Here is a 72089-nt window from a genome sequence, read left to right on the forward strand (position 1 = left end):
AATCTCTGAGGAAAAGAAGAAGCCTCCTAAGCTTGAGCTTAAGCCATTACCTCCCTCCTTGAAATATGCATTTCTGGGAGAGGGAGATATCTATCCTGTGATCATAAGCTCTACACTAAAGCCACAGGAAGAAGAAGCACTAATCCAAGTGCTTAAAACACATAGGACCGCTCTTGGGTGGACTATCAGTGACCTTAAAGGTATTAGCCCTGCCTGATGCATGCATGAAATCCTGCTGGAGGATAATGCCAAACCAATGGTACAACCACAGAGGCGATTGAATCCAAGCATGAAGGAAGTAGTGTAGAAGGAGGTAACTAAACTCTATGAGGCTAGGATTATTTATCCCATTTCTGATAGCTCATGGGTGAGCCATGTCCAGGTTGTTCCTAAGAAGGGAGGAATAACAGTGGTTCACAATGAAAAGAATGAGCTGATCACAAAAAAGACAGTTACAGGGTGGCGTATATGCATTGATTACAGAAAACTCAATGACGCCATCAGGAGAGATCACTTTCCTTTACCCTTCATTGACCAAATGCTAGAAAGACTAGCAGGTCATGCTTTTTATTGTTTCCTGGATGCATATTATGGGTACAATCAAATAGCAATAGATCCACAGGGTCAAGAGAAGACGGCATTCACATGTCCTTCGAGCGTATTCGCCTGTAGACAAATGCCATTTGCCTGTGCAATGCACCTGCTACTTTTCAGAGATGCATGTTATCCATCTTCTCTGACATGGTAAAGAAGTTCCTTAAAGTATTCATGGATGACTTCTCTATTTATGGAGACTCATTTGACTCCTGTCTTGATCATCTGACCCTGGTCCTGAAAAGATGCCAAGAAACAAACCTAGTTCTAAACTGGGAGAAATGCCACTTCATGGTAACGGAGGGCATTGTTCTTGGGCATCGAATCTCAAACAAAGGGATAGAAGTGGATCAAGCTAAGGTGGAAGTGATCAAACGCTTACCTCCACCTACTAGTGTTAAGGCTATCAGAAGCTTCCTAGGACATGCAGGCTTCTACAGGCGGTTCATAAAAGATTTTTCTAAAATCGCCAAACCCCTGTGCTATCTCTTGGCCACTGATGTTCCATTCATCTTTGACCAAGAATGCCTGCATGCCTTTGAAACTCTGAAGGCCAAGCTTGTCAGCGCTCCTATTATCTCTACACCCAACTGGGACTTGCCATTTAAGCTAATGTGTGATGCAAGTGATCATGCAATTGGCGCAGTCCTAGGTCAGAGACATAACAAGCTTCTGCATGTCATTTACTATGCTAGTCGTGCATTAAATGATGCACAGAAAAATTACACTACTACATAAAAGGAGCTACTTGCAGTGGTTTATGCCATTGACAAGTTCAGATCCTACTTAGTAGGATCTAAGGTCATTATTTATACTGACCATGCTTCTCTAAAATATCTGCTCACTAAGCAGGATTCTAAACCCAAGCTTATAAGATGGGTATTGCTCCTTCAAGAGTTTGATATAGAAATTAGAGACAGAAAAGGGACAGAGAATCGGGTAGCTGATCACTTGTCCCGGATTGAGCCAGCAGCAGGTACTTCTTCTCCCTCTACTGACATATCCAAATCTTTTCCAGATGAGCAACTCTATGCCATCCGGACAGTACCTTGGTTTGCAGACATTGCGAACTACAAGGCTATATGATTCACTCCCAAAGAGTTTTCCAGGCAGCAAGCCCAGAAACTTATGCATGACGCAAAATATTACCTATGGGATGAACCGTATCTCTTTAAGAGATGCTCGGATGGAATAATCCGACACTGTGTGTCTGAAGAAGAGGCACAGAGAATTCTATGGCATTGCCATAGCTCTGACTATGGAGGACACTTTAGAGGTGAGCGGACAGCTACTAAGGTACTCCAAAGTGACTTTTACTGGCCTACTCTCTTTAAGGATTCTAGAAAGCTTGTCCGTAACTGTGATAGTTGCCAGAGGGCTAGCAATCTTCCTCATGGTCACAAAATGCCTCAATAAGGAATCTTAGAGATTGAGTTGTTTGACGTATGGGGGATAGATTTTATGGGACCATCCCCGCCTTCATACTCAAACACCTACATCCTTGTGGCAGTAGACTACGTGTCTAAATGGGTTGAAGCAATAGCAACACCCACTAACAACACTAAAGTAGTAATGAAGTTCCTCCAGAAGAACATTTTCAGCAGATTTGGTGTCCCCGGGACACTAATCAATAATGGAGGAACTCATTTCTGCAACAGACAGCTAGATTCTGTCTTAAGCCGATACGGAGTTCGCCATAAAGTAGCAACACTGTATCATCCCCAAACTAATAGGCAAGCTAAAGTCTCAAATAGAGAACTAAAGCAAATCCTAGAGAGAACAGTAAGTGCCTCTAGAAAGGATTGGGCTAGAAAGCTTGATGATGCTCTGTGGGCATACAAAACAGCTTTCAAAACCCCATTGGAACTTCACCATATCAGTTAGTATATGGGAAGTCCTGTCATTTGCCAGTGGAACTAGAACACAAAGCCTATTGAGCTACTAGATTCCTCAACCTTGATGCCAAAGCAGCAGGGGAGAAACGGCTGCTCCAACTAAATGAGTTGGATGAATTCTGCTTAGAAGCATTTGAAAATGCAAAAATCTATAAGGAAAAGGTAAAGAGGTGGCATGATAGGAAGCTAGCTTCCATATTCTTTGAACCAGGACAGAAAGTCCTGCTCTTCAATTCAAGACTCAAACTATTCCCTGGAAAACTTAAATCTCGATGAATAGGACCGTTTATGATTACCAAGGTATCACCTTACAGATACATAGAACTTCAAGGTAAAGAAACCAGGTTTACTATTAATGGACAGAGGGTTAAGCATTACCTTGAAGGAGATATAGAGCCAGGAGGCTCAACACTGCTACTAAAATAAGTACAGTGAAGTCCAGCTAAAGACATTAAAGAAGCGCTTGTTGGGAGGCAACCCAATAATTACTCATACTTTATTAATTTTTCTAGTTATTTTCATTTTCATTAATTTTCTTTTTAATTAGTTTTAATTGTGTTTTAAGTTATTTTTAGTGTTAGTGATCTTGCACAGTGCTTAAACAGAGACAAAATGATGCAGAACAGCAAACAGAATACCCTGGAGTAAGGAGCTTACTGGCGTTTAAACGCCAGTAAGGGTAGGGTGATAGGCGTTTAAACGCCCAAGAGGAGGCATCAGCCTGGCGTTAAACGCCAATTAGAAAGCCCTGGCTGGGCGTTTAACGCCCCACAGGGAGGATTACTCTGGCGTTAAATGCCAGAATGCTAGCATTCTGGGCATTTAAACGCCAGCGTGACAGCATGTAGGTAACTTCAATTTTTTTTATCTCATCTTGATTCAACTCATCTTCATTCAATTTAATTTCAAAAATTCTTTAATTTTTATATCAAATCCTATTCAAGTACATCCATTTCAAATCAATCTTAAAATTAGAATATTTTTATTATTTTATTTATTTTTCAAATCCTTTTCAAAATTGTATAACTTTTACAACTTGTTTTCAAAATCTTTCAAAATCTTTTTATCTTGTTCATATTTTTTAATCCATTCAATTTCTTGCCTTTAATGCCTTTTCTATCCTCTTTTAATCCTTTATTATCTTTTAAAATTAACAACTTATTTTTTTCAAAAATCTTTATCTTTATCTATTACCTTTTATCTTTTATCTTTTATCTTTTAATCTTTATCTTTATCTTTTAATTTCTATCTTTTATCTTTTATCTTTTATTTTTTTATCTTTTATCTTTTAATCTTTATCTTTATCTTTTAATTTTTATCTTTTATCTTTTATCTTTTATCTTTTATTTTTTTCGAAAAATCCCTCCCTCCTTCCCTATATATATGATGACCGTACCCCCTCCATCATTCCTCCCCTCTCATTCGTGTTCTCTTCCCTCTCTTCACCTCTTCTATTCTCTTTTCTACTTCTTCCTTTCTTATATTTTGCTCGAGGACGAGCAAATTTTTAAGTTTGGTTTGGCAGAAACCATGTTCCCTCATCAAGAATTCAATCTCATGGCTCCAAGAAGTGGCAAGACTGCCCCAAAGAACAAGAAAGAAGACAACTCAACAGTTGTTTCCAAACCTGTTTACTTCTTCACCAAGCAGCATGAGGAACATTATCGTAAGATAATGAGCAAAAGGACAGTAATCCCTGAAGTGGGATTCAACCTTAGAGAAGAAGAATACCCAGAGATCAAGATGCAGATTCGAAGGAGAGACTGGGAGATTCTAAGTGATCCAGAATTTAATGTTGAGTACAGCATGATCCGGGAATTCTATGCGAATCTGTGGATGACAAATAAGCAAAAGACAGATGGAACAGCCTTCTACACTTTTCGCACCATGGTCAGGGGAAGGATCATATATTTTCACCAGGATAGGGTGAGAGAGAGATCTTCAAACTACCCCTGCTGAAGGATGATCGTGAGTCATACAATAGAAGAATTGTAGCCAACCAAAAGTTGGACCAAGTCCTAAAGGACATATGCCTACCCGGAACTCAATGGATTGAGAATACACAAGGAGAGCCATGCCAGCTATCTAGGGCCGACCTCAAGCCTGTAGCCAGAGGATGGCTAGACTTCATTGGGCGCTCGATACTCCCCACAAGTAACCGATCTGAAGTCAATGTTGCAAGAGCAATAATGATCCACTGCATCATGATAGGGAATGAGGTAGAAGTCCACCAAATAATTCCCCTTGAGATTTACAAGCTAGCAAACAGAGATTCCACTAAGGCCATGCTGGCTTATCCAAATCTCATCTTCTGCCTATGCAAGGAGGCTAAGGTTCTAATCCAAGAGGATAACCTTATTCCAGTGGAAAAACCAATCACCAAGCAGGTGATGGAGAGCTCCCAGATAGAAGATGATAACCTAAAGAGGAAGGCACCAGAGGCATCCCAAGAAATCCCTCCAATGGAGTACTGGGACCATCTGAAGGCAAGAGCACGCTGGATCAACTCAGAGAGGAGCAGCAAGATCAGACTAGCATGATTTGCAAACTGATCAAAGAGCAAGAGAAGCAAGGGCGTGATCTTGAGGAGCTGAAGCGCCAGAAGCTTTCTCCTGAAGAACCATGCGGCCCTCCAGCTAGAGAGCCATGCGCCCCTCAAGTTGAAGAACCATGTGTCCCACAGCCTGAAGAAAACAACATTCCCCAAGCTGAAGGTTGTTGAGTTTCAACTCTGTTGTTATTCTAATTCCTTTTTTTTTTCTGTCTCATGTAATTCCATCCTAATTTAGAGTTGCATGATCACTAGTTGTAATTAAGTTTTTATTTTTAATTTAATTTTTACGTCTTTTAATTTTTAGGATTACATAGGCATTAGTAGTAATTAATAAATTTTTATTTTTCTAATTAGCTATAAATTATTCCTCTTATCATCATTGAACATGAATAAAATAGTAGATTTTTTAAGAAGAAATAAAGATGCATAGATTTTTGAGCTTTCCAATAAAGAATAGTTACATTAATTTGATTGGGTTACATTGCTTTAGTTTTCTGAATGAAAGAATAAACAGTGCATATTTGAAGTTGAATTTTATGATGCTGGCTCTTGAAAGAATAAGGAAAAAGAAAAACTATTATTGATATTCTGAAAAATCTAAAAATTGATTCTTGAAGCAAGAAAAAGTAGCAAAAAAAAAAGAGAGTATACAGAAAAAGAAAAAGAAGTAGAAAAAGCTAATAACCCTTTAAACCAAAAGGCAAGGGTGAAAGGGCCCAAGGCTTTGAGCATCAATGGTTAGGAGGGCCCAAAGGAATAAATTCCTGGCCTAAGCGGCTAAACAAAGCTGTCCCTAACCATATGCTTGTGGCGTCAAGGTGTCAAGTGAAAAGCTTGAGACTGAGCGGTTAAAGTCGTGGTCCAAAGCAAAAAGAGTGTGCTTAAGAACTCTAGACACCTCTATCTGGGGACTCTAGCAAAGCTGAGTCACAATCTAAAAAGGTTCACCTAGGTAAAGTGTCTGTGGCATGAATGTATCCGGTGGTAATACTGGAAAACAGAGTGCTTAGGGTCACGGCCAAGACTCTGAAAAGCTGTGTTCAAGAATCAAAATAAGCTTAACTAGAAGAGTCAATAATACTATCTGGATTCTAACTTCCTAAAGATGCCATCCATTCTGATTTTCAATGGATAGTGAGATACCAAGACTATTCAGAAACGAAAAGCTACTAAAACCCGCTCATCTAATTGACTGAGCTTCATTGGAAACTCAGAAACTTATTGCATCCTACTCTTCTTTTCATCCTATTTTATTTTTAGTTGCTTGGGAACAAGCAACTGTTTAAGTTTGGTGTTGTGATGAGCGGATATTTTATACGCTTTTTGGCATAGTTTTCATATAGTTTTTAATAGGTTTTACTTAGTTTTTATTAAGTTTTTATAGGTTTTAGTGTTAATTTCACATTTTTGGATTCCACTTTGAGTTTGTGTGTTTTGGTACCTTTTTAGGTATTTTCTGGCTGAATTTGAGTAGATGGAGCAGGAGTCTGCTTCAGAGACAGAGAAAGCACTGCAGATGCTGTCCAGATCTGACCTCCCTGCACTTGGAAGAGATTTTCTGGAGTCAGAGAAGTCCAAATGGAGAGTTCTTAACTGATATGGAAAGCTGACTTCCAGAGCTTTCCAGCAATGTATAATAGTCCATATGTTGTTTCGGATTAGAAGGCCCAAAACAGGCATCCAACGCCAGCTTCCTGCTCTTTTCTGGCATCCAGCACCCAAGGAAGCAGAGCCCAATGTCCAAAAGCCCAGAGATGTCTCCCTAGCTGGCGTCAACATCCAGAAGACCTCATATCACGTGGATCTCATCAAGTTCAGCCCAAACACTTACCAAATGGGTCCCAGAAGTGGATCTTAGCACCAAAAAGACTGTTGTACCCTTACTAGTCATTAGTTTAGTATTTGAAGGATTTTATTCATGTCATTCAGAGGATACATCACTTTTTTCTCATTATACATGTTTTACATTGTATTCTACCTCAGTATGAGTTTCTAAACCTCCTAGGTTGAGGGGAGGAGCCCTGCTGAGTCCTATGAATTAATAAAAGTACTATTGTTTCTTCTTCGATTCGTTTCGGATCTATCTCTAAGATGTATATCCGATCTTCATCGTGATGAACATGATGATCTAACAAATTAGCTCTGTTCATCACATTAAGACAAACGTGCCTGACAAACACCCGCGTCTACTTGGATTCGTGTGAGTACCTGGAAGAAAAGCACAAGCCGACAGTTATGTTTATACTTCTCTCAGCGGTTAATCCACGATTTTGTTGGGGACTTCTTGAGACACCAGTTCAGCTGATCTCCGGGGAGATTAAGGTCTCCGTGGTATAGGCTAGATTTCAAAGAAGCAACGTTCTCTGATCCGGAAGATTCGACCTTGTCTGTGACGTTTTGAGTAGGATCGCCAAGAGAATAGCCTGCTAGCGCTTCACCCTCTATTGGAATGAATGACAAGGGCCCTGTCATTCAATATGTAGCAGAGGAGATCAATGACCACGGGCAATGGCTTTGATCACTTACAGCCTGCCATAGAAGAAGATCATTCATAAGCAAAGAAGATGATAGTACCGGATTTAATTCAGAAAGACAAAGCAACTCCGACTCTCAACTCAATTCCCATCATATAATTCTTATTATTTTATCCAAGAATTTATGACATATAATCATTCAAGGTTTACATAATATTCCAACTCCTTCTGATTCCGCCTGACTAAGACCTGCAAGACAACCATAGCTTGCTTCAAGCCACAATCCTCGTGGGATCGACCTTGACTCGCTCAGGTATTACTTGGACGACCCAGTGCACTTGCGTGTACTGCTGTTGTACAAAAGTATGGGGTTTGCATACACGCACACCAGTGCCATTTGAAATGATTTCTCGTGAGTGATTTTACTGAAGCTTACTCCTAGATTTGGTTGGGGCTAATTATGCTTATAGTGTTTTGGAGGCATGGGCTAGATCTTAGCTCTTATGATGTGGACTTGTGCACTTTAGAAGTCTACTATGTCAAGGTGTCTCTACTTTTGACGCTGAGGTGTTTGTTTTAGGGTTTCATGAGAATATTTATGGAATTCACCTTGAAATTCATTTCTCTGAATAAAATAACAAAAGAAAATACATTGTCTTTTTAGTTGATAGATACTAAATTACTAATGATTCTATTATAGTTGCAATGTATGTATATAAAAAGGTTTACCTGGATGAGAGTTCTCAAGAAGTGGATAGCCTTAATTCTAGAATTCAGGAACTTGAAGTTCAATTAGTTAAAGAGAATGAGGAGTGTAAAAGATACTATATTTTTTCTACATGTACATGTTGATTTTTAATTAATAACCCCCTTACATTGATAATTCATTGCCAATAATGTTCCTTTTCCTTATATTTTTCTTTTGTTCAATGAAAAATTCAGAATCAATTCGAGAGTAAAAAAGTTTGTTAGAGTGCACAAAATAAGTTAAATAAGCACTATTATGAGAAAATTATCTCTTTTATATAAGGTTAAAAACAATTTTCACAATATCTTGGTGTAATTTTTTTTTTTTTGTAGTGATCTGATCTTGTGAATTGTGAGTGTTCTTCTATTGATTCTTTAAACTTTTTACATCATACTTTGCCTCACTTTTTTTTTTTGTTTTTCCCTCCCACTTTTGTATTTTTCTTTAATTTTATTTTTTATTTTTACCAAGTTCTCTCTGTTATAAACTTTTACTACTATTAGCATCATTTGGATTCTCAAAGCAGTTTTTGGTTCACTATGAGTTTTGGTAAGAAGTGGGACGTGGCCATTTTGGATACACATGCTCTGCCAAGGGTAAAAAAAGGACATTCAAGGACCATGAGGTTGCTATCAAAAGCAAATTTCTCAGTTTTGATTTTTATTTTTATTATTAAAGCTTTGGTTTTGATTGGTTTTCGATCGGAGTTTTATATTTTTAGAGTTTTGGTAAAGGTCTTAGTTTTAATTTACATACAATTTTTTTCCTTTTGCACAGTAGATCCTCAAAAAGTTAATGTTGTACTAGAGTTTATTGTAAATACTCTTCAATTCTGGTTTCACTAATTTCTTTCTCTCATATTAATTTGTTTATTTGATAATTATTGGATAAATCTTGCTCTCTTATATGATTTTCTTCGTTCGGTTGGAATTGCGGATTTGTGGAGAAGACTTTGTGTCCTAGATGCACAATGGATTTACTGGCACTATTCTAAAAGGTATGGTCCTTTTTACCTATTATGTTTAGATTCTACATTATAGATTGTGCCTTCTTATTTATTGTTTCCTAATTTTCTTGCACATATCTCAAATTTTTCAATTTTGTTTAAATATTGAGTCTTTGTTTATGGTCATTATTTTTGATTCTGATAACCTCAACTATCTCCTAGAACTACCATTACGTCATGCTTATAATTCTACTGTTAATAACTATTCTTTACCTTGTAGGTTAAATCTTTTGTTTATTGCTAATATAATCAAAGTTACTAAAGTTTATTATGGTGTCAAAAGATAATCTGGACTTCTCATTATATAGGTGTTAAATGATTAATTCAAAGTTGCCAGAAAACTTTATTAGTATTTCAATCAGGATATTAATCTGTTTTTAGAAATTGGATATTTGTTAGACTTTAGAGGCTTCTAAATTTTTAGATAGTTAACATTTTTCTACTGGTGAAGACATTGATGATTGCGTATGTTATCAAGCTTTGAATGGGTTAAGAAATATGCTTATTTAAGGATCAATTTTATAAGCTGATCAAATATGTAGATTTTGTTAGATTTATTTTGGTTTCATAATAAAAGGAAGAAAAAAGACGCGAGAATTTGAGTTGGGATTCTTTTTTTATACCATAACTTTATTTTTATTACCGATGTATAATTTTGTATTGTAACCAATATTTTGGAGAACATATCTCTTTTTTGTGATAAATAATCTCATTTGGGGATCACTGTTATGCAAAAAGAAAAAATGTATAAAGACATCTACTATAGCATGAACTGTTAGAAAATTATTTCTACTTTGTTAGTTTGTCTTATACTTTAAAGTTCAAGTCATGTATTCATATTTATTTAGCTATCCTTTTTGTATCGAGAAATGGGATATATGTATGTGTTCTTTAATCTTATTAAAGAGCTAGGGATAACTGCATTAAAAATTTGTTGAGAAGGTGAAAACTTTGACTATTTTGAAAAGAAGTTTTTTGCATTTCTATATGGTTTTTCTCACGATAGGTAGAATTTGTTGCTTCCAAAGGCTATCAAATTTTGATTCTTCATGTATTACTTATTTCTATTCATTTGAAGTTTACTAATCATATTTTGGATTTAGTTACTGTTCTGAATAATTGGTGTTTAATTAATTTTCTACATCTTATTTGATCCTTACTTTTGTTTAACGTGTGATCCATGATGGGGTTGTTGAATATTTTAAGAGTGTGGTTTAGTGGCAGCAACCGAAAGAAGCCATTGGACAAGGTGCAAAAACATGTGTAGGAACCTTCTATTAATCGTTATAGTGACAATGATGGTCTTCCTTAACTTCAAGGAACATTAACGAAAAAGGTAAGCAAAAATGTTCTAGACTCTATCTTCTTTTTACAACATATAAATGTATTAACTGATTGGAACTTGTTTTTGGAATGAAACTTGGTTTTCAATAAGGGTCAAGTGCGCATTAAGTTACAAAGCTTTTTAGTAGTTGAAACTCCTGAGAATTGGTGATCCTTTTCTACTAACTCCTATGCTTTCGATTGTAGTTGTGAAATGTAAACAATTTGCACAAGTCCTAGGTAATGGTTATTACAGGTGCCAATCAGGTGATCAATCCTCATAAGATATAAATGTGTTTTATAATTTTATAATTTTTTCATGACATAAAAATATAACACACGGTTAGTGAAAATAATGAACTTTATAAACATTTCAGTTTCCATTTCATACCTTTATGTTTATGTGTATAATATATTTTTCCTTCTTGGCTTCTTTGGGTTTGAACTTGGAAAGGAGCATAGTTGGGGAGAGATTTTCAGTGGTAATGAATTGGTAGTCAAATCCAGCGCCAATGAGGTAATTTATGTTAAGAAAGGCAACGACTTCCCATGGTTTCTTCTCACGAATTTGCATAATTTGTGTCTTTGAGGTGGGTAATTTCTAGTAATTTTGAATAATTTTAATTCTTTGTTGAATTCCGTCTCCATGAAGAGAGATTGTTTTTCGATTTTCTGTTAGGTTCTCCATTTTCGATATGTAATGATTTTGTTAAGGTTTGCAATTGTGTTTCTGGTTTTCTACTAGAGTTTTTGTGTAGTTAAATCTAAGTTTTGTAATTTTTTGTTGATTTTAATAGTCATTTTTGTATAATGTACATTGAACCATTGAGTTAATAATATACTCATACACACTTAATTTTGGTTACATTGTCCATGCTTCAAATTTTGTAGGCTTCATTTCGTGTTAAAGTCTGGTGATAAGATCTGCTCCAAGAGCGTCCCAAGGGGAAGGGGTGCCAATATACCAAGTAGTATGATTCTATTTATAACTTTATATACAAATACATATATATTTTTATATTTCTCATGTCACAGAAAGTTGTGTAGAGCACAATATTGGAAGTCATTTATAACATGTTCACGTTCATTAATTTGAATATGAACATTAAAATATTACAAACAACTCTTTTGATTGTCATTTACAGAAATAAATTATACAATACGAGCAACGAAAAATTGAGTTGTGATAGATATTTTTTTCTGTTGTGGTGGATTGATCTTTTCTTGTATTTCAAGTTCGGATGGTTCCTCAACTTAATTTTTATCTCTTCTTGTATTTCATAATTGGATAGAGACATGTGGTATCTCATGCATGAGATGAGATGTCATTGTTTATAGGATGCGTATTTTCTTAGATTATGTCTCTATTGTATGTTCTTTTTTTAATTATTTTTTTGGTCGTATTTATTGTATAAAATTGAAGTGGAATTATACTTCCCCTAAATAAATGAGTTGGGTCAAGTAATGTAGCAAACAAAGACTAATAATTACTATACTTAAATTTATGTTTGAAAATATAGAATCATGATTGTATACTAATAAACGAACAATCATATTACTGTTTGTTTTTATTAAATGTTGGAAGGTATTTGAACATAAGTAACATGTGTTGGTATGATGATTTTTTTTAATTTTGTAATAAGAATTATTCTATTATGCTCACCGTCACATAGTGAGTGTATGTCAGGTGAATGTTGAGCCTCCTAACATAAATCTTTTGGTAAATTTTAAGATCTGCAAACCAATTGTTACTTGTCCAATGTCCATACCATTTAGAATTTCTACTTAGATCAATCCAACATATGAAGTAAATGTAAACAAAAAAGAGAAAAAATAAATAAATTAAGAACAATGTTATCTTGACATATAGTAGTATTATTGTTTATTTAATGGAATCTTAAATTATTTTTTACTTCAGCAATTTCGGTTATATCTTTTGGGGAACAACCGGAGAGAAATACCATTACAAAAAAATTTTTCAAGTTCATATAATTTTAGTATTTTAAATTCCCGATTAATTCAATTGAATCAGTGAATCAAGTCCGATTTTTAGAATCTTAAAAAATACACACAAAATAAGTTGATTTATAATTTAATTCCATTAAAAATTGATGTAAAAATTACATACAATATATCACTCAATAACATACTAAAATATACAAATAATTTAAAGTTTTAAAAGACACAAAAAAAATTCTTTTAGTAAAATTTCAATAACTCATAAAAGTTAACCGAATGAAAAGTCATAGATCCAAGTGATAGAAAATATTAAAAGTTGCTATAAAGATAATAATTAATTATGATCGGATGAAAAAAATAAAAGAAGAAAACAAAAAAAAAAGACAATATAAATTAATAATTTTAAAAATAAAAATAAATTAAAGATAATTTAAAAAATTAAATATAAAATTAAAAAAATAAATATTTTTTATCTATTAAAATTATGCATGAAAATAACAAATATTTTGTTTCAAATTAAATATTATAAAAAAATAAATAAACTTAATAATGCTTATAAATAATTAATTTGTAATTAACGTTTATAAATATTTATTTCTATTTTGTTACACATAATTTTTTTAAGGTTTAATTACTTTGTTGGTCCCTATAGTTTCACCAAATTTTTAATTAGGTCCCTATACTTTTTTTCCATTCAATTGGGTCCCTACACTGCTTTTAATTTTGTAATTACGTCCTTTTCATGTTAAAAATGTTAAAATTAACATAATATTTTTACTAGAATGCATGCGGTCAAAGATTTAATTAAGTTTTTAATTATAAATACCTTCAATTTGCGAATAAATATTCAGTTAACTCTAATATTTTTTACACTAGGAAGGACTTAATTACAAAATTATAGTAGTGTAGGGATCCAATTGAAAGGAAAAAAAGTATAGGGACCTAATTAAAAATTTGGTGAAACTATAGGGACCAACAGAGTAATTAAACCTTTTTTTAATATATTATTTGATTCAAATTTATAAATTTTTATACGTTCTAAAGTTAAATAAATATTAAAATTTTTATATGTTTTTAAATATTTTTATTTTTAATTTTTAAATTATTCCATCAAATTTATAATTTTAAAAATAAAAATATAAAAATTAAGTTAGTATATATATATAGAGAGAATAAGTAGATATTCGAAACCCTAGTCGCTCGTAACAGTCCCATTTTTCATCTTTTAACTTTCTAGTGCTTTATCCTAATCCTAGCTTTTTGCTGCCGCAGCACCACCGATCTCGTTCGATCGGAGAGAGTGATGGCGGAATTGGATGCTGCTGAGTAAAAAAGACGAAAAACTGAGCAGGTTGAAATGGCGAAGGAAGCGTGCCTTTGCCTTGTGACATATAAAAAGTTGATCGTGATCAAACTGAGCAATTTAAAGGAAGAAGTTGATGTCATAGATTGGACTTGTTTGCCTCCACCACCGTTCGAGTTGTTTTTGGATCTTCCAGAGCCTGATATGTGTCCCTTCGAGTTCGACTCCAAGATCTATATGGCGCCGTCCAGCCTGCCGCCTGAAATTCACAGAAGCAAATCCATTTCCATGGCGAATCTGGTCCCCTGGCCAATCTTCGAAATCAAATTTGAGGAGGGAAGATTTGCGCCTACGGGATCACTGGATGGTGCACCCTTTCCTTTTGACGAATCATACATCGCAAACACGCCAGGCTCAGGCGATGTTTACTTCTATATAAATCTGAAACCACGGGTCAAAGATTCATCTGGCTTTTATGTTCTTTGTTCTGGTTCTAGAGTTTGGAAACCGTTAATGGCTCCTGCGGCCATTAGCTGCGAGCCACTTGTCGACAATACCATCTTCGTCCTCGACAACAACCTCTTTTTTTCATCGTCCACTGAGAGTGACTCCTGTTTGGCCCGCTTCGACCCCATAAAAGAGACTTGGATGGATAAGTCTGCCGCTGATAACAATCTTTCGAACTTCCTACAGGGTAGGCTCATTAGCGGTGATGACCACTGTCGTGTTACTTATTCCCCACACATTTCTGTGTCCCTTCCGGGTCTTGGCAGCAGCAACTACACAGTTTGCCTTACACAAGAGTATGTGATGGAATCTCCTCATACACATTTGGACAAGGTCCTTGCCATTCTCGTTAACCACCAGAATGGCCTAGTCGCATTATACCAATACCTTGATGTGGGTTTTGAGGGTATTCAACCTCCAATGGAAGAACCGGGCAGATTCAATTTTGTTGACCTTGGCAACGGGAAGCTGTGTGCAATACGCTCTGCAGAGCTATTGCATTTGGAACCGGATTCATCCACGCACTGCATCTCAGTTTTCACACTGTCCATGTTGAAGGACGTTGCAGCATTGCAACTTGACAGTGGGGCTCCTCCCATGGAGCAAGATTTCTTACAAGTGACTGTCCATAGGAAGAGTGTCTTCTCCATGGAGAACTGTGGGCTTACTAATTATATGCGCCATGCGTTTGTTTGGCCACCTACTAAGGGAGGAAGATTTCAGCACAGGACAACTCCGTTTTAGTAACATTTCTTGTGGCTTATTATCATCCTTAGTCGTTTTCAATAGGATTATGAATGAACAATGAATTAAATATTAATGTCTATATGAATATGATATTGCTTGAGTTGTGTCTATTCTTTAGCTCATACAAAACTTGTTGAGATATTTGCATTATTGCTGTTAATCATATTAAATGATCAACTCACTGCTTTTTATTTCAAAATACATGATGCATTTTAAATAATTAATTCAACTGATAGCCCGCACATATTATGTCAAAAGAAACATTTTGAAGTTTCACATAAAGTTAGAATGGTTCTTGTTTGAAAAATTTAGTTTAAATTTTTTATTTGAGTCATATTTATAATATTATTGATTGATTACTTTATTGATTAGATTAAGAAAATAAGAAAATAATAAGAATGATGATGAAGGGAAAATAATCTTCAGTCTGGGTTACAAAAATTCAAATCAAGTTTCTAAATGATTAAAGAAAAATAATGATGTTATTTTTATAATGTCATTCTGTATGAATTTAGGGAGAAAAGTAACATTATCAGAATAGGTCATGTTCCTAAACAAAATAAGCCAATGTGGTGATCGGTTTTAACTGAAGTGCTATAAAGGGGTTCTATGAGTCTATTCTTTCAAGAGATGATTATTTCTACAAAATATAATGATACATGCATATGGAGTAAAGAAATTTACAACTCTCATTCATATATGATAATGTCATACTCTGTACAGAGCCCCAAACTAAAACAAAACATAGGGGAGCAAAAAGTTAAGAACAAGAAGTGGAAACCTAAAATCTAATGGGTGACTTTATCAACATTTTCTTCCAATACATATTTCACATATTCAAACCATTATCTCCAGTACAAGTAACATAGTTTAGTGTAGCCAGTTCTACTCAATCTATTATTTGTTGTACAATGGATTTCAGCTTCAAAACGGCATTTGTGTCATCACAGGTGAATTCCCCATGTAAGCACACCTGGTTAATACTACAGGGAAACTTCTGCATGTAGACATCAACATTTAAGTTCCTATTCACTTGCCACTGGCCATGTATCTGTGAAAATGGAAATCCATTTTGCATATCTCACAAGTCATGACCGAGAGGGCTGTTTCCGGTCAGGATGATGTTCCGACTTCCGACCTATCCACGTTATCACATCTTCTGACAAACTGGTCAAGAGTTCTCTGCTTTGAAGGGCTATGCCCAATAGTAGTATGCTTTGCAGGGATACTCAATGGCTGATTATTTGACACAGCTAAGGTGTTCTCATGGGCATCTAACATCTGATTTTTCAATAACTAAAATTCAGAATGGTTCCTCAAAAACATCAAAAAGTAACTTTCAAATACTGCTTGAGTATAGATCTTGACAAAATATAAATATAAACCAGAATAAAAACCTTGAAACTAAGCATTATGTACATTTTGCATTACATATGATAGTTCAAGATGTAGAAATGTACCTGCCCCAAATTATCCAGTTTGAATTGCACCACATCCCTAAGGCGTAAAAATTTAGATCATCAATGCATAATAAATGTTAAGTCAATGCTATACCAAGCAGCGAAAGACTGCAGAAATAAAAGAACCTACCAAATGATGTCATCAACCATATCATTTGCCAACTAGTATATATTTACTAATGAGACCTGTAAACAAGAACTAACTAGTCAAAAAAAGGGAAGAGCACATGTTGTCTTTACTACTCAAAAATTTAGATATGAGAGTTCTTTTTATTTGAGATTATTTGTTTTTTTAATGTTGTCATGCAACTAGTAACAACTCTCTCCTTTCTACTTAATGAGTGTAAGAATACCTGACCAATTCTATGAGCACGATCTTTGGCCTGAATTAGGTCACTTGGAATCCAGGATTGTTCTGTAAAGATAACTGTGCTTGCAGTAATCCAACTACTCCCGCTTTAATGGATAGCTGCATGATAACGTGTCACATGAAATCATTATCTCAAGCACAAATACTAACCAAGACAACAGAAAAGATGCTTATAACGGAAACATATGGAAGAAATGCACAACCAAAAATACCACCATACTACAGCTGCCTTGATATAATCCTTTTCCTGGAAATCTGTAACCAATTGTTGCCTTGATGCAGCGGGTGTACCTCCATCAATCCAGATGCAACCCACTTTTTTCTTCTGGAAATTTTCAACAGTTTTTGTAAGTGCTATAATTTCCAATATAAAAAATGAGTAAAATTGAACTGGTCTTACAAGAAGGCACTCATGTATCGCATCTATCATTGGCTGATGGTGCGCAAATCTAAGAAACATGCAACCTGCCTGCAGTGATCACAACATATTAACCGTGATAACCACCGATAGCCCAAATGAAATAGAAAGATGGAAGCAAGAGAAAGAAAAATTGAAGCAATCAAACTTTCAAATTAAGCATACACAATGATTTGGGGCGCTGGAAGATGGATGAAATATGAGAATTAACACATAGTTCAAATAAATGAAATCCACAGTCCACTTTTTTTAATATCAATAACCCTATAAAATGTAAATAGAAAATAATTTTATATGCCCAAAATAAGCATATTGTCAAGACATACAAGAATTATGATCCATAACTAGCTCAAACATAAATAACCAGAACTGCATAATGTTATACTAGTCTCGAGATATAGGTGCAAAACAAAAATATGGATGGAATAATGCCAAAGTGACAAAGGCACAAGGACCATCAACATGGAAAAATATGTATTGCGAAACAAAAATTTACTTTGCTATAACAGCTACTATATGGATGGAATCCCAAACACTTGACCAGCTTCCCCCCAAAGAAATTATATAAGCCAAGCTCGATTCTTATTAAGATAGAAAATAATAACATCAGTTTCCCAATTATGGAGAAAATGAAAATAGAAGAACTATTACCTGAACTTTATAATTAGATATTTCTCCTAGAACCTTCTCTGCTTCTGACAAGGAAGAAAGCAGGAACATCCATAACCTGCAGACTCAAATTTTCAAATAACTAAGCCCTCAAAACAGCCAATCTAAAAAACCGTGCTACAATGAACACATGCACTTATTGCTGGGAAGGGGAGAGAGAGAGAGAGAGAAGCCTTCCTTTTGCATTCCAAGAAGCTCTAGGGATTCTCCAAAAAACAGAAATTATTACCTGCCATGAAACATAGCCTATAAAGCATGAGTATGCAGGAACTTGTTCAAGGTGAAAGACATAGCCCCTAATTATGGAAAATTCAAATTTTTCAATAGAAATATAAAGTTCAATACTCTTGATGAAGTTAGCATGTGAAACCTGCAACATGCCCACTGGAATGAAGAAAAAGTTTGACAGAAAACTTCGACAGTTCTTTAGAAGGGTCATCTGGTTACATATAAAGCCAAAATCCAAAGCAAATGCCAATAGATCAACAAATGATATTTCAAAACCCGAAGAAATCACATCTAAGTTTATAACTATTATTTTTTGTTATGGTAGATAATTAGAATTAAAGACAAGTAATACAGTCATAAACAATGATACTGAAACAAATGTTAAGGTTTTGAAGGAAAGAAGCATACTTTTTCCCTTGAGGCAAAGCGTCCACCTGGATTGCAATACAAACACACTATGAGTAGTTCTCCTTCCAGAAACTGAACCACAGGGTACAAAGAAGAATACTAAAGACTATAGTAGCAAACGTCTTTTGATTCTTCTGCATTATTTTGTTTTCTAACATTAAAATGAGGGATACACACTCATGAACAACACTTCAACAAAATTACCCACACACCAAAAGACAAATTTAACCCAACAAGAGCAAAAAGAAAAGCAAAGCTAGATAAACCCCATGAACAATACAAAATGGGAAATAACATGAAATGAAGAAAAGATGAAAACTTTAACTTTTGAGGACGAGAATCGGAAATGGGGTTTGGTGGGAAGGGTTGGGAATGGTTGGACGGCGAGGGGGGAGGGGTCGCGGCCGTACAGGAGCTAGAGGTGGTGGTGAGTAGAGGCCGACGTGGAGGTAGAGGCCGACGTGGAGGCAGAGGCCCAAATGAGGGTAGCGGTGAAGACGAAGGTGGTGATGACGGAGACGATGGAGGTGACGACGGGGTCAGGGAAGTGGTGGTGGTGGTGGAGGAGGGTACAACGGTGGTGACAGAAGGTCAGGGAGGTGGTGGAGGTGGTTACGGGGGGCCACTATGGTAGAGGTGATGGTGGTCAGGATGGGAGTACCGGAGGTGGTGATCGTGGTCATCCTAGAGGAGGTGAGGGCCTGATGGAGATGAGGCAGGTGGCCAGAGCTAGGGGTGTTCATGGTTTTTTGGTGACTGAACATAACACAAAGAAAAAACACCTAAGAGAAAGAGTAACACTCCTCTCTAATAATAATGTCTAAATTATTAGGGGGTTGTAACCACTCTAGGTACACCTGCTTGTTTAAAGCAGCAGTCTTAGCCATTAAATCAGCCGCTCTGTTTGCTGTACGCTGGATGAGCACTAAAGTAGCTGTACAATTGCGCTGAAGCATCTCTTTGATTTTGCTAAGCAGATCAGAGTCATTCGTAATCATGCTGGTTGTGCCTCGCGAAACAAGAAGAAATGCATCAAGATTATCAGTTTCACATATGACCTCTTTACACTCGCAATCCCAAGCCATAACAAGCCCTCTCCAAATAGCATGAAGCTCACAAGAGAGAACACTAGAAAGAGGTATACTGGCAGAACAACCTTTCATCCAAATTCCCATGCTGTCTCTAATAATACATCCAAAGCCCGCTAATTGCCCATTTTCAAAAACGCTTGCATCGCAGTTCACTTTACAGACATTCATTGGAGGTGGTTCCCAGTTATATTGCAAAGAGGAAGGAATAATATGTTTTTGGTTGGTAACAACCTTAGAGAAATCGCGAGCAGCATGTTGAACTAAGTGAACAATTTTCTCCTTACTCCATGGATCATCTTGATGGAAGATGTCATTGTTCCTATCCCTCCAAATCCACCAAAAGGCCGCTGCAAAGAGAAACTCATTTTTGTTGAGGTTAGAACGAATCCAAGACACAAAATCCAAACTAGAGTCCTCAGCGGTCATTCCCAAATTTAAGCTAATCCAAATCTGACGAGCTTTTTGGCAAGTCCTAAAGCAGTGGTTAATATCCTCTAGAGCAAGATAACATCGCTAACAAAAATCAGAAGTAGCAAGACCTCTTTGAAACCGGTAACTAGCTGTGGGAACTCCGTTGTTGGGACAAAGCCAGAGCAGACACTTTATCTTCTCCGGTATTCTCAAGCGCCAAAGCCAAAGCCAATTTTCATTATCGTTCCAGCCAAATTTCTTCTTCAATAGCCATTCATACCCGCTTTTAGTCGAGTAGGTGAGAGTATTTGAGTTTGTCCAAAACCAACCTGTTTTATCTCCTGCCTGCTTGATAGGATCAAAGAGCATCAAATCAAGTTTAACTTCTTCCGGAATCATTGTGCAAAGAATATCCCACCGCCAATGTCCATGGTACCAGACATCTTCTAGCTTCAAGTGAGAATCAGAGATGTGCACAAAAGGAACCAAAGGAGCTAGTGTTCCACATGGTCGCCAAGCATGATACCAAAAGGATTGGGACATCCTGCCTGTACACCAATCAAAACCATCACGAAGCTTTTCTATTGTCTTATAAATCGCTCGCCAAGTGCTTGAAACATTATTAGAAAAACTGGATGAAAAGCAAGACCTCCCAGATAAATATTTTGCCAACATAATTCTTACCCAAAGCTTATCATTATTATGCAGTAATTGCCAAACAAGCTTTCCTAATAAAGCAAAATTTACACACTGGGTATCTCTAATTCCCAAGCCTCCATATTTTCTTGGAGTGACAACTTTGCTCCACTTGACATAATTTAAGCATCGCTCCCCCACCTTTCCCTTCCACAAGAATTGTCTAAGCACAGAATCAATCTTTTGACAAATCGAAGTAGGAAAAAGAGTCACTTGCATCTGATAAATAGGAAGAGAAGAAGCAACAGATTTAATTAAGCAAAGCCTGCCTGCTCTGTTAAGGAGCCGACCTTTCCAACTAGCCAGCCTATTCTTGATCTTCTCTAAAGAGTCCGAAAAAATAGACCTAGCAGCTCGAGGATGGTTAAGGTTCACCCCCAAGTATTTGCCTAAGTCACTAGTAAAAGGAATATGAGAAACACCAGACAACATTTCCTTCCTTCTATTAGAGATATTTCTAGAACAAATAGCTTTAGATTTTTCAATGTTAACCTTCATACCTGAAGCTTTGCAGAACAACTCCAAGGTGTGCACAACATTCTGAACTTGATTTTTCTTCGCTTTACAAAAAAGGAGGAGGTCATCTGCAAACATCAAGTGAGAAACTCTAGGTCCTCCTCTAGAAACAGCCACACCATCCCAAATACCCTCGTCAACTTGTTTGGAAATGAAGCACGCCAATCTCTCCATGCACAAAACAAATAAATAAGGAGAAATTGGATCTCCTTGCCTGAGCCCTCTGCGAGGTTGGAAGCTGTCTAATCTATTCCCATTCCAAAGGATGGAAAGATTTGAAGCCTGAACACAATTCATTACAAGCCGAATAATTAGAGAAGGAAAGCCAAAAGATTCAAGAGTGTGCTCAAGAAAATTCCAATCAACTCTATCATAAGCCTTTTCTAAATCAATCTTAAAAGCCATAGCTCCTTTTCTAGACTTTGTCCGCTTAAGAAAGTGAAGAACTTCTTGGGCCACAATAATATTATCAGGCGCTCCTCTACCATGTATAAACCCTCCCTGAGTTGGGCTAACAATCTCATCCAAAAAAGGTCGTAATCTATTAACCAGCACTTTAGTCACTAGCTTATAAATTACATTACAAAGGCTTATTGGCCGAAAATCCTTCAATCTAGTTGGAGGGTCGCATTTAGGGATAAGAACAATCAAAGTTTCCAACAAAGAATGGCTTAAAGTCTCCCCTAAGAATGCTTTCTGAACAGTACGCCACACCTCATGACCCACCACATCCCAATATTCCTTGAAGAAAAAAACTTGAAAACCATCCGGCCCAGGAGCTTTGAACGAGCTCATATTATCCAGAGCTTCTTTAACCTCCAACATTGTTACTGGTTTAGACAAATTATCACAAGCATCCTGGCTAAGAGATGGCATAGGAATTTCTCCCATGCAATTAACCTCAACAGGCTCAGTAGAGCAAAAAATATTTTTGAAAAAATGAACGACCTCTCTTTGCAAAACTTCCGGATCATTAGACCAGGACCCATCACTGACCAGCAACCCATGAACCTTGTTAGATTTTCTTCTAATGATGGTTTGCATATGGAAAAAGCTAGTATTTCTATCACCATACCGAACCCATTGATCTCTTGACTTCTGGTACCAAAGCAATTCTTCCTGGGCCAAAACTAGATTATACTCAGCTCTCAATTCTTCCTCTTTGTGCTTCAAAATCGGATCATCGTCAGCCTCCATTTTTTGTTGAATACAATTCAAATAAGTCTCCAATTCCCTCTTTTTAATAAAAATATTGCCGAAGACCGTAGAGTTGAATTCCAACGAAGCTTCTTGAACCCCCAACAACTTCCTATGGATGCCAAAGTCTGTACTATTCCAAGATTTCTGAACAATGGCCTTGTAATCAGGATGCGTTGCCCATGCCGCTTGGAATCTAAAAGGCCGGTTTCCTTTCTTGATAGGAACTCCTTGACATCGGATAAGTAGGGGACAATGATCAGAGTGGGAACGGCTGAGAACTTCAACAAAAGCTTCTGGAAAAAGAAGACGCTATTCTGCAGTACAGCAAGCTCTATCTAATCTCTTTGCAATTTCTCTGTTTCCTTGAATTTTACGGAACCAAGTAAACCGTCTTCCAGAGGTTGTCAGATCAAAAAGACCACAAGAATCTAGAGTACTTGCAAAGACACTACTGCGAGTCGAATAGTAATTACCCCCCTTCACCTCATGAACACTCAAAATATCATTAAAATCCCCAACCACCACCCATGGGTCCTGGATGCACAAACCAATATCAAGCAGATGACTCCATAATTCTACTCTATTAGTGGCTTGAGGGCTGCCATAAACCGCACTGCAAATCCATCTTCGCCCACCACCATCAATTTCCAAAGTTACACATTGATTCATAACCCAAAGAATTTTACAAGAAAATTTTAAATTAGCAGAGAGGAACCAAATTCCTCCCTTATGTCCAACAGCATCTACAATCCCTACAGGATAATAGCCTAATCTCCCCCAAAATTCTTTCATAGTTTCAAACCCAATATGAGTTTCCACCAAAATAAAAAAAGTTGGTTGAAATTTTCGTACTAACTCCTTACAGTGCACCCGAGACATCTTATTTGACGCTCCCCTTACATTCCAACTAATAATATTTAAATGGTCACAATCCATAAAAATAAATTAAATAATTGGAATTTATAATCATTCTACCTCACGTTGATGGACCCCTGTCTCCAATTGTCTTCTGGTGGACTTGCGTCGCAGAACCATCATTCTTCTGTTGAGGTTGGTTCTCCAAGTTTGTTGTTGCACTAGCTTTATCAAGCTCTTTTTGTACTCGAGAATCCGTTGACAATGCTTCAATAGGTGAGTTTTGAAGCGAAATAGGACGCTGCCTTTTGTGCCCTGCTTTAAAAAAAGGAGTACTCTGATCCTTGAAAGCCACCTGAGTTGTTCCCAAAGAGCCAAGCGTGGATGGAGGATCTTTCTTTTCCTTAGGCTCCACCTTTGCATTTGATAAAGACTTCACCTTTGCATTTGATGAGGATCCAGCATGCATTTTATTAGACCCAAAAGAAAATTTCTTACTCACCAAATTGGAGCATATTGCTACATTGGCTTTTTTTGGCACTACATTGGGGCCTTTACCCACTTTTTCCTTGCCTTTTCTACTAACTGTAACCCATTCATCCTCTTTTGCTTGAGTATCCCTATCCATGCGTGATTCTTGTAAATTATCATGCACAAGACCCACTGCTCCATGCTTCTCCATAATTGGAATTGATTTGGCATTAATTCCAAATTCAAAAGTTGAATTTTGATTTTTTACTGGGATTTGACTACCTTCTGCCGTTTTCTCATTGTTATCCACCGAAAACAGTGACGGCAAATTTTTTTCCTTCACCATGTTTTCCTTCCCAATGTCATTGTTGTTCTCTTTCGCACATTCTCTTGTTACATGCCCAAAGCAGCTACATTTTTCACAAATTAAATTCAAGTGCTCATATTCTATGTCATACATATGACCATCAACTTGAATCTTTTTTATGACTGGAAGTCCCAAGTTAATTTGCACACATGCTCTTGCATACTTTCCCCTTTCTGCAGACTTGGTGGCTAAATCGATGCGGATCGGTTTACCAACAGCTGACGCAATCATTTTCATGGCTTTCTCTTGATAATAGTTAATGTTTAAACCTGTGATTCTTATCCAAACCATGGTAGATCCAAAAGTGTTTTCACAAGGTCTGAATGAAGAACTCCAAGGTTTAACCGCAACATAACTACCAGTAATCATCCACGGTCCTCCAAGGAGAACTTTTTCTCTATCCTCCAAGAGATCAAATTTAACTAAGAAATAGCCAAAACCGACATCTAGTACCTCATATCCTCCTTTGGTTCTCCAGACTCCTTTAAGCCTGTGCGTGATCGCCGTATAGCTAAAGTTTTTTCCAAGAACTTTGATCACGATGGCATCTTTGTAGGGCTCTGCCAATATCTCCTTTGCTTCTTCAGTGAACGTCACAGTTGGTATCTCCGAATCGCCTTGCTTACCAACTACTGTAGCCATCTTATCCCCATCAAGAGAATCAGCAACCTCCAAAGCTCTCCTTGTTGAGGCACCCACAACTTTATCTCTGAACGATATCCGCTGACCTTGAATCTTGTTATTGTCTCCTTTAATTCCCTCCTTTTCACCTGATGCATGCCCACCTCCACTCTCCCCCTTATTGCTCTCGCCGGCATGGCCGGCTGCCTCGCTATGTGCCACCCTCGAAGACTCTCCCCCGCTCTCTCCACTCTCCATTTCAAAATTCAAAATTTAAAAATAGGGGTGTTCATGGTTTGGTTAATCCAAAAACCAAACCAGTTTTTTGGTTAACCAAAAATATAGTATTGGTTAATTAACCAAATTGGTTTTACATGATGAAAACCTATGATGCACGGACACGCAAATTTTAAAATCTTACCTAACACGGGGACACGCATACATATAAAATATAAAGTATTTTTAGATAAATCGTAATGATATTTTAATATTTTATTAATATTAAAATATAAATTAATTTTTAAATTATTTTTAATGTCTTATTTTAATTATATCAAGTATTTAAAATATTTTTTGTTTTAATAAATAATAATATATACTATATCTAAATTTATTTTAAGAATATATATTAAGAATAAGACCGGACACGCTGACACGTGATGGTATTTAGGTGTGTCCAAGTGTGTCCGAAGAAGAATTTTTTATTTTTTATTGAGACACGGTTTGGACACAGCAGACACGCGTGTCGAACGAGTGTCGGTAAGTGTCGTGTCCAAAATGTGTCCGACACGCAGACACGGCAACTCATCAAAGTGTCCGTACTTCATAGGATGAAACCGATTATTAACCGGTTAGTAAAATTTAAAATTGGTTTTTAATCGGTTATTAAAGTAAAAACCGGTTTTATATTAAAAAATCGGTTTTTTCATTAAAACCGGTTTTTATACTAAAAAACCAGTTTTTATATTAAAAAATTGGTTTTTATACCATTAAATTGGTTTTTACATGTAAAAATAAATTTTTACACAAATTAATATTTTTACATACAAAAATCCAAGTTTTTAAATCTTTTTTTAATCTAAAAATTTTTTTTCTTTCTAAATGATACGAATAACATTTGTAAATAATGAAATCCTTTCGATTGCTTTTGTTCCTTTTTCTTTCTTATCTCTTTTCAACATTTTTAATAAATAATTTTCTTTCTAAATGATACGAGTAACTTTTTCTTATCTCCTTATGTTACTCATATCATTTAGAAAGAAAATTATTTATTAAAAATGTTGAAAAGAGATAAGAAAGAAAAAGGAACGAAAGCAATCGAAGGGATTTCATTATTTACAAATGTTATTCGTATCATTTAGAAAGAAAAAAATTTTAGATTAAAAAAAGGTTTAAAAATTTGGATTTTTGTATGTAAAAATATTAATTTGTGTAAAAATTTATTTTTACATGTAAAAACCAATTTAATGGTATAAAAACCAATTTTTTAGTATAAAAACTGGTTTTTTAGTATAAAAACCGGTTTTAGTGAAAAAACCGATTTTTTAATATAAAAACCGGTTTTTTTATATAAAAACCGGTTTTTACTTTAATAACCGGTTAAAAACCGGTTTTGAATTTTACTAACCGGTTAATAACCGGTTTCATCATGTAAAACAAATTTGGTTAATTAACCAATACTATATTTTTGGTTAACCAAAAAATTGGTTTGGTTTTTGGATTAACCAAACCATGAACATCCCTAGCCAGAGCCATGTATATGGTTGCGGTGGTGTGTGTGGAGGAGCTGGGGCAGGCGGGAATGTGCCTGAGGATTTGGTGACTATTTCGTCCAGTTTCTAAGAATGATGAGGCAATGCACGAGAGTCAGAGGTATGTCAGCCCAAGTCAGATGCGGTCGAACTTACTTGGTAGTGAGAGTGTTGGCGCGGAGTTTGTGGGTCACACTCTTTTTACGAGATTAGTATGGTCATGCAAGAGGATGAGTTGACCAGATGCATATCTCCGGTAGCTGAATTTTAAGTACACTTTGATGTAGATCTAAATGAGTCTCTTATTGGACCTGTGGACGACACATTTGTGTTGGGTAGGACACCCCCTCAACATTTGCACACCTACTACATCACACCCGGTCCATCCACATCACCGGAACACATACCTGAGGAGGTGGAGCAGGCCAGAGACAGAGATGTGACGAGAACGAGATTCCTCTGACTTAGAGAGCATGACAGATCAGGCGTCGTCGACGCTGCTTCACCGGATCGTATCTCTTCTGAATTTTGAGAAGCGCATATTTCATTTTATGTTATGTATGTCAGTTTTAGTTATGTAATCCTTGTTGTTATGTATTCTATGTAGTTATGTATTTTTTGTTGTTATGTATTTCATGTAGTGATGTTATGTTTGTCATATTGCGCTATGTGACTGTTTTTGTTATGTTTTGTATTTAGACTGTTTTTATTGATGTTCTGTATTCTACAATATACGATGAATCTATCTTATAACACAAGTCCATAAGTCGTGAATAGAAACATCAAAATAAACCACACAAGTGACACTAACATTAAAATAAATCATCATTGGTACACTAACATCAACATAAAAAAATACAAGGCATACTAACTTTAAATTAAACCACACAAAGGACACTAATTTTAACTTAAACCATACAACGGAGACTAACGCTGAACTAAACCATACAATGGACAACGGGATTAAAATAAAGCAACATGGATTTGAAAGACAAGAAAGTACAATAAATAACCACAACCTTACACATTACTGGCGGATGTAGAACCGATGTTCACTCCTCCCTGAAAACACCTTCTACATGTGTAGCCGGGTTGTCTGCAAAGCCCATATCTCTTGGACCTGTTTGGGTCAGACTCGTCCATGGTACCTGGTGGTCCTGGGATCCCTTCAAACGCACGTCTCTTGGTGGGATCAGGTATGACGGTCGGACCATCATATGGTGGCCGAAACCTCTCTGGGATTGGAGGTGTGAATCTCATCCGATAGACATCAAACATAGAACTAAGGCGATACACCTCATGGACATAGGTGAACCAAGTCAGACGTGCATATGCAGGACTTGATTGAAAAGCTTTCATCTTCCAAAAAATACCATATCGCTTCATCCTGTATGCCTGAAACTAAGAAAATATTAATAAGTAATATAATTTTTTATCATATTTACCATCTCATTCAAAAAGACGTATTCGTCATTGAAAATTCTAACACTAAAGTAAATCGTCTCCGAAATTACAATTTATTAGTACTTTGATTTTATTTGATGAGATTGTATAAAATTTAAAAGTTTTGTTTTTAAGATATAATTTTTTCATTTATATATCTTTCCAAAATCTTATTTTACATTCATTTTCCATGTATTCTAATTTTTTTTCAAATAATATCTTTTAACTAGTTACATATTTTGACACCTTTAATTAAGTAAAAAATGTTACTTGCTTACATTACATTAAATAAATACATGGTAATTATTTTTCTTTTTTAACATATATATTATGCACATTGTAATAAGTTGAAAATTTTATAGAGTCTTTATTGTGGTGTTTATATTGCCTATCTTATTTTTTTAAATAAAAAATAAAATATTTAAAACAAAAAATAAATTATTTAAAATATATTAAATATTATTTATTTATCTTTTTTAATAATTTAAGCATAATATTAAAAACACCATAATATATTAATATTCACCTAATAAGTTATAATAAATGCTTTTAGTCAAATGATATATACAGGCGTCCACTTCCACGTGCCATCCCTTCACCTGTTCCCTCCACCATATTAGTCAATGATATTGCAGAAATTAATGTGTAATAGATGGGTAATAATATTTAAAATAAAGAGTAAATCAGATGATTAATATTATACTAATATTTTAAAATAAAATAAATTATATGTATATTTTAAAATAATTTTACGTAAATCAAATTAACTAAATCTAATTTATGTTTTTTAATATAAATTGAATAGTAAATTAATTTATTATATATGTTATATTAATAGTAAAACGAATTAACTTGATTTAATTTAGTACTGTTGTAGCATATACACATAAACTAAATCGAGTTGATTCGATTTAGTGCTGATATAGATTATCGATATTTACTTTTTTAAATTTATTAACTTTAAAATATAAATGTCAATATAAAAATATTTCTAATTTAAATTTAAATAAAATATAAAAAAATATAAATAAGAATAAAAATTTAACTTTTGTGTTTTAGTTCAAATTCTAAAAAATCTATATTTTTATAAAATTATGAATGTAAAATAGAATATTAAATAATTTCTAAAAAATATTAAAAATCATTGTTTGACTCATTAACATCTAAAAAATCATTATCGGACCCTTTGATATTAAAAAATTAATATAAAATATAGCCCTCCAAGGTGATATAGGAATTAAAACTTGAATCTTTTCAGAGTTAGAAATAACAGATAGTTATATCATGTATGATGACCAAATATTTTTATACAATATATAATTTGATAAATAATTAAAATACTATATTAATTAAATTATCATTTAATTTGTGAAATTAAGTATAAAATTTATGCTTTGATGTAGGAGTGTTTATGGATTGGATCTGATCTGGTGTTTATCCGAATCCGATTCTAAAACTGGGGATATGGATCCAATCCGCAAGGCTATCGGATCGGATCCGATTGCACACTAATAGGATCTGATTGCGGATTTTATGTTGGTATACGCATATCCACAAAAATAAACAAATAAATAAGTAATTATTTTTTCAAAAATGCTATTTGTATACTCAACCACCAATATATTTGTGTATAAATAATGCATGTGTAATTTATTTTCAATGTGTATTTGTATTCCAACATGTATTTTACACCGGTGGCTAGGGTTGGCAATAGGTAGGGTAGGGTTTGGACTCTACCCTAACCCTACCCGCGGGTTGAAAACCTTTTTAAAATTCTACCCTACCCTATCTGTGGGTTGAGAATTTCTCAACCCCGCACCCTAAAATTCTAAACCCTACCCTACTCAACCCTACCCGCAGAAAAATAAAAAAATTTCAAGCAAATATAAAATTCAACCATTTCAAATTTCATATATATTAATAAAATAGAAAATAAAAAACTAAGTTCAAATTAAAATTAAAAATAATAAAATATTAAAGAAATCTAATATAAAATTACAAATAATATGATCATTAACTAGTTTAGTAGTTATTTTAAATTTTTATAAGAGAAAGATTATGGATTCAACACTCATTTTCTTCATTGCATATATAACTTTTACATATATATTATATAATATATTAGAGGTGCGGGTAGGGTAGGGTAGGGTATACCCTGAACCCGTACCCTACCCTATCCTCAGCGGGTAGGGTAGACAACCCTACCCGAACGGGTTGGTCCGGATTGAGTACCCGCGGATAGGTATAGATTACCAGCCCTACTAGTGGCTGACTTTGGTGGCTGATTTTAGTGTACACGTAGCATAACTCTTATTTTTTTATGTTTTATTTTAATTAATAATTATCATATATCTTGTATTATTTTAATTTTATTATTTAAAAAAGTATGTTTAATATTATTTTAAGAATAAATATATTTAAAAGAGTAGAAAAAAAGAATTTTATTGATAGTTTTTAATAAAAATAAATTTTAAAAAATATTTTTGTGTTTTGTAGTTATATCCAATATTCAATTTCGATGAGCAAATATGTGAATCAGATTCAAGTTTAAAAACTGCTCTGATGATTTTAGTACGGATCAGATGAGATTTTCACCATATCCGATCCAATCCGCGTTCACTCCTACTTTGACTAAGTTAAGTTAGAAGTGTTCTTTAAGATTGACTTGAACTTTCAGTTCAGTAGTAATGAGGATGAGTCAAATCGAAGTAATGCAGAAGAGTATTGTGGTATGTCTTTTTCGAGTGGGGACGACGACGAAGACGCCGTTGGAAATGGCTCTGAGATGGGTGAATTGGGTGACGAAGTCTGCGGAAATGGTGTCGGCTGGATTTTTGTTAGGGTATGGAAAAGTTTGCAGTTGAAATTGATGAATTAATTTTTAATGAAATCTTTATAAGTAGTGTAAAATTTTATAATGGAGGTGTAATCAGCAGTGATATGAGTGTTTTATTTGGGGTACTTAGGGCATAGTGTTTAAAATTAAAAGTTTTTTTTTTCAAAATCAAGTGAAGATGTTAAATTGTTGAAGTTGAATGAAAATAGAGTGAAAAAATGTCTTGCTAGAGGAAAGAGATGGGTGAAGGAAAATGAAATCAAGTATCTAACTGAAAGTGAAGCAGAAAAGGTTGTGAAAAATAGGATGTTTTCAAATTGAAGTATTTTTGCTTTGTTTTATGATGTTTTAAAACTTTAAAAAAAATTCTCATATTTTTTATATGTTACTTGAACTACTATTTCATACAAATAATGTCTCTTATCAATTATATTTGATGTAAAATATTTAATTTATATAAAATATAGCAATTTTAAATAAAAATATAAAAAATTATATCATATATTAATATATGTATAACTAAATTCTTTAAACAATATAAAAGAAATAAAAATGAAAGTAGTTTTATATCTCTCACTCAATTAAAAAGTTTATTTTTGTTATAATATTCATGACATAAAAAAAATTTATTTTTCTGTCTCCCTTCTTCTAGAAAATTAATTTACACACGCGCGCACATACACACCCGACATCATTATTAATTAAAAAACAACCCATGATCATTATTAATTAAGAAACAAGATTCTTATCAAAATTCACAACTTTTAAAGAAATTAATCGAGATAATTCAATTCGGTTTAAATAATAACTATTTCAATGTCTCATCTCATTTTATTATAAAATTAATATCATAAAAAATTGTTAAATTAAAAGACTCATTCCCTCGAAAAGTATATACTTTCATTCCAACTTCATTCAAAAACTAAATTATCGATATATTTTTTTCTGAAGCATATGTAAATTCAATTGCATTACACATATAATAAAATAAAAGAAATCATATATAAAAGTATATTTAACACTTTTTATAAAAAAATTGATCTTACTTGTTATTAAATAAATGTAAAAAATATTTTTATCCGATACTTATGTAACTGAAAAAAGATTTAAAAAAATCGATAAAATGAAAATAAAAAATTACCTAATTTTGTTTGAAAAGCTTATTAGTGTAAGGTTAAAATCCTTGAAGGCCTATTTGTTTCTGTTTTCAAATAAGCCCTATAAATTTCCATTACCAAAAGGATGACACTGTTGTAATGCAAATTGTAGAATGTAGAGTGAGAGAAAGACACACATCATCATCGTTTCTGATCCCCCCGTCCCTCACGGCCTCACCCTTCAATCTCTATACTCAAAACACACACTTCTCATTTCTCATTTCTCATTTCTCCTTCGTTAACGCACCCTTTTATAACTCCATCATCCACATTACATTCCTCACTTCTCAGATCACCATTCTCCCTGACAAGAACAAACAAAAACAAACACTAGAGTTTCTCTCTTTTTCTTTTATTTGTTTGATTTTATTTCCGATCTTGTCCCATCACTGGAGCTGTTGAAACGCGGTCGTTTCGGGGCCATCGCTGCTGAGTTTGAGATTGGAAATGGTGGGAGGAGGGAGCAAGAGGGAGGAGGCGCTGGTCATAAACAGCCCCAACGTGTTCGCAGCGCTCGGAAGCCTCAAGAAGAAGAAGAAGCCTGAGATTCTGAGAAGGAACAGGCTTCATCCAAGGGGAGAGCCTCCTCGTCCTCTTCCACCGCCGCTTCCTCCGCCGCACAACAGCAGGAGAAAAGGGATGTTTTCTGGGCCCCGGCGCCACTCACGTCGAAGTCATGGGCTGACGTTGACGACGAGGATGATGACGATTGACGACTACTACGCCATCACCGCTCCACCTCAATCCATTTGGGGCGCTCCTGTTGCTGCTGCAGCTGAATCTGAGGCCCATGCTGAGGTGAACATAAAACTTTGAGCATTATTTCTTTTTTTAATTGGATTATTCTATTTATGTGTGTTGGATCACTACTGCTGAAACTTGATATGCAATGGCTTGAATCGTTTATTTTTTAACTATGGATGGTGATGATCGTTGGCTTGATGCAGAGTGTGTAATTTTTTTCTTTTATTATTGTGTTTTTTATTTTTGAATCCGTTAGTCCTGTGGCATGGATAGCGACTAGACTTGGAAAAGGTGGATTAGTTGAGCTGTTCATGTTCTCACATTTATTTGCCGCGAGGTGAACCGAACTGGAATGGATGTTATTCAGTAGGTGTTTTGATTGTGTTGTCTGTGTTCTGTAAGTTGGATGTGTTAGGCAATGCTGTTTTGAAGGTTGGATTGGATGGGTTGATAATGGTGTCTTTGAGGAGAAAGAGTTGTGTTGAATGTTATTGCATGCATGATTGGAAAGAAAGCTGTGTTTCTTTTTATATCTTAAAGATATAATGTTGGATATTTTGTTTGATAATGAGGATCCTGGATTCTGGTCTTGTTCTGGATATCTAGCTCTGGGAAGGTATTTATGATCCTTGTTGAATTGTCATTTATGTGATTTGTGTTAATGGTCTAACATTCTGTAATCTGTATGCTTGGATTTGATGACGTTGTGCTTGTCGGTTTAATGATTTGGAATCTGATTAGATTAATATGCATTTGATGACTATTTATGGATTAAGTTAAAAAAAACTAATTTCAGTTAAAAATAATTTTTGATAAAATATATCCATATTTTTTTTAAAATAACTAGTTTTTTAAATAATAGAAAGAAGGAGACCATAAATCTTATTTATTCAAATATCATTTTTTTTATAAGTTTTATTATTAATTGAGGATAACAAAAAATTGTTCATTCGGCTCCGACAGGATTCATTCAAAAAAGGATCATATAGTTTAGGTAAGTTTTTTGTTTGAGTCTCATCATCATTCAAAGCAAATAAAAAAGAATTTCTTTCTTATAATTACAAAACATGTAAATAAAAAGGATTTGATCCAATGAACGATATCTCTATAAAGAAATATATAACAAAATATTACATTATAGATATGGAAGAAAATTTGCATAGAAAACATTTATATTGGATACTAATAAATAAAGAAATATTAAATCATTCCATACCGAATGAAGATTTTATTAAGGTATATACAAATAACCTGTGGTCATACCAATTGAATTCCTTTTTTTCAATTTAGATATAAAAAAAGATGTTGGTGAAAATATAAAATTTATTGGAAGAAAAAAAAATAGTTTTTAGATCATAAAAAAAAAATTGGAATTCGAGTTAGAGACTCGAAATCAAGCAAAAGCGGAAGACACGAGTGGGGTGGATTTGAAATCATCTCTTTCAACCCAAGAAAAAGATATTGAAGCAGAGTCTACAGCATCAGGATTGACCAGGAAAGAGGAAAAAAAATACAAGAACAGAATGGAAGTAGAAATAAATCTCTTATTAACAAAGTTTTTTATCTTTCAATTGAATTGGAAGGGTTCCTTAAATCACAGACAATAATGAATAATATCAAAATTTATTGTCTCCTGAATTCTGTTTTTGCGCTAGACGTCGTAGAGAATTAAGAATTCTAATTTGTTTCAATTCTAAGAATAGAAATAGTGCACATAGAAAAATAACATTTTATAATAAGGATAATAAAGTAAATAATTGCTGTAATGTTTTGGCTGAAAATAAGGATCTTGATAGAAAAAAAAACCTAATGAATTTTCATTTTTTTCTTTGGCCAAATTTTCGATTAGAGGATTTAGCTTGTATGAATCGTTATTGGTTTGACACCGATAATGGAAGCCGTTTCAGTATAGTAAGGATACATTTGTATGTACCCACGATTGAGAGGTCGTTAATCTATAATCTATATTTCTTTCTTCAATTTAGCGTAACATATCCGGTATACGGATATGAATGGATACACGCATAGATGCGCACACGTGTTAACTGTATTCTGAGGCCTTGATACTAATTCAATTATATATCCTTTAGATACAAAAAGGAATCGAAAAAATTGTCTTATCGTCTTATATCTACTTTTATCTATATAATTATATATATAATTAGTATTTTATTTTTTAAATCGACCATTTTTTTTACAAAAATATAGTATGATTTGACATCAGAATCGCAAAATGTTAAGGAAATTTAGATTATTGTATATACAAAATACCTAATTTTAAATTAGTATCATTACTATTACAGATCAAACAAGATATCTATAAAATATGGAAGGAGGAGAAGAACGCTTTTAATTTATGGTAAATATTTCTACCAGGATTTTCACAAGAAAAAAAAGAAAAAAACCCTGACTCGGTTGAATTTCAAGTATTAAATTTCATCAATAAGATACGAAAAACTTACCGCACATTTGGAATTGCACCAAAAAGATTATTTATCTCAAAGAGAGTTTTAAAATACTAGTTTTATTCAATAAAAATAATATAAATACTAGTTATTCAACAAGTTCGATTGATTGATACAAGTTGATTTTCTGTTACGATTAATCGAAGAAACAATAGCCGGTCCGATAGGCTTCAGCGGCTACAATGGCAATAATAAAAATAGAAAAAATATTTCTCTTTAATTGGTGACTATAAAAAAAATCAGAAAATGTTACAAAATTTATATTAACTGCATTCAGTATAAGTTCAATTCCTATTGGAAGCCCAAATGGAAGTTCGTTTACTTATGTTTTCTCATATGAACCTATTGTCTCCGTCGATGGGAGATCCTATTTCCGTACCGACTCAAGATATGCTTATTGGGCTTAATAGCGGGAATCGTGGAGGTATTAGTGCAAACAGGTATTAATAGCAGGAAAGCGATAGTGAGATGGAAGGCCTTGATGATGCCTTGATGATGCTGAGGATGAACATGAAAATGATTTAGAAGTGCCAGTAGAGCCTGAAACTGTTGTTAAGAAGCCTCGTGAACCTTCGTTGTCTACCAAGGAAACTGAAGAGTAACTTTCAAAGAAGGAATTGAAGAAAAAGGAGCTTGAAGCTGTTTTAGCAGAGCTAGGATTGCAAAAAGAACCCGGAAGCCAGGCTGACTCCCATGCTAATATGATGTTTTTGATCTTGTGAAAGAAAAAAAGAAAAAAGATATTATAATTATCTTAGTTCTTTCAAGGAGGTATCTATCTTTTCGGAATTTGTTATTGATTTAACCATGTTGGCTACAAGAATGCTATTTAAATATCTAAAGTATTAAGTTGAGGCTTGAACTTGCTCATGCAAACGTTCGCCAATACATTTGCAAGCCCTGCTAAGATGACTGATTATATAGAAATTTCTTACTTGGAATCTTTTACCTGTCCTGGAAAATTCAAATGCTGAGAAGAAGGTTGAGGATCGCAATGGTGAGTTAGAAAAGAAGGAGAATGCCACCAGTGAAAGCAAAAATGCAAAGAAGAAGAAGAAGGACAAATCTTCAAAGGAGCAGAAAGAATCGCAAAACCTGCCTGATTCTGTGGCTGATGGAAAGACAACTACGGAAACTGCTGGAACGGGGAAGGCAGAGGATGCACCTGTAACTGACGTGAAAGAGCGGCATAAGAAAGTTGCATCTGTGAAGAAGAAAAAATCAAGGAGATGGATGCTGCTGCTAGTGAGGCTGCTGCTAGGAGTGCAAGGCCTGCCGTGGCAAAGAGAAAAGATAAGGCGACTCACTACAATTAGCAGCCTGTGCGGTAAACAGGCTGACAAGTGGCAAAGTACTTGTATCTTCTCTTTGTGTATCCTTTTGTTTTGCCCTTTATATTTTCAGTCTTTCCATTATCATATATGGGCATATGCTCTTTGTTCATCTGCAAATGCAAAATAAACATCGATAGCGGAGATAAATTGACTATGAGCAAATTTATAATTTTACATGAGGAAAAATAGGAGTATATGAATCTTTCCCTCTGGTACTCTATGTGTACTTATCAAAGTTTTGAAACAAGAAGGTATAATCCATTTTTCTGTCCCATTTGTTTCATTGTATGCGCATCTCCGAAAAAATTCTTGATGATGTTCATCTGATGTATCGGATGCCGTTAGAATACATCAACGCTTTTTTTGAATTTGGGTTGCCTATAATTCTCTTCAGTCTTTCGGAATTTAAGAGAATTATAGCATGGTACAATGTGAGCGTATCATTCTTGTCAAATCAAAGTTCTTTTAAGATCTGATGATGTTGATATGGAGAATGAAGTTGAAATGAATGGGCAAGATGTAATACTTATAGTAAGTAGAGTAACAAATGCTACAATCTTATCTAACCTATTAATTGGTTGAAGACAGTATAAACGAGAAACAGAAAAATTATAGGAGAAAAGTTTAATTAATTATTTAAAGGAAAAAATATAAAATATAAAATTTTCTCTTAAATTTTGGCCAAAATTTTAAAATTACTCTTAAATTTTATTTTATTTCAATTTTATCCTTAAAGTTTTTAATTTGCATCAAGTATATCTCTAGTAATTTTTTGAAAAATTTAGAACTAATCATTAATAATGCATAATAACTATGTCCGATTCTTTTTTGTGATTCAACTATGTTTGATTTGCTTATGTTAAAGGTTGTTTTTGTGAAATTATTGTTAAATAAGTTTAAAAGTTTTTGAAAAATTAATCACCACTCACCTGGAGTATATATGATGCAAATTGAAAACTTTAAGAATAAAATTAAAACTAAATAAAATTTAGAGATATTTTTAATTTTTTAAAAAATTTTAAGGACAAAAAATATACTTTATTCTTGTTTAAAATACATCGTGTATTTTAAAATAGAAAGCACTAAATTGTTCATTTATAAATTAGCATGAATAAAAGTATCAAAATATAAACTTTTATTTTCTTAGTCAATTAATTTTGAGTTCAAATATTGAATTAAAAAAATAAAAACTATGATGTGAAGCGAATAAAACAGATAGTACCAAAATACAATGATACAGTATGTAGAAAATAAATTGAATACTAAAGATCATATTGATAGCACCAAAATTACTTAAAATTGACATAAGAAGTTCGACACAAAAAAATATTGAATCTTTCTAAAAAAATATCACAAACTCAATGAATTGAATAATTATCTCATATATAAAACAAAACATAAAAATCTACAAAATAACACCGAAATGTCTTCACTCTAACTTCAAAATTTTTAATTAAATGATGTGATAAAACTAAACTTATTTCATGAAGACTTGAGTTCATATTCACAAATTTTAATAGAAAAGAGAATAAGTGAAAAAATATGTAGATAATGTAGCGAAATTAAGTAGAACAAGTGCAAAAATTTGAAAGAGAATGAACAGTGGCATTTATGTATAAGAAGACGACGACATAAAATAACACATAAATTTTTAAAGAATAACAACGAAATGTCTTAGCTTTAACACCAAAATTTTCAACTAAAGGATGTGATGGCACTAAGAATTTATTTCATGAAGAAATGAGTTGCATATTTACAAATTTTAATAGAAAAAATAAGTGGAAAAAATAAGTAGATAACACAGCGACATTAAGCTGAACAAGTACAAAAAATCGAAAGAGAATGAACAGTGTTATTTACGTATAAGAAGAAGCCAACGATGACAATGATAATGATGACGACGATGGAGGAGGAGAAGGAAGAGGAAGAGAAATCAAATGAAAAAAGAAGGCGGAAGAGGAAGTAGTAACCACAACCATAATAACAAAAGAGAAAGATTAGAAAAATGGAGGAGGAGGACGAGAAGAATTAGAAGCAGCAGCAAGAGTGTGTAAGTGAGATGATGAAGAAGAACCATGATAAAAAAAAGTGCAATCACGGCAAGTGGCGCGTGATGTGAAAACCATTATAACAACTTAGTTGAACTTGAGCATGTAACTTATATGGAGTTGGTTGTAGAGCATTATTATTCAGTATATATACTCTTATTAATTTAATTTTGATGCACTGTCACTATAAAACAGTTTTTCATGTGCATCTAATCACGTAATGTCACATCATGAAAAACTACTATTTTCATTGATCGTAAGAATAGCCATCCAAAAAGATGAATGCGACTGTACAACTGTATAAAATATTTTACGTGGTTAGTGCATCAAAATTAAACTCTTACTCTTATATTTCTATGTCAAAAGTAAAAATATGGTATAATATTGAGCATTATACTGAGCTAAATTAAATTATTGTATGTGTTAAGTTGAACAAAATTACCTTATTTAACTCAATATTTATAATATCTAAATAAGAAACATATATAATTTTATGTATATAATCTTTATAATTATATATTTATTACATCTAATATTATATATTTATTTAAACAATAATTAATAAATATAAACAAAAGCCAAAAGAGACAAATTATGACTTCTTTTAATCCCCAATTTTAGTACTAAATGTTTTGGTATATAATTAAAAATGTATAGGATGAACTAGTACAAAGAAAGAAAAATGTAAGATAAGTGAATGATTTAGTAAAAGCATAAAATGAACAAAATTCATTTTGCATCTTACTAAATTTTTGAATAAGAGTTTTTAATTAAGAGCTCTTGCTTATATGTATTTTGTATAAAAAAAGTACAAACTTTTTAAATTACAAATAAATACTTTTTAAAGATAAATAATATAATAGACATAAATAAGTTACACACATTTTAAAGAATGCATAGTGAATAAAGATATTTTTTATTAGCATTAACTTAAAATTGTAAAATAGCATGGAGCATTACTCTCTCTCTTTCTTTCTTTTTTCCTTTTTAATTTAGTTTGAAGGAATTAATAATTGTATTAGTTCCAATGTTTAATATGAAATTTTGATTTGAAATCTGTAAATGATGGCACTCATCAACATAAACAACTGTCCTAGAAATAGTATACTATAAACACATTAAAAAATTCATATTTATGGCTAATTTTTTTTTGTTATGGATTGAAGAATTGTATAATCTATTGTTATGGATTGATTGTGTATTTTTTTATGGACATGGACCTTATTTTTTTTATTTAAAAGTGTAAATTAGAGAGTTTATTTTTGGGGTTAGGAAAAAACGGAAGTTCCAATATTAAATTTAAAGAATTCGAATTTTGAGTTATCACAAATCGAAGTCTCTAATTTGTGTTGGGTAAATTTTTTTTTTCATTTTGTACAAATCGGTTGATTAGTTTTGTATTAAAAAAAATTTGAAGATCCAAATTAATAAGTAGGTTTTGTGAATTAAAAAAAAATAAATTAGAAAAACTTAAATTTGAATCTCCTTTTTTCTCTAACTCTTCTTCTACACTCGGGATTACACACGGAACTCCAATAATGATAGAAAACACCACCGTTATATAAAAATGAAAAAGGCATACTTATAATAAATAAATAAATAAATTGAAGACAAATTGTAAGGACAAAGAATGACAACTATTTTTATTATTTGAATTATTAAATGTACAACGAAATCAAATTATCCACATTATTCTGGTGCGACAACGTTGGAGGAGCTCCTCGTTGTTAATCTTTTTTTATTCTATCAAACACAATTATAACTCAATCACCCGGTCACCTGGCCGGTTGAGCCACCCTCCTAACCAATTTAACCCATCCTGTTTTTCTCAAAACCATTGCTATTCATAATGGAAAAGAACATTTACCTATTTATATAAGAGATTGTATGGTAAGCCATAAATTGGGCAAATTTTCACCTATTCTAAACTTCCGAGGACATGCGAAAAATGATAATAGGTCTCGTCGTTAAGGTGAGATTTCATGTTCTTCTAATAATAATAAGATTACTCAAAAATAAAACAATTTTTTTATATTTAAAATTGGAATAAATACTAAAGAAATGAAAAGAAAAATCGATTTGAAAAATAAGAAATGTTTCTTTTTCTAGTAAAAGCATAACCTTACTTATGATAAAGTAGAAACTAGAATCATCTTTAGGTCAAACAAACTCGATCAATTAGAATATTTATATATTAGAAAAATAAAAAATAAAAATTATATAAATAGAAATGTCTGTCCACAACACAAAACATGAATAGGAATAAATGAGATTTGTGGATGTGGATAAAGAAATGGCCGGTTGAGCCAGCCTCCTAACCAATTTAACTCATCCAGTTTTTCTCAAAACCATTGACCTAATTGGTTTACATAACTTGGACTGTGTCATGCTTAATGTTTGTTTTTTAAATTTTGAAAACGTCATTTTTCTTCATCAAAACCCTCATGCCCTAACCCTTAATGTGTCCTTCCTCTTATCACTATCTCATTAAAACTCGAATTCTCCCATCTCTCTCACTATGGCTCACTAGCTCTCACACTCAAGGTTGTCGTTAGTCATCACCGTCGCGCAAATGTAGTAGGTCCTCAGATTGATCCTCGTTGTCGCTCTCTGTCTTGTTACCACCCTCCTTTTGCTCATAGTCGCTGGCGACAGAAGCAGTAGGTTCCGGAGTTGGTCGTCTTTGTCGTCTCCTTACTTCCAGTCTCACCATCAGCTTCCTTCACGCAACCAAAAGTTGGTCCCCGATTTAGTGAGTTCCAACAAATTTTTCTGTTCTTTTTTTCTCAGTTTTGTTGCTTTAATATATGACTACATTTTGATTTTGTTGTTGAAAATGTTACTAAATTAATATTTTTACTACTGAAAATAATCACTGGTATGAGTTTGTTACTAATATGAATGAAACAAATACCTTCTAACAATTTTCAAAAGAAAATATGAATCATGTTTTATTTAGTAAAAACAAATGTAGATTAAATTTCAGATCATCTTGCCTAATTATGGTTACAAAATTACATAGCTTTGGATATTTATCCCGAATACAAAAATTACATGACTTTTGATGGATTAAATTAATTGGTATATGACATTTCGACATATATCTTAAATTCTACCATATCGAACACTTATTGGAAAATAATTAATTAAAGCTAGTGCAATATGAAAATCACATATTTCATTATTTCTCGTAATACTAAATGAGGGATTAAAAAAACATATTATAAACCGATAATACTCATAATGTATAAAGGACAACTCTGTTTGTATACGTCAACTTGTTTTCAAAATTTTGCCATCTAGATACCCTTATTTTTGTAAACACCTAATTAGAATACTTGCACCTTTTTGCACTTCAAATTTTGGTAAAATAGTAGTTCCCTTTAATATTTTGTTTTTAACTATCTTTTAACTTTTGTTTTAGACCACACTTTTTTCTTATATCTAAATTTTACGAATTTTTCGATATTTTAAAAATTATATACATATATATGCCAAGACCTTAGGTTTTTTAAAGTATCCAAAATAAAGTATTCAAAACTATTCTAGTATTCTATGTATTAACTTAATTTTTGAGAACGAAAATTTTTTGTAAGTGGAGCAGAATGTAAGACTCTTAATTTTAAAAAGTTATTAATTAATTATTTATGATCTATTATATTTATTTAAGATTATATTTTTAAAAATTTTTATACATAAATTGAATAAATTCTTATTTACTATTAAGAGTCCTTATAATTGAAAAATAGCGAATATTTTATATACTTTAATTTTAAATATTTAAATTTCTAACCTTACTTTATAAATAAAAAGAGAATTAATTTACTTATCTCCAATTTTTATTAAATTAGCATTTAAATAAAAATAATTTAAAAATTATATTTAGAAGATATTTTTGAGATGAATACTCTATATTTAATTTAGTTTTCAATTATTATTCTATTTTTATTTATTTTATAAAATTATTTATAAAATTATATTATTATCCTTATTTTTATTTAAATTTCCTAATCTACCCCCCACACCACCCCAAACCCTAACACTACACTCACCTCACCTCACTCACCCCACACGCACGGCGCACACACACACAACTCACCCACACTCACAGTAAAGAACAGAAAGAAGAAAAAGAAAGAAAAGGAGTCAGGGTTGCGAGAGAAGAGGGTGGACCCAAGAGAGGGAGAGCGCCGGGAAAGAGAGGGCCGCACTGCTGTCGCCGCCAGAACCGCGAGGAGAGGGAGTGGCGCCGTCGCGCCGCTGCCACGGTGCTGTCGTGGTCGCCGAGAAGAGAAGAGAGGGAGAAGAGGAACGCGAGCCAGTAGCCAGGGGGAGGAGCCTCGTGCGTCACCGTCATCGTTGCTCGCCGTCACCCTCACCGCGTATCGCCGCCGTTGAGTTGCTGCGCGCAGCCAGGAGTAGTCGCCGTCTTGGAGCCATCAACGTCGCCGAGCCGCACGTCATCACCGCCGCGAACCGCACGTCATCACCGCCGCGAACCGCGAACAGAGGAGAGGGACAGAGACGCGTTCGCGAGGGAGCTGCCGCCGTGGAGGAGCCGCCGCCGCCAGATCCGAACCTGCCGAAGCTCTACGCCGCCTGTGCCGCCGGAAACCGCCACTAAAGTCCTTTTTCCCTGGGGCTGAGTTGTGGTTCTTGCATGCTGAGTGCAGTAACCGTGCATGCGACATCAAGTTACTGCGTCGTCAACGGAGTCGCCGCCGTTCCGTTTTCCCGGATACTCGTAGGTTCAGTAAACCTTTCCCTGTTCCGATTTCTTTTAGTCATTATTCTGTGATATATTTTTAAGGTCCTTGCAACGTTAATGCTTTAGGTTGAGTTCAGTTCTTACGTGCCGTGGTTAAAGTTGCTGTGTTTGCTGTGAAAGAGATTAGGGCTAAGGCCTAAGTTGCCGTTGATTTCGGGCTGAGCAAAAAGAGTAGAGCTGACACGTGTGGGTTATGGTTTTGCATATCGAGGTAGGGGCTTTTTCAAAGAACTTAATTTTATGATTTGGAGTTGTTATAAATGGATATTAACGTGATAAATGTACTTTTAATGGTTGTATAAGCTTTATGTATTGCTGGGCTGTTTTGGGATGAACGTGTTTGTGGTTTGATTGGATTGTGGTTTGATTTGGTTATATGGTTGGTTGCGGAAATATTTCCTTACAATTTTGGAAACGAGTTTGGTTCATTGAAAATGAATTGAGTTGGATCTGATTTCTTGAATTATGAAAAGGATATGAATTTTCGAAATTAGTCTGATTTTTTAAACTGGTTTGGTTTTGAACCCGTGGAGGGGGTTGCGTAATGGTTTGGCTGGGACCCGAAACGGGTGGCAAAGTCCAAGTTTTAGGGGAGATGTTGCCAAAATTTTATGAAATTCAAGATTTTGTTTTAAAATATGATTTAGAAAAGGATTGGATTCGAGAAATTCTATTGTTTGGTTCTTGATTTATTAAGAAACAGGTGATTCAAGTTCAATCTTTTAAGGAAAATTTATGTTTTAAGTTTGATTTAAACATGAGGGGACCTATGTTTTGAAGTTTGGTCAAAGAAGTACCTTTGGAGGAGTTTTAGCGGATTTTGAAGGAAATTGAACTTTGATGACTTAATTTCGTATTGCTTTTGAAGTATTCTTTAAATTTTAACTAAACAAATCCGAGCCTTTGGGAAAGTTTCCGATTTAAGAACGAAAAGAAATTGGTCTTTGGGCTTAAATAATTTTGGTTTCGAAACCTGGTTCGGAACTTTTGGCTTACATGCTTTGGTTTTGATTTTAAATCTTCACTTTAATTGATTTCAACTTAAGTAACTATGATTCCGAGGATTTCTAAGGAATTTAAGAAATGAGGTAGGTTATTCTTCCCTAGAGTCTTGAGTCTTTGCCAAGGTTGTTGATTAATAACTCTTGATTTCAAAGTGATGGAGCGAATGATTTGAAAGTGAGTGATTTTGAGTCTTTCAGAAGAGATTTGGAATTTGGCTTGGTTATGAAGTTTGAAAGTTTTGAAAAGAAAATTTACTTAAGAAAAGTGGTTCTTGGCAAGATGTGAACTGAATACATTTGTGATTTGAAAGTGGGCCAAGAATGAATTATATTTTGAATAATTGAATGACAATGAGGATGAATGTGAAAAAGTGATATGAATTAGTATCGGAAGTGAAACTAATAATTATGAGAAATGATTGAATATATTGAGCTTGAGGGTGTTATCCCCCCATGTCAGCTTGGGGTGTTGTCTCTTCTCCCCATGTCAGCTTGGGATTCGTCCTATGGATATTATTGAGCTTGGGGCGTTCTTTTCCCCATGTCGGCTTGGGGATTTTGAATATCTGTGAGTCTAGTTTAATTGAGTACCAATTTCATGTCCATAGCTACTTTGTAAAGTTAGTTATGTCTCTTGGAAGCTGGGCTGTACGCAGAAAATTCAGAACCAATTACTAGAAACAGGGCAGCAATTCCAATTGACATTTAATTAACCAAACGAAGTGCTATGAACCTGAAACTTGTTTTTCCTAAAACTTAGGGGTGTAAAGTGTATCCTCACCAAAATCTAGGAGTAACGGATTAGAATTGAATTTGTTATATATTTTGCAAAAACAGAGCTGCCTGCTGTATTTTTCTGAATCTTCTTAAGTGCAGCAACAGATTTTTATTGATTTGTTATAAAATTCAATTCTAATCCAAAGGTGGTAAAACTTTGATTTAGATCCAAAGGGTATGTCCAAATTTGACTCTGTGCATGAACGTAGGTAAGTAAAAGTGTGTAAGTTATCTCTAGGACATAGATCTGGCGCAATGGATTTCCACCGAATCAGGACCAAACGGCAGGAGAAACTCACAGCAGCGGCGCACGTCCTGAGAAGGCAGAGGCTTCAGTTGCGGTGATGGACCTTCGGCGACGGTGGAGGAACGGTGGCGACGACGGCTGGGCACGGCGGCGACTCCACACGCGACGGTGACAGCGACGACTTCACCTCCTCTGCATGCGCGCTCTCTTCTCCGTCTGTGGCTGTCGTTCGCGCTCCCTTCTCCCTTAATAGCAACACGACGGCGAGGCACAGGGTCGGGCTCGGCGATGGCGGCGACAGCACGGCTTCCCGCGTGCAGCAGTTCGGCGCCTCCTCACTTCAGCGGCAACGGCGGTGGTGGCGAGACCCAGTGGCGTCGGCGCAGCCTCTCTCTTCTCCCTCGGTTCACTCCTCTTCACCTCCCTTCGAGTCCCCCCCCCAAACCAATTCTCTTTTCTTTATTTGTCTGAAGCTGCTGGGTTTTCTTGGGGGTAAAGGGGAAAAATTATAGGTTAATTAGGTTAGGGTTTGTATATAGAATTAAGGATTTTGAGGTTTAATTTGGAAACTAATTGAATCTCTAAAATTACTTTAATTGTATCAAAATACTATTGGCTTGAAATCAAGTACTCTAATTGAAATTATAAGATAATAAAATTAATTTTCTTTATTAACAAAACTTAAAGTATTTAATTATAAAGGTATTATATAAAAATCTTATTATTCTACAACTACTAATTTTATAATATAAATATAAGAATTAATTCAATAATTAGAAAATTAGATAAAACTCTAATTTAAATTTCCAAACATCATTATTATTGAATTTCTAAGACTTTAAATAATAAATAGGAATATAATCCAAAATTATATTCTGATTTCTTTTTAAATACATCTTGATATTCTTAAATGTTCTTATGTGATGGCAATGCAATTTCGTTTTGATATGAACTTTTAAAACAAGTTTTGGATTCTCTTCTTAAGAAAGTTAAATCAATTTTTTATTCGCTTGAATTGCATCCATAGCTATTCTTTAAATTGACAAAATTAATTTGAAGTTGGCATGCACTACTTTAAATAAGTTTTGAAACCGACTTATAAGCAAATTTTTACTTCGGAATTCTTTTCTAAATAAAGTTTAACTTCTTCTTCTTCTTCTTCTTCCATATTTGCTATAATTTTTATACACGATTGAATATAAGCTTTCAGAATTTTTAAACAAACGTTTGATTTTCTTACAACCTTGCCACAAATATACTTTTATTATTTCTTTTACAAAGTGTTTGATGCGCACTTTTTCTTTGAAAATGTGAAATAGTTTTTGAAATGTTTTTCATTCTCTATGAGCAATTCATTCGAAAGTATTCTTAATTCTACTCGAGACTTATGAGCCTTGTCTTTGGTCTTAGACATTCTTTTTCTGTAAACCTCATATTCCTTGACTCAACTTAATTTTGCTTCAAACTACTGCACTATTTTTTCTTTTGTTATTCCTATCGGGTTTTGTTGATTCGGAAATCATTCTTGAGATTGCCAAACTAATTTTCTGTCCGACACTCTTCATTTCTTATGCATTCCTTATTACTTGTGATTTTAACAATCCTTTCAAACCCTGGCGGATTTTGTTGCTTGTCTTTTTCCAAGGTCTTGTATTCTTTTGGATAAACTCGGGGATTGCCTTAGAATCACGTATGACTTTTAGAGGTAGCAAACGAAACTTTAAAAACACTGTTCGTAAACGTGAAAGATAGATTGATAAGTGTGCAACGTCATGAGGAGTATAGCAGTTTCTTCCTCGTAAAAGTTTGCGGATGTTAGGCTTGTGACTGGTTATGGGTTTGTAAAGTGATTGATGAAGTTGGGAAGTTAAAGTTCTGAAGTAGGTACGAGGTCTGTGAACGAACGTTATGTCCGCTGTTTAAATACCAGCATGCTTTATAACTCTTGATTTGCACGCTATTTTATTACTTCAAAAAGGAATGGTGTTGTTGAAATAAATTAATGAATTTCTATGATTATGACTTTTTGATTCATTAAAAGTGATTTATGAGTAGTTATTGATGAATGGAGGAGATGAATTAATAAATTCTAATAAAGGTAACTTGTGGTTGAAAAGGGTGGATCTTGGAATAATATATGTGTTTTATGTGTTTTATGATTTCGTCGTCTCACTGGTAAGCAGCAAGCACTCCTCTTTTACTCACTACTTACAGCTTACTGGCTTGCTCTCTACTTCTTGCCTTCTCCAGATTTGTTTTCTGTGAGTAGATTTTATAATTTATTTTTTTATGTTAAAACAGTTAAACTTGCCTTTTCATTAATATTATGTAAATTGTTGACGGAGGACTTCTTTGAGTACAATAATTATTGATCTTGAAAAATCCCTAGATGACGATATAAAGAATGATGTCCTCAGCCCTCAGGAACTTGTTGGCCCTGCCAAGGTCTTCTCCTTTTTATAGAAATTAACATTTGCTAAGCTGAGTTGATTTATGTACTTCTTTAAAGCATGAGCTTTGCAATTTGTTTGAGTAATAACTGTAAGTTTTCTTACTAGCTAATAAGAATTGGCCTAATTTATGTGTGTTGGCCTATAAACTTTGGTTGGAGTATTTATGTATCTTTATTTTTTTAAATCAAAGTATGTTTGGAAACTGAAATTATCTATTACTTCTCGTTTTTTATGTTAAATATATAACACATGGCTTTCCTGTTTAAGCATTGTTTATGGCTTTCCTATTTAATATTTTCTAGGAATCAAGATACTTGTGGTAGTTATAAAATTGAAGGCTGATTATCCATAATGCCATGTATTCTTTTGGATCTGATTCAGAGTCAGTCAATGAATGTTATCCTTTTGTATATTCTTGTGATTTGTGCTTGATTAGGATTATTAGTATCAATGGAGAACCATCAATGGTATACTAACAAGGCTGAAGTCAAAATAGTAGAAGAGGGTCGCATTATTATTTCAGATGCAATATTGGGCAATACTGGAAGAAAGGTTAAAATTTTAGAAGTATCAAATAATCACGTAGAAGAAGTTCAGAGACAGAAACAATGTTTTGAGACTTCTTTGAATCTCTCATCCGAACTTTTCTTACAAGGGCTTGTTTATTTTCTCGAGGGGGAGACATGAGTTTTTATTTACCAGCATTATGACAAGGACTTAGCAAGTGTCTGGGCCGATGATTGGAGCACATTCAAGCTTTATTTAAAGCAATTTTTACGAGCTCTGGCAAGATTATATGAAGAGGAGAATATGTATCATGGGCACTTAAGACATTACAACTTGGTAATAAGTGGGGATAGAGCACTTGTTAGTGGAGTTGAGGGAAATCTTCTTCCCGATGGTTTCGAAGATGAAATTTTTACGGATGAGACGAAGGAACTAGGTAGAGTTTTATTACCTTCACAGAATCTCGGTAAATCTCCAATGGAAATCGATCTGTTTATACGTTTTATACTACCATGGTAAGTTAATTTATTCTTTTAGTTAGTATATGATTTTTATTTGAATTTTGTTTATATTTTATAGATAACATTTATTATTATTATTATTTCAGGTGTGAATCATGGAATATGATTTTTTGTCATCCGATTTTCTTAGATTTTCAACATAAACTATATTATTTTCTTATTGCCAACCAATATTTAAACGAGCATTTGAAAGGTTCTACCCTCGCTAAAGACATGTCAAGAAAAATTGAAAGGCATCTTCTAACCTATGGGATACATCAGTTAAATTGGCACGATGGAGTGAACCTCGTGAACGATCCGGTGATGATGCAAAGTTTGAACAGTAGAAATTATGGTACTGTTCCTCATGAGTTTCTTCGATTTGTAAGGAACTGTATAGCTCACCTTAACATGGAGGTAAATTATTTTTTTTATATTTATACTTTGAATTTAATTTAATTATAGTATTTTGATATTTTCACTAAATATTATCTAAATATTGTTATATTTTTTTAAATTATATACTAAGTATTATTTTACTTTTTTATATAATTTTTTTTCTAACAGGCCAATGTTGAGATGTGTCAACAAGCTGAAATTTTGGCGAGAAAGATTGAAGAGTCCTACCCTGGTTTTCTATTTGCATTACATGGTGCATTTATGGAAGATGGAACTTATATATTTGATATGCCCTAATGGCTTATCTAAAGCTTTCCAAGCTGCCTCTGCGTGCACTAATTCAGCTATTATCTCGAACTTGGTGTGATGATGTTCTTTAAGCATAAACAACTGTTCTCCTAGATATTGGCATCTTAATTCATGTTACCATTTGATATTGAAATAATGTGATGGTTTATGTATTGTCTTGTCTCACAAATTAACATCAGCAGTAATAACAGAGTAATTTTTGTTGCAGACAAAAACTGCAAAATCCACTGTTGGGTTGTCCTAGTTGCGGGACATCTTAATTATAACATCATTAATCTTCCTTCAACATTTGAATTATTTATTGCTTGTAGTGAGTTTCTTTTGTTTTTTTTTTTTCAACCTTAAGCTTATAAATGTAATGCAGCAAAAGAGGCAGTTGGAGCAGAAGATACCCCCTTGGGAGGTTGGTCTGTAAGGTTGCATTCTGTTGCCCAGGGAATTCTGAATGTTCCAGGATTGAGCTTAGGAGTTGGTCCAAAAGGAGGACTTGAACATGGTGATGCCGTATCTTGACAGTTCATTCTTACAAAGGTGTCACTCGTGGAAAGGCGTCCTGAGAATTACGAAATAAGTGAAGACAACTAGTAATATAGAAAAATGTGTGTAAATGCTTTGGGAAATCTATCACCGTCTAACATAAGAATGTATGCATTGAGTTGCACAACTAGTTTCTGGAATTTAGTTCTGATATATCTAGAACAACACACACATTATCAGCTTTTTATAATTTGAAGTACATGCAGATTTGTTGACCACCTATTTTGTGTATTGTTAAGGGCCTATATACTTAAGTTGTCATGTAGCAAGCAGCATCATTCTTTGTTTATCCAGGGCAAAATAGGATTTAAGGAAGAATGGAAGTTTTATACAACTTCAATTAATGTACAATTTTGTGTATGTTAATAGTTTTATGTAGTCTTTATGCATATCTGATTGAACTGCTTTATATCAGTACATTTCTATCTCCATGTAAGATGATTTTTACTTGGAGAGCTTATATCATATATTGGGAATTTTCACTACATGTGTGCAGGCTGTTACTGTTTGTCCTTTGTCTTCAGTAAGCTCTCTTGTTCGGTTTGCTGAAGAGCCCCAGATGTTTGCAGTTGAATTCAGTGATGGATGCCCTATCCATGTATGCAATGTTATGCTACTGCAATTATGAAATTTTATGCTCTGAAATTTCTCATTTGTATGGTACTAATTGTAGGTTTATGCAAGCAATGATGCAATTCAAACTGAAGTAGGTAGATGTAACTCATCTTGGTTAAGAATTTCCTACTATGGCATGTATAGATGGAAGTAAAGTATGGCAGTTCATTTGCTAGTTTAATTGCTTAGAATCTTGATATCAATTTTAAACATTTTACCATACTGAGGCAAATGGTTATATGGTATATTTTTTCTAAGTGCATCTTTGAGTTTTGGTGAATTTTTGTGCAGGGTCAATGTGCCATACTTGTATTGCCAAGGCTGACAATGCCTGGTCATCGGATTGATCCTCCCTGTGGAAGTGTTTATTTGCAATATGGTCAGCAAAAGTCAGTTGCTGATGCTGAAAGTGCTTCAATGCATTTGAAACATTTAACAGCAGCAAGGATGCTGTTGCTGAAGGTGGTTCCATTCCTGGATCAAGAGCTAAACTATGGCGAAGAATAAGGGAGTTCAATGCATGTATACCTTTTAGTGAGGTTACCTTGGCCTTGATTACTATGCTTCCTGCAGCTCCAAATCTTCCTCCAGAATCTCCTCCTTTGCCACCCCGTCACCAAAAGCTGCTGCAACTGTGATGGGTTTTATTGCTTGTTTACATAGACTACTTGCATCAAGAAGTGCCGCATCACACGTGATGTCTTTTCCAGCAGCAGTTGGAAGGATAATGGGTTTACTTAGAAATGGTTCAGAGGGTGTTGCTTCTGAGGCTGCTGGGCTTGTTGCAGCAGTCATTGGTGGTGGGCCTGGTGATGCTAATGTGATGGATTCTAAAGGAGAGTGGCATGCAACAATTATGCATACGAAGTCAGTATTGTTTGCTAATTAGGGTTATGTCATTATTCTTGTCAACAGATTGAAGCCTATGTCAGTATCACCTTTGCTGTCAATGGCTGTGGTTGAAGTGCTCGAGGCTATGATTTGTGATCCACATGGGGAAACTACTCAATATAATGTTTTTGTTTAGTTGTTGTGCCAAGTTGCTGGGTTAAAGCGTCGTTTGTTTGCACTATTTGGTCATCTTACCGAAAGTGTTACGAGAGACAGTAGCTGTTATTATGCGATCAATTGCTGAAGAAGATGCTATTGCTGTGGAGTCCATGCGAGAGGCTTCTGTGCGTGATGGTGCTTTGTTGAGGCATTTGTTGCACTCTTTTTTCCTTCCTGCTGGTGAACGCCGTGAAGTTAGTAGACAACTTGTTGCTCTTTGGGCGGATTCCTATCAACCCGCTTTGGAGCTATTGTCTTGAATTCTGCCTCCCGGACTTGTTGCTTATTTGCATACACGCTCTGATGGAGTTCAACGTGAAGAATCAAATCAAGAGGAGTCATCAACTGGGAGAAGAAAAAGACGCTTACTTCAGCAGAGGAAATGTCGCATTGGGAGAGGACTACAAGTGCAAGGGCAATGGCAATTGTATATGAGCAGCACTACAAGACTGTTGGTCCTTTTTCAGGCACAGCTCACATTACTGTTCTCCTGGATAGGACAGATGACAGATCTCTGAGACACAGACTTCTTTTTCTTTTGAAGGTCTTTGTAAATTTAATCTACTTATTCTTTCTTGTTTTCTCTTTCCTTTTGGTGATTTCACTTTACAAGCTCTACTCAAAGTTAAATTCAACTCAATTTCAGGCTTTGATGAAGGATTTAGCTAATGTAGAGGCTTATGTTCTAGTTGGAGCCTGTGTATTAGCTGTCAATCTTCTTACAGTGGTCCATGAAGCTTTGGAGAGGACAGCTATTCCTTTGCAATCAAATTTGATTGCAGCTACGGCTTTTATGGAGCCACTCAAGGAATGGATGTATATTGACAAAGAAGGTGCTCAAATTGGACCTGTGGAAAAAAGATGCTATTAGAAGGTTATGGTCCAGGAAGGCTATTGATTGGACAACAAGGTGTTGGGCCTCTGGGATGCTAGATTGGAAGAAGTTGCGTGATATTCGTGAGCTTCGCTGGGCACTTGCCCTTAGAGTTCCTGTCCTTACCCCACCTCAGGTAGAGTCATCATCTTTGGTGGAAGATATTCATACAAACATCAATTGTTCTGTAAATATTTTCTTTATCTCGAATTCTTTATTATTTCTTGTCTGATATGTGGCATGAATTGGCTTTTTTTTTTTTGCTATTAATCTTTCATGGCCTGAAACCTTATTATTCTTGATGACTTGAATTTATTTATTTATTCATTTATTTATTTATTTTTGGTACAAAAAATCTAATGAGAAAAGCAACATATGTTTAGGTGACACTATCTTCAATCTCCTATAATAACTTATTTACCAATTACAATCCTATATTTAATTTGCTTACATTTGCAAAAATTTACCCAACTATTCTCTTTGCCGCAAAATTTATTTTTTTAGCCTCAAGTTTCTGTGCCTGTTATATTCTTCTGAAAATTGGCATGTTCATTTAGATGATGCTGGAGAAATTGTTACTCCAACTCCTGGAGTAAAACGAATCTTGTTAAGTCCATGTTGCCTTCCTCACATTGCACAGGTACTTCAAAGGTTTTTCCTTATTATTTGGCCATGTATGAAAATATGTTTGTTCTGTGATATACTACTACTTTAATAAAATTTCTTTTTCAAAGATTATAGGAGTTGTCTCCTTGCTTGTTAACTTTATCATATTTAGTTCAAGTTGTTTACTATGTGATAGGTATGGTTTCAGTTGATTTTTAGTATTTTCTACCCTTCCAATAATTCCCCACTCTCTCGGCTGCGCTGCTATTCGCTTTGCTCATAGCTGCTTGTTCGCTTATATGGTCTCGTCTTCATAGCTCTCAAGCTTTGCTTATAATATTTAAATCTAGTTTTTATTTTTCTTTTCATTGTTTTCCCTCTTTTGTTGTGTGTGTTGGGGGGTGGGTTGTTTTACGAATTCAGGCCATTCTCTCTGGGGAACCAAGTATTGTTGAGGCAGCTGCTGCATTGTTGAAGGCTATTGTTACCAGGAATCCCTAGGCCATGATACGTCTATACAGCACTAGTGCATTTTATTTTGCACTGGCCTATCCAGGATCTAATCTACTTTCAATTGGGCAACTCTTTGCCGTCACCCTTGTCCACCAAGGATTTCATGGTGGCGAAGAGGCTGCGGCTTCAGCTTCATTGCCTTTGGCAAAACGTAGTGTTCTTGGTGGACTTCTTCCTGAATCTTTGTTGTATGTATTGAAGCGCAGTGGTCCAGCAGCATTTGCTGCTGCAATGGTATCAGATTCTGACACTCCTGAGATAATATGGACTCATAAAATGAGGGCAGAAAATTTAATACGTCAGGTATTGCAAATTAAGGTCTGATGTGTATGGTTTTTTATAGAATACAAGTGTACTTCCCAAACTACCTTTCTGGTATTGTTCATGCAGTTCGATTTATCCCTGTTCACTGTATTTATCAGGTTTTGCAACACCTTGGTGATTTTCCACAGAAATTGTCACAGTATGCCATGTTTTGTATGACTATGCCCCAATGCCTCCAGTTACATACCCTGAACTTAGAGATGAAATGTGGTGTCATCATTATTACTAGAGGAATCTGTGTGATGAAATCCGCTTTCCAAATTGGCCTATTGTTGAGCAGCTTGCAAGATCCTTGAAATATCCTTGGATGATGTATCCGGTGATGATGTAAATAAAAAGCACTATTCGGAGGTGTCAGATGAAACATCTAGCTAATCAAAGCAAATTGAAAATATCGACGAGCAAAAGTTAAAGCGACGATATCGAAAACTTGCTATGAAATATCATCCTGTCAAAAACCCTGAAGGAAGGGAGAAGTTTCTTGCTATACAGAAGGCTTATGAACGCCTCCAGTTTAACATAGTTTGCATGTTACAAGCTTATTTGGATTCATATATCAATAGAAGTTACTAGGATAGCGTGATATTCAGCACAACTATCCTCATGTTGAAGTTAACTGTATGGACAAACTCTTGTTATTTTGAAGTCTTCAAATGCCCATGGGGACATGTTTTGTTGTCTTAACTTCTTAATTTTTGATATGTAAGTATATCATGCAAACAAGTCCATGTACTTTCTTTAGTGTGAGAAATGAGAAATGGTGTGATAGCCCCTTGTCACCCAGATTGGGAGAGTTTTGTAGATGCATAAACTGTTTTGTTCTTTTCTCCTTTTGCAAGCCAGCTATAGACAGGCTTAGTTATATGCATGCACAGATTTGGGGTGGCAAAATCATGATGTAAAAATTTCTTTTTGCTTCTTGGGGGAATTTATGTGATATAATATCATTTGCTTGCAACAGTAGGTTTTTATATTCTAATTCACTGAAAATATTTACCTTTTGCGAACTGTATCTTAGGCTACCATGCAAGGATTGCAAGGTCCTCAGCCTTGGAGATTGCTTCTTTTGCTGAAGGGGACAATGCATTTTATACAGAAGATATAGAGACATATTGGAGCTATTCAAATATGCTGGCTATCCCATGTTGTTAAGTGCTGTTACTGTGGACAAGGATGATAAGAATTTTCTTTCTTTCAGATAGAGCACCTCTCCTTGTTGCAGCATCAGAGCTTGTTTGCCTGGAGTAAAATTCCATTCTAGCTCATGCTGCTCGTTGACTTTTATTGTGGCCAGATGTGCATCTTCATTGAATGGAGAAGAGCTGGCGAGAGATGGAGGAGTGCAACTTCTTGCAACTCTTCTTTCCTGTTGCATGTATGTTGTTCAACCATCTACTCCTGGAAATGAACCACAAACATCATGCGAACATTTTTAGTTCTTAGTCAATTTGAGGCTGCCGGATCTGAAATACTCGAGTTTTCTGGGGTAGTTCCAGACATTGTGCACGGCACTGAGTTTGAGCTTCTACCAGGAGCTGTTGATGCTGCTCTACAGTCTATTGCCAATGTTTCTGTTTCATCTGAGTTGCAGGATGCTTTATTGAGGGCTGGTGTTTTATGGTATGTCAATTATTTTTTTTTTTTGGGGATAAAATGCTTGGTATTTCTCTCTCAACTATAGGTATGCAGGAGGATGTCCCATGTGAGTTTAGGGCTTAGTTAGCAAACTTGGTGTTTATATGTGCCTGTGTCGCCAAATAGCTTAAGTATTTATTTAGTAAGATGAGCTTTACCATTACATGAAAATTTACTGTGTATGAAAGTAACTCTGTAAACAGCTATCTACTAAGCTCTCTAAATTTTGCAAAGGCTTAATTTTCAAAGCTTACTATATATTACTTATGAAACTGATTGATCTCAACATCTGATTGGGTTCAAAACCCGTTTTACTAAGTTCATCCATACATGACAAAGATGTTTCATGCGTGCGCTCTTGGTGGAGCAGATAATACCAACAGTACTTATGCACTAGAGTGGTTATTTTTTTTTGAGAAATGCCTGGCATATTATTTGGCAACTATTTTAGAACGATCTGTCCACTCCTATATCGGTGGAGCTAAAAAGGGAATGATGTATGTTAAGTCTAGCTATAATTCGATGATAATTTATGGTGGTATCATACTGTCTCCCTTTCTTATCATTTTTATGTTTAAAGTGTTGTGTCTAGTTGGGAATTGTCTAGCTATTCTATGTTGTAGTATTATCATAATTTTTGTGGGTTTTGAGCAGATCATTTGATAGGAGATACCTCTTTAAACCTAGCCTTTCCTTGTCTTTATCATTGCGGATTCAATCCTGGGTTCGTCTTTCTCTTGGGACTTCCATTTCTTTCGTAAACTTAATGATAGGGAATCCTTTCAACCTTTGGCTCTCTTAGGTATCCTTGATGATTTTTCTGTCTTCTAACTACTGACAATAGGATATTGTCTCTTGATTACTCTGGTAGTTTTAGCTGTAAATCTCACTTTCAATTTTTAAAAAGAATTACAGATTGAAGAAAAATTTTGAGTAAAATGATCATGATAGTATTTCATTAAGCAGCAACAGCAATTGCCATAGGAAATAGTTGACAACAGGAAATTTTATGCAATAAACTGAAATCAAAGATGCATCCAGTCCTGAAATACAAAAGGATGATACAGGCTTTGAGAAACCATGTACATACACACTACGATGCGCAACACAAGTACATTAAGTAAAATTTGCATTCCAGATAGAAAATTAGATAATAACTATATACCTTAATGACAGATATCAAACCGGTCTTAAATTGTAAAACACCTAGTCCCTCACTGATAGGTTCCAAATTTTGGGACAATGAGTATGCATGCTTACATACTGCAAATAGAATAAGATTCCATTAGAACAATTGTTAGGAACCTTAAGAGCTTCAATAACCGAATTAAAGCATATATTGGCACTCCCAAGCCACTATCTTATTTCAAATAACATATACATTTTTAAATTAGCACACAATTAAGCCATATGTTGATTTTAACCCATTTAAATTGTCAGCTAAATCACAGGCCAAGTTCGAATTAGCAACAAAGAACTCAATATTAACATCAATTTCATTCTATTGAGTAATTCTTTAATACTTCTTGTCTATATGGTTGATAACATGATATATAGTTCAATAAGGATGAATATGTGACCCTCCTTTTAGGAAATGTATATCCTATAGTCGGCCAATGACTTTCACGGTTATACTGTATCATGTTGAACATACAACAAAGACAATACACACAATTTTATAATAACTTCTATATCTAATGTTAGCCAAAGTAAGTGAATAAATTAATTGGTGCTATTTTTTTAATAAATTATGTATAATTCAAAACTCCTTTTAATCGTCTCTATCATCATCATCTTCTTCTTTCAAAAATTTTTCATAATTCTTCTTATTTTATCCTTCTAGCAAGAATAAGTATTACGATTAAAAAATTCCGGTGTCAAAATTAAAAAACTTTTTGTGTTACGGTTAAAAAATTTCGGTACTATTTTTTTAATAAATTTTGCACAACTCAAATTTCCTGATTTCACCCTCCTAATAAGAACAAAAAAGAAAAAAAAATCAAACAAAAAAAAGAACGATAATGAGGATAAAACACGCAAAGAAAAAAAAAAGAACATGAAGAAGAAGAATTGTGTGATTCATGCACAGGATGTGTGAGTAATTTTTATTAGGTTTATGCCAACTTAACAGGACTTGGTTGACAAAAATATTTAAATATATAACGAGACCAAAAATATATATATAATAAATTATTATTTCTATTTATAAAAATTTAAAATATTAACAAATATATCCATTGATAAAAGAAATTAATTTTGTACTCATAAAAGATAAAAAGTTATTATTTTTATTTATAAAATTTTAAAATATTAATAAAGCTGAATAAAATTAATACTTATGTATTTCTGTGACATCAAAACTATTTTTATGGGTAAAAAACTAAATATGAATAATTTTTCATTATATTAAAGTTTTATAGTTAGAAATTAGGATAGATTTCTCAATATATATATATATATATATATATATATATATATATATATAATAGAATAGGTTACGTTAATATTAGATAGAATAATGAAAAATTTAAAAATAGCACCCTTTGACGAGAGATATGAGCAAGAAGCTTCGAGAAAACTAGTATTTTCTGAATTATATGAAGCCAGTAAACATATGCTCATTACTAAACTTGTTGAAGAGATCAAATAGAACCAAGATAGATCTTTTTGATCAGAGGTTGAATATGAATATGTCATAATTCAATTTTTACAAATAGAATATTAAAATAAAATTAGAAAAAAAAATATTCCTAAAACAAAAATTCTAGAAAAAATAATCAATGCCATATATGATTGGTCATATATATATATATATATAAAATTTTATGAGTAGAGTCTATCTTTTTAGATTTGATTCGGTACGACAAAATTTTAATTTTTTAAAATAGTTTATTAAAATTAGTTGTTAATAAGCATAAACTACAAAAATTATGTTTGAAGAAGTTATTTTTAGTATTTAAAATATTTTTAATAGATATAAGTATAATAAATATAAAATTTATTAATATAGAATTGTATTGAATTTTTAATTTTAAAAAAAATATTTTTATAAATATTTTCAAAAACAACCTTAACTTCTCAAAAATAGAAGTATACGTATATGATTAGCACCATTTTTTTCAAAATACTTTTTTAAATTGAATTTTATTGAAAAAAAAAAAGAAAATTAACCAATATCAATAAAAAATAAAAATTTAGTTACTTTTGAATTGAAATATTACTATTCACATGGTGAAGTCTTATGCCTATTTTTTTTTGTAAAATTAGTAATTAAATATTATTAAATAATTTGATATATTTAATTAAATTGTTATTTAATATTTTTAAATTATCACCTTCGAACAAGATAACTCACCAATTCACATATTAAAATAAGAGTAAATTATTATTTCTACTTACAAAAGTTAAAAATGCTAATATATCTATTCATAAAAGATAGAAATTACTATTTATACTTATAATAAATAGATTTCTACAGACAAAATTATTCAAATCCTAAAAAATTAAATAAAATTCTTAAACTATCCTTCTTTTCACCACTATTATAATCATTTCTCTCTCTCTCTCTCTCTCTCTCTCTCTCTCTCTCTCTCTCTCTCTCTCTCTCTCTCTCTCTCTCTCTCTCTCTCAATATTCTTAGCGACTCAAATTCCAAACTCTACCACCACTCTCTTCTCCAACTATCACCATTACTGCCTCTATTACCATCACCATCACTGCCATGGCCATCCCTACCCTTCCTTCCTCCTCCTTCTTTTTCTTTCACTTCTTCGCCATATGCTAAAAGATTCTCTTTGTATACAAAGAAACAAGCACAATAAACTACATAAAAAAAATTCAAACACACCCTTATTCTGAAAACAATACAACAAATTCCAATTTTTTTTCCCACAAGAAAAAGATGCTTTCTTCCACCTGTCTAAATCACTAATGTTACGTTCATCTAATACTAATTTGATTTAGATAAATCTATGAAGATGATAACATAATAATAAAAAGAGGGATCTTTATTTACTTGAGGAGGAGAAGATCGGAGAGAGTGCGTGGGAGCTTGATGCGGCCGAATTCGGAGGCGGACATCGTGAGGTAGATGCAGAAAAGGCCAATGGTGAAGAGGAAGAATACGGCGACGGCCATAGCAAATTCGCAGCTGTTGAGAGGGAACTTCTCCAATTTGGGCTTCTTGGCGGTGGGGGAGTCGTCCTTGCCATAGTTCTCGAGGTCCTGACGAGCAACCTACCGGTATCGACCGCCATGACTCTCTGCGGCATCCTTAGATCCCAACGAATCACTCACACTGCTCGCAGCATCCTTAGATCTAGGATTTCTTTGCCTTAGATGATTATGCTGGTGATGGTGGTGCTGGTGTTGTTGAGTTGCGACCGACACCGATGAGAGAGTGTGTGGCGAAGAGGTTAAGGTGGCGGTTGAGGAGGAGGGTAAGGCGGTGATACTAGCGGCGATGTGATCAATGTTAGGATTGGAGTCGCTGAGAACGTTGAGATAGAGAGAGGGGGGGGGAGATGATGGTTGTAGTGGTGGAGAGAATGGTATAGGAAATTTTATTTAATTTTTAAGGGTTTAGATAATTTTATCTGTAAAAATTTATTTTTTATTAATACAAATGGTAATTTCTGTTTTCTATGAATAGATACACAGTATTTTCAACTTTTGTAAATAAAAATGATAGTTTATTCTTAAAAGAATTATAAATTTAAAATTAATTAAAACTTATTTTTTACCCTTTTTTTTAATTTTTTGAACATACAAATACAAATACCAACACTAAGTATTTCAAAGATAGGAAGTAATAGTTGAATATTCAAAACTAACAGCAAGTATAACATTGATTGGGATCCTATCACAATGATCGTGGCATGAACCCTAAATCCTCAACATGTTTGAGTGCTGTTTTCTTTTTTTTTTTTGTAAATAAAAATGATAGTTTATTCTTAAAAGAATTATAAATTTAAAATTAATTAAAACTTATTTTTTACCCTTTTTTTTAATTTTTTGAACGTACAAATACAAATACCAACACTAAGTATTTCAAAGATAGGAAATAATAGTTGAATATTCAAAACTAACAGCAAGTATAACATTGATTGGGATCCTATCACAATGATCGTGGCATGAACCCTAAATCCTCAACATGTTTGAGTGCTGTTTTCTTTTTTTTTGTCTGATACACGCCCTTGGATGAGTTCAGTGAATGGCCATTGGCCAGTCTCTTCTGAACCAACCAGAGTGTACTCTTACTCTTACCCAACACCCAACGAAGCACTTGCAGTTTCAGTTTCAGTGTTGAGGAAGAAGAAAAGATGGAGTGGTGGATGTCAATGCCAAAGGTGGAACTCCATGCTCACCTCAATGGATCCATCAGAGGCTCCACTCTCCTGTACTCCTTTTCTCCTTTCCTCTCTCTCTTGTTTTGTTTCTTCATCTCATTCTCTTTCCTCTTATCCTTTTTTTTTTGTTGCACAGAGAACTCGCTAGAGCTTTGTGGGACAAGGGTCTAATAGATTTTTCTCAAGTGGAGCATGTTATCCTTAAAAGTATGCTCCTTTTCCATTTTTTCCTTTCCTATTTTCTTGTTTTATTTTCAGTGTGCCCCTTCACTGTTGTTCAGCTTCATGTTCATTTTGGGACTGATTTTGACCCTAACAGCTGTTTGATTGTAAAAATTACGCACTCTGCTAGTGTTTGTGATATGAGGGACTGTTTGATTGTCACTTTTAGTGTTAGTAATCGTTACTATTATAGTGTTTAAGCCTTATAATGGTGGTGGTTATGGTTTTGTAAATACAGATGATCACATGACTGTTACAAGAATTGCGAATGAAGTATGGTTGCTTACTATCTAAATTTCTGTGTTTCTAAATCTGATGCCTTCAGCCTTTGCATTTATAGAAGCAATTTCTGAATGCAGGTTGTTGAAGATTTCGCATCAGAAAAGTTTGTCTATCTCGAATTGAGAACCACCCCAAAGGTAACTAGAAGAGCTTGGTTCTTGATGCGGACTCTTTTTTTTTCTTTTTGGTTTTTTCTATTGATTCGACAGTGAATTTTTCGGCTTAATTCCTTACAGAAAAATGATTCCCAAGGAATGAGCAAACGTTCTTATGTTGAAGCTGTATTGGAAGGGATAAGATCTGTCAGCTCGGTTGATGTGGCTTTAATTCCTTATACTGAGGATCCTAGAAATCTTTTAGATCCTCTGCACGCAGCTACAAATGATAAATGTAATGGAAATAGTAGGAAGAAAATCTTTGTTAGGCTTCTCTTGAGTGTTGATCGTAGGGAGACAACAGAAGCAACTATGGAAACTGTAAGATGAGTAATTTCAGCATCCTTAAGTTTGATGCTTGCTACTTAATACCTTCAACACTCCATTTCTGTGTTGCAGGTCAAACTGGCACTGGAAATGAGGCATTTGGGGGTGGTTGGAATTGACCTATCTGGGAATCCAAAGGTTGGCGAATGGTATCTCAATCTATCAAGGACTCTAGCGTAGTAATTCGTAATGATGCTTTAGATCAAAGTCTCCCGTTATCTTTTTTTGGAAAAGATACTTGCCAGCATTGAAATTTGCCAGAGAACAAGGTCTTTTTGTAACCCTTCATTGTGGAGAGGTGCGCCAATCTTTTATTGTACCTGTTACCTGTGGTGATTACCTGACTGGTCTGTTTTGCTTGTTTCATGCTTTTAGGTTCCTAATTCAAAGGAGATACAAGATATGCTCGATTTTGTTCCCCAGAATCGGACATGCTTGTTTCTTTGAGGAGGAACACTGGAGAAAGTTGAAGTCTACTAACATTCCGGTTAGACTTTGCAAGTTCACTAGTCACATTTGTGATAAAATAAGAAAGTGAAAAGTGTTATGATAATCAATCAATTAAAAATATAGTGCATGGCAATATGGCATATTCATCTAATCCATCACATTTGAACATTTGATAGTTTCTAAATTCGAACCATTTTTGCATAATATTGTCAATACTTATATAAAGAGCTGGGCTACATATAATTTATTGCTTCCTTTACATTTTTCAGGTTGAAATTTATTTGCTTGCTCACGTACATTGCTGCAACACAGGCAAGCAGCTTTGAATAGCGTGAAAGGCTCACTTGGAGATTAACTAGCATTTAGATCCGTCGTGATTCCCCCTCCATTCTATGTAATTTAGTGAATTAATAACAAAAGACTGAAAAAATTGGCAAAACATAGGCCAAATATTTAATATCAACTGTACCATAGGCATTGATTCATTGTTGTAGAAGAAGTTATTTGTAATGTATTAACTTGAGGAAGCTGATCCTTTTATAGCAAATACGTGTAATCAAAGTATGATCTTTGTCAAATACATTTGAACTTCCCCCTTTAACGTATGTCTCCTCTCCGTTAAAAAAAAACTAACTTTAGTCTCAATTATAGTTTCGCTTAATTAATTAATTAAAGTAATTAAAATTAATGTAGTTATTATTTTTTTACAAATATTAATATTAAAAAAATAATAACTTCATATATGATATTAATACACAATATATAATTTGAGATTAAACTAATTTGTAAAATTACTTAATATAAAAAAAAACATAGTTAAGTGACGATAAGTATTGTGAAATTTCCATATATATTTAATCAAGTCCTCTTACAATTGTCGCTGTTGCTGTCTATTTTGAAGTTGGGCATTTTTTGGGAGAAATTGATGGTATGATGCAAAATCTTTCTTTCCTAACTGAGGTTGTGAAAAGCCATTTTCGACATTATCATACTCTAAGCTTTGAGCAAAATTTTCGGCATAAGTGTCTCTTTTATTCTCAACAATCATATTATACAATATAATACAAGCTCTCATTATATTTGCAAGCTGCTTCTTTTTTCAAAACTATGTATAATGCAAAGCGTGCTTGCAACACTCCAAATGCTCACTCGACATCTTTTCTTTGCCCTTCTTGATATTGTGCAAATAACTTGCGTTTCTCCCCTTGTGCCTGAGATTGATTTGAAAAATATGGTCCATTTAGGATAAATAGCATCTGCTAAATAGTATCCCATAGTATAATTATTACCATTGATAGTATAATTTGCCTCCGGAGTATGATCATTTAGAATATCATCGAACACTAGTAAACGATCTAACACATTGATATCGTTATTTGAACCAGAAACTCCAAAAAATGTATGTCATATCCAAAGGTCTGAAGATGCTACAACCTCAAGTACTATGGTTGTAGCTCTACGATAACCACTCATGTACATACCTTTCCACGCTCTTGGACAATTTTTTCACTGACAATACATGCAATCAATGCTACCCAACATGTCAAAAAAGCCACGATCCTACACTATTTGTAGCAAGCGTCATACATCATTTGAATTTGATTTTCGCAAGTATTCATCTTCGAACACCGAAATGATACCTTCAACAAATTTTTCCAAGCATTCAATAGTGGTGCTCTCGCCTATGTGCACATAATCATCAGCAGCATCAACTACTACGCCATATGCTAGCATCCGTATCGCAGCAGTGTATTTTTGCAGTGGTGACAAGTCTCTTCCCCCAGTTGCATCCACCCCCTGTTGGAAATACAGATAGACATTTGAGAAAGCGTCTACTATCCGAAGGAACACGTGTCTTCTCATTCGAAATCTCGTCGAAAAATATCAGCATTATACACTGACTCATCTGTAAAGTAATCTTTGAAAATGAGATCATGTCCTGCTTCTCGATCTCTGTTGAACCATCTACGAGGAGTTGGGAAAGAGCTTCTATCGATATCTTGTTCTTCTGAATCATTGAATAAACATTCATCAATCTAATTATCCGTGAATATGTTATCTCACCTTCTTCTTTTACCATACAAAGTCTCATTAAACATATCATCAGAATTTTTAGCCATTTCTTGAAATGTATCTTTTAATATTCTTTTGAGGTGAGAAATTAGATTTGAAATGAAGTTTGTGAATGCTTGATAATTGATATTTATAATACTTTTCATCGGCTAGTTTTGTAACGGCTACTTGACGGTTAGTTTTGCAAAGTTAGTTTTTTCTTGTCTAAATTTAAAACGGCTACTTTTGCAACGATTACTTTCATAAATAATAACGGCATAATAATATAGACTAATTTTAAAAGTTACATCACAAATGAATAAAACATAATACATCACATACGGTAACACACAACAAATGTAAAACAGACTACTTAATTTTATGAATACAAAGAACTATTAAGTAAACAACTTATTAATTATTTTCTCACATGCAATCTCAGAAGGAGCTCGTCATTTTTCACTTATTGTAGACGTGTCAGCATTAAGTATTTACATATCAGTTTCCCTTTTCCTTTCCTTAGCCATTATTTCTTTTCTCTTTCCTTTGCATTTATCTCCATTTCTTTAATATACTTCTGAGTTTGTAATTCTTGTTCTTTTATCGCCGCTTGAATTTGTAACTCCATTATTTGATTGCCATAATTTTTTTCTATGTTTTCTCTCCTATTCTCTTTCTTTTTTCCTATCCAATAGTTTCTTTTCTCTAACATTCTTAATATCTTCTATGAGAGATTGTTTCTTAATAATCGATGATTTCTTTTCGCTAAAATCTTCAGATATTTGTACTTTTTTCTTACCCTTTATTTTGCTCTTCTTTGATCCTTGTGGACAACGGGAGAGTCCACACCGATTTTCTCAGCCAATGGTGTTTTTGGATTTGATGATGATGAGTATGCTCTAGTTGCATTGATCTTGGTTCTCTTTGAGCCTCCACTTTATGTAGGTAGTTAACTTCTACATTTTTATTCCAAATGAAACATATTCTAATGCCTCTCAAAAGTGATTTTTTTTACCATAATTTGTAGAATAAAATTTATAGGCCAACTCCTTTATATCATCAGCGTTCAAACTACTCCTTATGTTTCAACTAAATTGGTCGTAGCAATCAGCAAATTGTGCAACTATCTTGTTAATCTTATACCATCATTTCTTACATGCAACTGCCCCAATTTCATGTCGACGCTAAATTCTAAACAATAGCTGTGAATTCAATTCCAAAATATTTTGCCCTTTTGGTCGGTACCAACTACAAGGTCGATTGAAACTTGAAACATTCAACCATGCACTACTTAACATCTCATCATCTTTTCATTATCAGTGTTGAATACTATCTTGCCTACGATTTTCAATGTTATCACCATTGAAGTTGATAGCATCTAGGCCCAGTTTGGGTAACTAACTTAATTAAGTTCCTTTTGATAAAATAACTTAAACAATAAATGACTCTGTTAAAAGTAACTTATAAATAAGTTATTTTGTGTTTGGATTTTTAACTCTAAAAATGCTTATTTTAAAAAAATGTAATGAAAAGTAGAAGTATTATGAGAGAAGTCATTTTTTTTAACTTCTCTATAAGCTCCAAAATAGCTTCTTAGAAAGTTGCAATTTGGTTTTGAAAATTGCACCCGACATTAATACTACTACTTTTCATAAGTCAAAAGTTAAAAAAAGCTACTTCTAGAGTTTCCCAAACGGGCTCCTAATCTATGAGAGTTGGCAAAATCTAAATATTGCGAATTTGGACTAGATTGTATAAGGGATGAGTTAGAAGAGCCACCAATACCAGATGAGTCATGTCTCGATGCACTGAATTGAGTTGGAAATAGTAAGGATGTTGAAGTAACATTTTCGATAAATAAGTTAAATATGGATGAAAATGAAAAATGTAGTGTTTGTGAATTTTGATCATGTGGTAGAAAAATAAGAATTTGATTATTATAAGGAGCTTGAAAATTGAAATTAGAAAGATTTTGTGAATTTGGATTTTAAAATGTGTTTGGTAATGTGAAATTTTGATTTGGAATTTGAGAGTTTGAAGGTTGAAGTTGTTGAGTATTTAGAGTTTGAGAAAAATTTTACAAGTAATTGAAAAAAGAGTTGATTTAGTTTGGATCTATTTTTTTGAACAAAAAATTATATTAGTAGAACTTTGATTTCGTAAACTTAAAAAAAGATAAAAAAAAGTAAAAGAAATTATGAGAATAAAAATGTATGTAAATAGTATATATAGAATAATAAAATATTAATTTATTAATAACAATGGTAATATAATAATAGTCATATATTTTTATTAATATATATATACAATAGTCATATATACATCCTTAACATATATATAATATATTATCTATATATATAACATATAATATGCAACTGTCAAAATAGATAACTTAAATTTGATTAGCATTTTAAATTTTATAAATAAAAATAAACAAACTAACAAAAAAATATTTTGTAATTTATAAAAATTAAATTTATTTTTTTATGTAAGTAAATTTAATTAATTATAATTTAATATAATTATTTGTATTAATTATTATTTAAATAATATAAATAATTAATATATATTATTAATTAAATAGAGATATAATTATTTAATTAATTATAATTTTATGTAATTATTTATTGAGAAATTCTTAAAAATCAGTAACTTTTATATTTTTTGTTATTATTTAATCAGCACAAATACTAAATTATCATTAACTAATAAATTTTATTAATTATGTGTGAAAATTAAAAAAATATGAGTACAAATTACAAATTATATTAATTTGTATATGCAAAATTTTGATAAATATATGTATAAATTATATATTTTTTATGTGTAAAATATTTATAAATATATGTATAAATTATTATTGATCAAATATTAATAAAAAATAATAATATTTATTAATTATATAATATTACTCTTATTTATTTTTATAATAATTTACCACGTCACAAATTATTATTGGGCATTGACTGCTGAGAGAAATTCTTTCCTCTTAAAAAGCACGCACGCACAGAAAAAATGAATTGAAAAAGTTGGAAACCTAACCGTTGGACGTGCTCTTAGCTTTCACAGGATAGTAGACATTAGATTGAATTAGAGTTAGGTTTCTTTCTATTTTCTCATTAAGCAATGAAAGGAAAAATGTCTCAAAAAAATCAAATAGACATCTATATTTAGACTAAGTGCAGTTTATTTTCTTGGCCAATTCTATAGTGCTTATAAGTTACTACTTAAATTTTGCTTAACTTATTTTTTATAATAAATTTTAATTTTTTAAAAATTATTTATTGTTATATCTTTTAAATTAAATATTATTTTTAACCTTTTTTAATAAATAAACGCCACCTTTTAGACTCCATAACATTCACCTATTTTCTTTTTCAATTCATGGTTCATCTTTCTCTTCTTTTTGCTCTTCTTCTGCTCCCTTTATTTGGAAAGTAGCAAGAGATTTTTGGAGTAAATTACGGGTGGGTCAAATTTGAACCTCGTTTAATGGGAGTGATTGCATTAACCCACTCCTACTTTCAGTTTCCATTTTGTATATTTTCTCTACTACTCATTCCGCTTCATGTCCATATCACTGCCACTCTCTACCATACATGTTTATCCCCTTTTGTCCTTTTGGAGGAGTGCTATTCGGATAGAATTGCTGAGCAAATATGCAGAGTCGCCGAAATTGAGAAGTCGCTAGTGTTCATCATCCAAGGAAGGAGGTTGATCTAGAATCCTATTCAAAACACGAGTCTCCTTCCTAGCCCAATTCCTGTTTTCATTGCTGGAAAACCATAGATTTTGTCCCCATTTTCTTCCTTCTATGAACCATGAGTGGCCGCATCCTCTTTGACTTTAGTTATGTAAGTTTCTGCCGTCTGGTCCTCTCTTTTACTATTGCTAATTCATTGAATTTATCATGTGGTTGGTGCAATTTAGTGAATTTACTGAACATGAAGGTTTGGTACAATTTGCACTTGAGAGGAGAATTCCTGTCATTTCTCCTGTGATGGTATAATGAGGCTTTCCTATCTGAGAAGACTGTTTGATGATAAATTAAAAAAAAAATTATTTCTTTTTGTATAATATTTTACTTTAAGTAATTATTTTGTAGGATAGTATTTAAATGACAAATAAAATAAGAAGAGTCGCATTAGTTATAAAAACTAACATCATCTTTATAATACGATCGCATTATTTTCTAAACATATAAAGCATTGGAAAAATTTCAAGTATACCGAGAATATTGGTGTTCTAGTTGTTTTAACCGTTGATGTCAATTAATATATATTATATAATTTTTTTTATAATTTAAATCAACGGTTAAAACAACTGGAACACCGGTGTTCCTGGTACACTTGAAACTCTTCCTAAAGCATTATTTCAAAACATATAAATGAAATAATAAAGTACAGTTTAATTAATGTGCATAATAAAACAAATATAAAACTTATATAATTGCAATCAAATATGAAATAGCAACTTTATGTTCTAAGATACTATGTTAAATTGTAACTTAAATATAATTATTAGTTAAAAATAATATATAACTGACATCAAATTTTGATAATTTGAACAAAAAATTTTGAATGTTTTATGTTTTAATTTTTGTAATAGAATAATTTAACACGTACATCAAGAAAATACTATTATTTTTATATATTTAGATATTTAAAAGACACAAAAATAAATTCTTTTAATAACACTTTAATAACTCATAAAAGTTAACAGAATAAATGGTTATAAATCAAAGTAATAGACAATATTGAAAATTGCGATAATGGTACTTCGTGATAATTAATTACAATCGGGTGAAGAGATGGTAGAAGGAGAAAAAAAATGAGAAAGGAGAACAAGACAATATAACAACAGCGGTGAGACAATGACATGTATATGTACAGAGAATAATAGTTAGAGAAAATAATAGTGTATGATCAATGAAGGGATATAATAAAAGTATAAATTAATAATTTTAAAAAAATAATAAAATTAAAGATAATTTAATAAATTAAATATAAAATAAAAAAACAAAATATTTTGTTGAGTTTGGAAAATTTATATTTAATTAAAATGATGATCAAACATTATTAAAATTAAGGAAAAAAGACAAATAGGTCTCTGACTTTTTAAATTTTTGACAAATACATCCCTGACAAATTTTAAATACAAAAAAGTCCCTGACTTTAACAAACGGAGGGCAATTTAGTCCTTCTGTCTATTTGCCTCTCATACACCAAACGAAACTGGCTGACGTGGCTGAAACGGTGTCCAGGTGTCCGTTACGGTGCCACGCTGGAAGGGGAATAAAGTTCGAAGGACAAATAAGTCCTTGACGTCATTTTACAAATAAAGTTCGAAGGACAAATAGGTCTTTAATAATTTTTTTTTCAAAATTAATAAACTCCTTTCCTAAATTCTCTCATCTACCTTTCTCCATTTTTATATTTTTCTCTACTATTTTTACTCTATATATAATTATATTTTATATTAGTAATTTGACAAATCAAAATGTGTCATTCGATATTTTTTTACAATTAAAATATTTTAAATGTAAAAGTATACACATTAAATTATTTTAAATTTTAGATAATGAATGTTAAAAATAATTATTAATAAAAAATTAGACTTTTTCATATAAAAATAATAACTAAAAATCTTATTATTTAATTTTTTATCTGCAGATATCTTGGTCTTCTTAGTCAGAAACTTTTGTCAACTTACGACTTTTTTTTGTAAAAATAGTTTGATTTTATAAATCTTTTGTGTCATGCATAATTTATACTGTTAGAACAAAGTGAACTATAATTTAAAAAAAAAATTATTCTCGTAATGTTATTATGGATAAAAATACTAGTTCTAATATAATACACAAATGACTAATGCTAACTTAATACATGAATGATGCACAAATGAACTAATGCTAACTTGATGCATAAATGAACGGATGCTAACTAATATCACTGGTATGATGAAAACTGAACTAATGCAATTTAACAAATTCTAATATAATACACAAATGCACTAAAACTGAACTAATGCAATTTAAGAAAAAAAGTAGAAATAGAACAAGCCCAATTTCTACAATTTTAATACAAATAATTTAAATTACAGAATACAACAAGTTAACTATATTTGTCATAATAGAAGCATAATAAAAGCATAATGAAAAAAAATTCTCATAATAGAAGCATAATGAAAAAAAAAATTCTCAAGGACTTATTTGTCCTTCGAACTTTATTTGTAAAATGACGTCAAGGACTTATTTATCCTTCGAACTTTATTCCCCTTCCAGCGTGGCACCGTAACGGACACCTAGATACCGTTTCAGCCACGTCAGCCAGTTTCGTTTGGTGTATGAGAGGCAAATAGACGGAAGGACTAAATTGTCCTCCGTTTGTTAAAGTCAGGGACTTTTTTGTATTTAAATTTTGTCAGGGATGTATTTGTCAAAAATTTAAAAAGTCAGGGACCTATATGTCTTTTTCTCTAAAATTAAAATATTATTAAAATATTATTAAATGTTTAAATTTCTTCCAATAGGTTGTTTGATATCTTTGTTAGTGTGCAGAAAAATCAGTTTCCATAATTGGTCAAAAGCTAAACAAGCCCAAGATGATCATTAAATTAATTTAGCCTTGTGCAAAATTAATTAAATCAAGTGGCTGAATGTTAGAGAAATAAAGAAATCCAAAAAGGCCCAAATCCTTTTAAAGCCCATGATAAAATAAAGTAAGAAACAAGTGGCCCAGAGTTTTGAAGGAAGTCATTCGGTGATCACAAAGTAATCTCTTCACGTGAGTTCCACACATGACTTTTCTTCATACCCTGACCCAACGCTAAGGCCCAGGACCAAACGAGAGGCCCAATCCAAAGGATTGACCCTTACCCTACACCGACCTTCCCTCAAGAAGTCGGTTCTTACCACGACTTGTCCTAAAGAAGTCGGGGCGAAGATTAGCTGGCAGATAACACTCATTCAAATAAGAAACTGCCCCTAAAATCTCTCAACCCACTTCCAGGAGCCATATCCCAACTTCTCTAAGATAAAGGGACGGTTATTCTCCTTCAAAGGTGGAACCACTCCAACGGTGGTTATTGGTTCACCACTATAAATACACTGACACCCCTCAGGTATCACTAAGTCCCAATACTCTCCAGACCTGCTTACCCCCTTGCTGACTTAGGTATCGGAGTGTCTTTGCAGGTACCACCCCCCATTCTCTCTTACCTACAAGTCAGATGGAGGCCCGAAGACGTAGATCCACACGGAGACTTCCCTCCTCAGACGATTGGGCCAACCTAACGAGTCCAGCCCATTAATCTCCGGTTACCCATCGTAACATTGGCGCCATTGCCGGGGACCCGAGAGATCAACCAATAATGGCGGATAATTCACCAGAAGATGGTCATACGGCGTCCGATTTAGAACAAGAAAATCTGGACACCAGAAATAATGACGCAGACATGACCCTCCA

At 33.6% G+C, this 72089-nt stretch overlaps 4 protein-coding genes, 1 non-coding gene and 2 pseudogenes across 6 annotated transcripts; 4 read left to right on the top strand and 3 right to left on the bottom strand.

Annotated features, from left to right (window-relative positions):
* Window positions 1-13727: 13727 nt before the first annotated feature.
* Window positions 13728-15220, top strand: LOC148547666 (uncharacterized). Its single transcript, XM_088496815.1, has one exon. The coding sequence runs from the start codon at window positions 13911-13913 to the stop codon at window positions 15105-15107; it is 1197 nt and encodes a 398-aa protein (XP_088352941.1). The 5' UTR covers window positions 13728-13910; the 3' UTR covers window positions 15108-15220.
* A 556-nt stretch (window positions 15221-15776) lies between these two features.
* LOC107611805 (uncharacterized) lies at window positions 15777-18803 on the bottom strand (annotated as a pseudogene). Its single transcript, XR_015896389.1, has 10 exons — window positions 18664-18803; window positions 18398-18466; window positions 18204-18256; window positions 18010-18084; window positions 17341-17409; window positions 17161-17265; window positions 16924-17039; window positions 16701-16756; window positions 16571-16607; window positions 15777-16391 (listed from the first exon to the last, which is right to left on the bottom strand). The product of XR_015896389.1 is annotated as an uncharacterized LOC107611805 (transcript).
* A 589-nt stretch (window positions 18804-19392) lies between these two features.
* LOC148547667 (uncharacterized) lies at window positions 19393-23369 on the bottom strand. The gene is made up of 5 exons (XM_088495522.1): window positions 22952-23369; window positions 21962-22870; window positions 20495-20713; window positions 19986-20248; window positions 19393-19419 (listed from the first exon to the last, which is right to left on the bottom strand). Exons 1-5 carry the CDS (start codon window positions 23367-23369, stop codon window positions 19393-19395), a joined length of 1836 nt encoding a protein of 611 aa, XP_088351648.1.
* A 9082-nt stretch (window positions 23370-32451) lies between these two features.
* Window positions 32452-36618, top strand: LOC107610888 (uncharacterized; annotated as a pseudogene).
* A 6137-nt stretch (window positions 36619-42755) lies between these two features.
* On the top strand, window positions 42756-54866 carry LOC107611807 (dnaJ homolog subfamily C GRV2). Its single transcript, XR_015896195.1, has 11 exons — window positions 42756-43413; window positions 43504-43648; window positions 48355-48940; window positions 49033-49342; window positions 49493-49685; window positions 50667-50768; window positions 51077-52379; window positions 52482-52850; window positions 53214-53349; window positions 53739-54131; window positions 54251-54866. It is a non-coding gene; the product is annotated as a dnaJ homolog subfamily C GRV2 (transcript).
* Window positions 54867-60844: 5978 nt separating this feature from the next.
* On the top strand, window positions 60845-63149 carry LOC107611803 (N6-mAMP deaminase). The gene is made up of 8 exons (XM_088496083.1): window positions 60845-61185; window positions 61272-61342; window positions 61596-61630; window positions 61717-61776; window positions 61876-62115; window positions 62194-62419; window positions 62497-62608; window positions 62841-63149. Exons 1-6 carry the CDS (start codon window positions 61109-61111, stop codon window positions 62299-62301), a joined length of 591 nt encoding a protein of 196 aa, XP_088352209.1. The 5' UTR covers window positions 60845-61108; the 3' UTR covers window positions 62302-62419; window positions 62497-62608; window positions 62841-63149.
* Window positions 63150-64152: 1003 nt separating this feature from the next.
* Window positions 64153-64588, bottom strand: LOC107610887 (uncharacterized). The gene is made up of 2 exons (XM_016312869.1): window positions 64421-64588; window positions 64153-64368 (listed from the first exon to the last, which is right to left on the bottom strand). The coding sequence occupies exons 1-2, from the start codon at window positions 64586-64588 to the stop codon at window positions 64153-64155; spliced, it is 384 nt and encodes a 127-aa protein (XP_016168355.1).
* Window positions 64589-72089: the final 7501 nt, after the last annotated feature.

Source organism: Arachis ipaensis, chromosome B8 (genome assembly GCF_059453495.1).
Source record: "Arachis ipaensis isolate K30076 ecotype BB chromosome B8, ASM5945349v1, whole genome shotgun sequence".
In the NCBI taxonomy this organism is placed as follows: domain Eukaryota; kingdom Viridiplantae; phylum Streptophyta; class Magnoliopsida; order Fabales; family Fabaceae; genus Arachis; species Arachis ipaensis.

Bases quoted from the DNA above. Each gene is read 5' to 3' on its own strand.
- LOC148547666 (XM_088496815.1), top strand. From the start codon at position 13,911: ATGGCGAAGGAAGCGTGCCTTTGCCTTGTGACATATAAAAAGTTGATC.
- LOC148547667 (XM_088495522.1), bottom strand. From the start codon at position 23,369: ATGAAAGAATTTTGGGGGAGATTAGGCTATTATCCTGTAGGGATTGTA. The intron at 22,871-22,951 runs GTAAAATTCAAG...TTCTTTTTCCAG, and splicing joins AAGACGGTTTACTTGGTTCC to AAGCTTTTGTTGAAGTTCTC. The intron at 19,420-19,985 runs GTTGTTACCAAC...TGTTATGTTCAG, and splicing joins CTGCTCGCGATTTCTCTAAG to TCACCAAAAAACCATGAACA.
- LOC107611803 (XM_088496083.1), top strand. From the start codon at position 61,109: ATGGAGTGGTGGATGTCAATGCCAAAGGTGGAACTCCATGCTCACCTC. The intron at 61,186-61,271 runs GTACTCCTTTTC...TTTGTTGCACAG, and splicing joins ATCAGAGGCTCCACTCTCCT to AGAACTCGCTAGAGCTTTGT. The intron at 62,116-62,193 runs GTAAGATGAGTA...TCTGTGTTGCAG, and splicing joins CAGAAGCAACTATGGAAACT to GTCAAACTGGCACTGGAAAT.
- LOC107610887 (XM_016312869.1), bottom strand. From the start codon at position 64,588: ATGATTCAGAAGAACAAGATATCGATAGAAGCTCTTTCCCAACTCCTC. The intron at 64,369-64,420 runs GTTCCTTCGGAT...TATTTCCAACAG, and splicing joins TTTCGAATGAGAAGACACGT to GGGGTGGATGCAACTGGGGG.